The following is a 70,500-nucleotide window of genomic DNA, read 5'->3' as shown; positions in this document are numbered from 1 at the left end:
AACAAGCTAGCTAAATGTGGGCTGGATGGAAGAACTATCAGGTAGATCCACAGTTGGCTACAGAATCTTACTCAAAGAGTGCTTATCAGTGCTTTTTCTCAAAGTGGGGGGAGGTAATGAGTGGGTACTGCAGGGCTCAGTCTTGGGCCCAGTGCTCTTCAACATTTTTATTTATGACTTGGATAAGGAATGCAGGGAATGCTTCTCAGATTTGCAGATGATACATAATTGGGAGGGATAGCTAATACCCTGGAGGACAGAAACAAAATTCAGAGGGACCGTGATAGGCTGGAGCATTGGACTGGAAACAACAGAATTAAAATTAATAGGGATGAGTTTAAAGTTCTACACTTAGGAAAAAGAAATCAAATGCACAGTTATAAGATGGGGGATATTTGGCTCAGCAATACTACATGTGAGAAGGATCTTGGAATTGTTGTTGATCACAAGCTGAATATGAGCTAACCATGAGTTGTGGATGCAAAAAAGGCAAATGCTATTTTAGGCTGCATTAACAGAAGTATAGTTTCCAAACTGTGATGAATTGGTTCCCCTCTATTTGGCACTGGTTAGGCCTCATCTTGAGTACTGCATCCAGTTCTGGACACCTTAAGAAGGATGAAGACAATCTGGAACAGGTTCAAAGGAGGGCAACAAGGATGATCAGGGGACTGGAAACAAAGCCCTGTGAGGAGAGACTGAAAGAACTGGGCATGTTTAGCCATGAGAAGCGAAGACTAAAAGGAGATATGATAGCACTCTTCTTGAAAGGTTGTCACACAGAGGAGGGACAGGATCTCTTCTTGATCATCCCACAGTGGACGACATGGAATAATGGTCTCAAGTTACAGGAAGCCAGATTTTGACTGAACATCAGGAAAAACTTCCTAACTGTTAGAGCAGTACGACAATGGAAACAATGACCTGGGGAGGTGGTGGGCTCTCCAACTCTGGAGGCATTCAAAAGGCAGATGGATAGCCACCTGCCGGGTATGCTTTAATTTGGATTCCTGTACTGGGCAGGGGGTTGGACTTGATGGCCTTATAGGCCCCTTCCAACTCTACTATTCTATGATTCTATAAACCATTAAAACAGTTAAAAGAGTAATTAAAACAACGAGAGCAGGAAGTTCAAGTTCAGCAGAATGCTTGCCTAAACAGGTATGTTTTCATGAGCCAGTGGAATGCCAATTCTGATGGGGCTGCTTGTATTTGAGCAAGGAGGGCACTTTACAACCCTAGCACTACCAGTGGAAAAGCCCACCTCCATGTTACCACAAGGCAATCATCATCATCTGTATTTTGCACCTGCATTTTGACAATTATTTACCATTGTAAATTTATCCAAAGGTGGTCTGGGCAATGCTAGGGGATTGATGTAGGGTGTGGGCAGTGGAGCCTAGTGGCTCCAAAGTCAGTGCAGCATTGAATCTGTTCTGGGTTTGAGTCCAAACTTTTAAGGAGCTATCCAGTGTGCGGAATCTATTTTGGGATTGGGTTTCAGCACCTTGGACAGCTCCTTGAAATTTTCCACTACAAACCAGAGCGGATTCACTGCCACACTGACATTGGAATTATTATTTCTTTATTTATTAGATTTATATCCTGCCCTTTCTCCCAGTAAGAGCCCAGGGTGGCAAACAAAATCACTAAAAACACTTAAACACACCATATAAACAGAGCACATTACAGTAATGGAGCCTGGAGGTTACCAGTGCATGGACAACAGTGGTCATGCTATCCCGGTCCAGAAAAGGGCCACAGCTATCTTACCACCCAAAGCTGGTAAAATGCACTCCTAGCCATTGAGGTCACCTGGGCCTCTAATGACAAAGATGGATCCCGGAGCACTCCCAGACTACAGACCTCTTCTTTCAGAGGGAGTACGACCCCATCCAAAGCAGGCAACTGACCAATTATCCAAACTCAGGAACCACCAACCCACAGCGCCTCCGTCTTGCTAGGATTCAGACTCAGTTTATTGGCCTTCATCCAGCCCACCACCGAGTTCAGGCAGCTGTCCAGGGCTTGCATGGGTCTCCCGATTCAGATGTTACAGAGAAATAGAGCTGGGTATCGCCAGCGTATTGCTGACACCTTCCCCCAAATCTCCTGATGTCCACTCCCAAGGGCTTCATATAGATGTTAAACAGCATGAGGGAATTACTAAGTCTCCACTGGATATGGGGCTACCATTTCTGTCATCATGGGCAGAGATAGGTATGGCACTGGTGAGTAGTCAGGAAGATCTGTAAAAAGGGGCAGGAGTTGTGTCAAGACCATTGCTTTTTCTGGACCACCTTCCAGACTTCTGCGACCTATTAGAATTCTTTGAGAGTGTCAACAAGCATATAGATAGAGGTGATCCAGTGGACATAGTGTACTTAGACTTTCAAAAAGCATTTGACAAGGTACCTCACCAAAGACTTCTGAGGAAGCTTAGCAGTCATGGAATAAGAGGAGAGGTCCTCTTGTGGATAAGGAATTGGTTAAGAAGCAGAAAGCAGAGAGTAGGAATAAACGGACAGTTCTCCCAATGGAGGGCTGTAGAAAGTGGAGTCCCTCAAGGATCGGTATTGGGACCTGTATTTTTCAACTTGTTCATTAATGACCTAGAATGAGGAGTGAGCAGTGAAGTGGCCAAGTTTGCTGACAACACTAAATTGTTCAGGGTTGTTAAAACAAAGAAGGATTGCGAAGAGCTCCAAAAAGACCTCTCCAAACTGAGTGAATGGGCGGAAAAATGGCAAATGCAATTCAATATAAATAAGTGTAAAATTATGCATATTGGAGCAAAAAATCTTAATTTCACATATACGCTCATGAGACCTCGGGGTTGTAGTGGACAGCACGATGAAAATGTCGACCCAGTGTGCGGCAGCTGTGAAAAAGGCAAATTCCATGCTAGCGATAATTAGGAAAGGTATTGAAAATAAAACAGCCAATATCATAATGCCGTTGTATAAATCTATGGTGCGGCCACATTTGGAATACTGTGTACAGTTCTGGTCGCCTCATCTCAAAAAGGATATTCTAGAGTTGGAAAAGGTTCAGAAGAGGGCAACCAGAATGATCAAGGGGATGGAGCGACTCCCTTACAAGGAAAGGTTGCAGCATTTGGGGCTTTTTAGTTTAGAGAAAAGGCGGGTCAGAGGAGACATGATAGAAGTGTATAAAATTATGCATGGCATTGAGAAAGTGGATAGAAAAAAGTTCTTCTCCCTCTCTCATAATACTAGAACTCGTGGACATTCAAAGAAGCTGAATGTTGGAAGATTCAGGACAGACAAAAGGAAGTACTTCTTTACTCAGCGCATAGTTAAACTATGGAATTTGCTCCCACAAGATGCAGTAATGGCCACCAGCTTGGATGGCTTTAAAAGAAGATTAGACAAATTCATGGAGGACAGGGCTATCAATGGCTACTAGCCGTGATGGCTGTGCTCTGCCACCCTAGTCAGAGGCAGCATGCTTCTGAAAACCAGTTGCCGGAAGCCTCAGGAGGGGAGAGTGTTCTTGCACTCGGGTCCTGCTTGCGGGCTTCCCCCAGGCACCTGTGAGAACAGGATGCTGGACTAGATGGGCCACTGGCCTGATCCAGCAGGCTCTTCTTATGTTCTTATGTTCTTATATCAGCCAAGCTTCTGCTCTGGTGCTGCTCATCAATGGCAGGTGGTCCAAAATAAATAATCTATCCTTCATATTTTGGTCACAGGGGACAGAGACAACCTGGCATGTATTGCTAACACCTGAGTGGGTGAGCTAGGTGAATCATCTTTACTCCAGATTTGCCTCCCCAGGGAAGTCAGTACAACACCAGTTCAGATCGGTGCTGTCATCCACTAAAAAAATCCATCTTCCTCACCATGAAGCCAATCTGCTCTTTAACTGGACTTGAGAGTTTGTTCCTGGTGTTGGGCCATAGAGACAGAAGGGGGATGCCCACCTTTCTGTCCAACAGTTTCCATGGCTCAGATGGCAATGGAAAATATCTCCACAATTGTGTTGGAGGACTTCAATATCATTGCCGAGTCAGAAGTTCATGGCTTACATGACAGTCATGGGGCTGCCTCACTACATCAAGGGCCCAATTCAAGCGAGGGGACATGCCCTGGATCTGGTTACTGAGAAAGAACAGGAGGACAGTGATTCATTAGCAGGGGGGTAGTGCCCCCTCTCTCCCTCCCCGAAGGGTAACCAAAATCTAGCACCTCAGGTAGCTACCTCACCTTGCCTCAAAGAAATGTCCCCATAAGTCCATAAGGCAACAGTATCAGTTTCCTCTTTCTCCCCAGCTATATAAGTAAGACCAAGATTCCATTGCACGTAAAATCAGTTCACCTACAAAAAGGCACATTATGTACAAAGCAAGACTTACTGGAGTACGTGGTTGCGGCCACATCAAAGCAGTATGTCTCCAATCCAGTACAATTCATCATCTTTGCATTGCATGTGTCTGACCAAGCGTAACAGGTAGGGCACTGCTTTCCATTAGCTTTGGTCTCTATTGGTGGTACTGCAAGCAGAAGAAAAGGATCCACAGTCAGCTTAAGGAATGAAGTAGGCAGGATGTAAGACAGAGGCTAAAGTGCTTCTAAATACATTTATCTTATAGATGGCTTTAAAATTCCTAGAGCAGCCTCCCACAACCTGGTGCCCTCCAGATGTTGTCGGAGTTCTACTCCTGCCTATTCCACAGAGAATGGCCAATGTTCTGTAGTCCAAAAGGCTCAAAGAGCACCAGATTGAAGGCAGGCTGTCCTAGAGGATAGTGCAAACAAAAATCTGAGAGGATTCCAAATGGCATCTAATGGTATCCAAACAAAGACGAAAACCTGTTCCTCTACCTCAGAAATGACGGTGCCAAATTTGGTTATGATATCTTAAGAGGTGCTTGAATATATAGAGAACAGATGGACAAATAACTTTCCAAAACACAGATATAGTTGTTGATGATGGTGGTGAGGAGGAGGAGGAAGAGGAATTGAACTGAACTGATTACAGACTGGTTGCCCATTCTGGACTACAAGGGATGAACCAAAGGAAAGGAAGGACTGCAGCTCAGTGGTAGAACATCAGCTTTGCATGCAGAAGATCCTAGGTTCAATCCCCAGCATCTCCAGGTAGAATATCCACCATCTCAAACCCTGGAGACTCTTTGCCAGTTAATGTAGATAATACTGAGCTAGATGGACCAATGGTCTGACTCAATGTGAGGCAGCTTCCTATGTCTGTAAATGGTGGAGGACACAGCAAAGCAGGCATGCAGCAAGAAAATTATACATGGGATCTTAGAGCTGAGAAAACTACTCTTATGCAAGCTGCTGTGGGAGCCTTTTATGGACAAAGGGTGGGGTGAAAAATGCTTAAAATAATTAAAAGATATACCTACATTTAGGCTTGACTTTTCCGCAGGCGTCCCCCCGGCAGCAAGTCAAACTTGTCCTGAGGGTTTTTCCCAGCCCCAGATAAAAGTACATGGGGGGTGTAGAGCAGATCTTAGAGGAGTCACAGGATTTCTCTACAGTGAGAATGGTCTTTCCTTCTATGGTAGAAATAAAGAGGGGGGGGATTCAATTCAGTTTGCATTTAAAGCTGAACTTATCAGATTTGCAAGAAACAAGATGAGAACTGAAACACAGCCATCCTCTGAAAGTTGCATTTATCCAAATTTTGTGATGCAGTTCTCCAATTAAGCAGTGTTTGCAAAAAAGCATGTGTTAGGGGAAAGTGTGCATAAACATGAATATATGAAAGGAAATAACAAAAAATGCATTCCATTTGGAGAAATTGCTTGCAAAACTGTGTACATTCATTAAGACTGCCTACAAAAATGTGTTTGGTAGGAGAAATACTCACTGAAATGCTGGAGAATTTTCATGAGGATTTAAAAAAAAAAACAATTCACAGATTGATGCAGAAATGTGGAGAACCAAATTTAAGATTGGAAAAAAGAGGAACGATGAGAACTGAAATTGAGAGGTCCTTCCATCCCTAATGGAGACTAAGAATGCAACAAAGTGCACACAGTGGAATGTGTGCATTGTTTCATTTCGTTTTCCCAACAATGATGATATTTAAGCTTCAAGGCCCAAAGTAACTCAAGAGAATGTAAGAGAATGAGCTTGAAGATACAGGAGAAATCGTTCAAACCTCTAACCCCAAACAAACATAACTCACATTCATATGGCCCAGCAATGATGGGAATTACTTTCAGGTGTAGTTCAGGGATTTTTGAAATAATTCAGTGCACTTCATTGAGGCAAACAAGTTTGTTCCGCATGCAGGTCCCTCCCACCCACCTATAGTACTTTCAGCAAAAGCGACAACACAGGTATCTTTCTTAGGAGGACAGGTCTTCACAGGGCCATGACATGCGAGGCCAAGGTTGTAACAAACTTCACACTTCAGAGAAGTACCTGGAAGATGAAGGAAAGGGAAGAGGCGGGGGTACAAATATGATACAGTGCCAACTCTCTTTCCTGACTTCCTTGGCTATATACAATAGGGGTGAGTAACCTACAATACATGTGGCCCTCAGCTTCAGGGCAACCTAATCTGGCAAGCAGGTGGAATGGGGAAAGAGAAAGGAAGAGAGGGGGACAAGGGGTGGCACAGAGAGAGAGAGAAGGGGTGGGGGAGACAGAGGGAAAGAGAAGGCATTGGCAGATAAGAGGACAGAAAAAGGACTTCCCCTTCTACTTCGGCTCCATCTCCACCCACTGCTACCTCTGGCCCTCCCCATTGCCACCATGCAGCCCCCAATACGTTACCCCAATAAATGAGGGGACATGACCCTTGATAAAAATATATATATATGGTTCTCCACCTCTGAAATCCTACCATCATTGTGTAGTAATCAGAGTACTTGCCGAGGACCTGGGAGACCAGGGTTGAAATCTCCACCCAGCCATGAAGCTCACTGGGTGACTTTGGGCTACTCACTAACTGTCAGCCTAACCTACCTCACAGGGTTGTTGTCAGGATAATATAGAGAGGGAAAAGACCGTGTACACCAACTACTTCTCAGCACTACTCATTCACTTGCCCTCTCCCTTTGGCCCTAATGATGCCTGGAAGGAGCACAATGCATGTGGAGGATGCTGTTCCACCTCCTCCATCTGGTCACTGCCTGCATGTTGAGAGACAACAGGCAGGAACAGTAAAGAGGAGGAACTGGCATGAGCCTTGGCAGATGCCTGACAATGCTGACCCCTGCCCTAGGCCTGGGTGAATCCAGCTTAGACCTGAGCCCATTCATTCTACTGCAAGAAATCTCCAAGGGGCTACCAGCCCTTCCTTACCAATCGTTAGAATCACAAACAAGGGGAAGACCTTCAGGAGATCCTGCATGCTGGTGGCGATGGGAAATGCACAAAGCTCTCTCTGCATGATGAATCAAATTCTCTGGCTCAAAGAGTCTGTAATGACATCCAGAGGAAGGTTGTTTGCTAAGTGGTAGCTTCCCTCAGTGTGCATTTATACCAGGGATGGGGAACCTGTTGTTGAACAACAACTCCCATCATCCCTGACCATTGACCATGTTGGCTGGGTCTGATGGGAGTTGATGTCCAACAACATCCAGAGGGCCACAGGTTCCCCATCCCCAATTTCAACAATTAATAAGCCAAGTGATGCCACATTTTGTTCTGTTTGGTGACAGTCCAAGTGGACTGCAAAGAGCTGTGAAAAAGATGTCTCCAAACTGGGTGAATGGGCAACAAAATGGCAAATGCAGTTCAATGTAAGCAAGTACAAAATGATGCACTTTGGGGCAAAAACGTCCTAACTTTACATTGATGCAGCTGGAGTCAGAACATGTAGTAACGAACCATGAAACAGATCTTGAAGTCCTGGTACTGAGTTCAGTGAAGATATCAACCCAGTGTGTGGCAGCTGTTAGGGGGAGAAAGGTTATGTCCATTCTATAGGAACTTCCCTCCCTCTCGGCCAGCCTTTCCCAACTAGTGGGCCACCAGAAGTTGTTGGACCACAATTCCCATCTTTCCTGACCATTGGCAATGCTGGCTGAGGCTGATGGGAGTTGTGGTCCAACAACATCTGGCGGCCCACTAGTCGGGAAAGGCTGCTGTAGGCTAATGTCCCTTTGTGTTTGTCCTTAGATGAATTGGAACACTTGACAGCAACAACTGCTTTCTTGGTTCCCTGCAGGAGGTGGGGCGGAAGAATTGCGGGTGATAGATTGTATTCAGGGACATGTTAGGACACACCTGTTCTCCTGACAGAGCTCCAATAGCCATAGTGGTTAACAGTCAGCCCCTCTTCCCAAAGAATTCTGGGAACTGGAGCTCTGGAAAGAAATAGGGTGTCTCCTAACAACTCTCAGCACCCTGCACAAACTACACTTCCCAGCATTCTTTGGGGGGAAGCCATGGCCTGTTTAAAGTGGAATAAATGTTTGGTGTGGATGTGGCCTAATTGGTACAAAAAAATGCAAACTGAGAAATGCTTGCATCTGAATTTACATTTTTCTCCCTCCAGCATAACTCTGGCACCCAGAGTCATCCGGTGAAGCTGAATTGCAAAAGATTCAAAACAGGCAAGAGATTATCCTTCTTCATATAGTGCCTAGTTAAACTACAGAATTTGCTGCCCCAAGGTGTAGTGATATAACCACTATCTTAGATAGTTTTAAATGGGAATTTGACAAATTCTGGGAGGATAAGGCTATCAATGGCTACTAGTCATCATGGCTACGTATTGCCTCCATTATCAGAGCCAGCATATCTCTGAATACCAGTCGCAGAGGAACATGAATGGCAGAGCGATGTTGTCCTCATGTCCAGCTTGTGGGCTTCCAGAATCATCTGACTGGTTGCTGTAGAAAACAGGACACTGGACTAGATATGCTTTTGGTCTGATGCATCAGGGCTTATGGGAACCAAGGAACTGCCTTTAAACTCATGTTCAACCTACTTCCAGTAACTGACACATAGGCCTTTAAAATTCCAGGTCTTAAAGTGACAGAACCTTTATTATCTCAACAGATGGGTGTCTTGCTCATCGTAGAATCAAGGGTAAGGAAAGATTTTATGGCTCGTGGGCTGCACATGGCCTTATAGGTGATAAGTAGTGCAGGTCTCATCTACACAAATGAGAGAGAGCTGGTATTTGTTTGTTTGTTAAATTCCCTGAATTCCTTTGTACATTATGTGAACACCTATCCCAGGGGGTTGAAGCCAACATGATTGGAAACTGGGGAGACCAATGGGATAAAGGATTGAGTGTGCAGCTGAGGATAGGGGTGAATGAATCCATCAGTTTTGCTTTCTCTCAGTTTCTCATTTTTGCAGTCTTCAACTCACTCCATTTCCATGTCAGAAAATAAGCATTTTCGTACACATTTCTCCTAATACACACATTTTGTGTGCAATTTTGCCTAATATGCACATTTTGGCAAGCCATTGCCCCTAATATATGCATTCTTGAACATGTGTCTTGGATGGACACCTGCACTGCCAGATGGGATGAAGTGCAAATTTTGAAAGTGGTTTTGGTCTGTACATTGTTTCAAAAAGTGTGAATTAAATAGGGTCACCTAAATATGTGAACTGATCCAAATTTCTCTCCTATCCCTCGGGGAGGACAAGCCAAACATGCTCTGAAAGAAGGCAGTCTGGCTGCAAAATTCATAGGTTTTTTTTTTCTATTTTAAGGGGTAGGGGGCTGCCTGGCAAACCTTCTTTTACTGTATAAGGTGGCTGAGGAGTCTGTGTGTGTCTCTACATTTCTGCAAATAAAAGCTGTTCCATAAATAAAAGTGCCACACTTTCCCGCAGCACTGCAGAGGTCAAGCCAGCTGATAGCCTAGCACCATTTCCTAGGACTTCCACACCTGACTACATGGCACTGCTTGTTTCCCATTGGTGAAATACTCTCCCCAGTGAAGTATGCCTGGCACCTTCACTGACGTCTTTCTGGCACCAGGTAAAACCTTAACTTCCCCCCTTCCAGGCTGTTGTTGGACTACAATGGTGTTGTTTGCTGTTGAAGCTTTTTTGCTGCTGCTGTTGGGAGTTGCTTTGTGGGTTTTTTATGATTTTCATGTTTTCATGACGTAGGATTCATCAGAGCTGATCCATTAAAATTAATGAACCCAAGTTAGTCCTGGCCATTCATTTCAATGGGTCTGCTCTGAGGATGCCTAACACTGGACACAACCCATCATGTATTTTTACCTATACCTATGCTTAGGCTCTTAAAGGTTTTGTAAGTTGCCTGGAGACCATAACAAACAACTAAAATGTAATACTAACAAAGTGGACACACATAACGTCCCAGTTAGCAGTGGCTCTCAAGCCGTTCCTGGAGCATCAGGGATCCGCTTCAGTCTGAATACGCCTGCCTCACCTCACCTCGCCTTGCCTCACGTCAATATTCAGGATAGGGACAAAGTGGTTGCACAGTCCTATTGTATACCAGTTGCTGAGAATCATGAGTGGGGAGAGTTCTGTTGCAAATGGGTCCTGCTTGTGGCCTTTCCATAAGCACCTGATTGGCCACTGTGAGAACAGGATGCTGGACGGGATAAGCCTTTGACCCGGTCCAGCAGGGCTCGTCTTATGTTATTTTCCCCTTCTTTCTCTCCCTCCTCACTCCCTAGCAGATTTGACCTATGAAAAACTTGGGAGAGGTTAAAAATGTAACAAACTGAGCCAAATCAGCTTTCCCCCTCCAAAAAAACACCTTTCCCAAGGGTCCAAGATGGTTCTGAAGCATCAAGGCCTGCTTGTTTCACTTTGGACCACCTCTGAATCCAAGACGGTCAGGATCTCTCCAAACTGGGGATGTGTGCTCCTGCGCTCGGCCTTGTCCAAGGCAAGTAGTGTTAATGTTTGGCCGTTGGCACTATTACAACCAATAGGACAGATTGACTGCAAATAGTCACCTACGTTGGGGTCAGGATCTAGATTTAAGGAAAAATATCTTCCTTAACTTCCTAGCAGAAAAAGGGGACAAGAGAAAAATCCACTCATTTGAAATATGGTGTTGGAGGAGAGCTTTGCGGATACCATGGACTGCGAAAAAGACAAACAATTGGGTGTTAGAACAAATTAAACCAGAACTGTCACTAGAAGCTAAAATGATGAAACTGAGGTTATCATACTTTGGACACATCATGAGAAGACATGATTCACTAGAAAAGACAATAATGCTGGGAAGGGAGTAGAAAAAGAGGAAGGCCGAACAAGAGATGGATTGATTCCACAAAGGAAGTCACAGACCTGGACTTACAAGATCTGAACAGGTTGGTTCATGACAGATGCTCTTGGAGGTCGCTGATTCATAGGGTCGCCACAAGTCGTAGTCAACTTGAAGGCACATAACAACAACAATCTTCCTAACACAAGAGTATATTTAAAAAAAGAATTACCCAGCATTCAAATTGCATTTGATTTCAACCTGGTTTTTATTTTCACTAGTGCCCTGTCCTGAAGCAAGTTTGATAGATTCACCTTTAAATGTGAACTGAATTTATTTTCTTCCCCATCTTTAATGGTCAACCAGAATCTTAGGGTGGTTGCGTCACTTTTCATCAAGGAAGGCCCATGTGTGTTATGTTGTGTTGTGTTGTGTTGTGTTATGTAGGATTTCTTACCTGCCAGTCATCATCAAGACCCAGGATGGGTACTTACAGCCATAGAGCCATACAATGTAAAAGGCTATCAATGGCTACTAGACATCATGACTACAAATTGCCTCCATTATCAGAGGCAGCGCACTTCTGAATTCCATTCACAGGGGAACATGAGTGGGAGAGAGCGATTGTCCTCATGTCCTACTTGTGGGCTTCCAGAGGCATCTGATTGGTCGCTGTAGAGAACAGGACACTGGGTAGGTTTGCTTTTGGTCTGATACAGCAGGGCTCTTCTTATGTTCTTATGGAAACAAGTAAATGCATTTAAACTCATGATCAACCTACCTCCCATAACCAGTCCTGTAGCCAGGGTGGGGCAAATGAGTGCACCGCCCACCTAGAGCTGTGCTTCGGGGGGTCCTCCCAAGGATATTTTTTTAATTGTCTTTTTAATTTGTGACGTGACAGACAATGACAGCTAGGCTATGCACCGGATTTGGCAGAGGCCTGAGCCAAACCAGGCCTATTCAGACCTTTTGGGGCCTCGGCAGTCGGCTTGTGACAGCCATTGATTGTACGGGTCAAATTTGATAACAGGGACCGGGGGCTGTCAGGGGATGCAGCATCAGGCAGGGAGAAGAGGCAGCTATGGATCTCCTGTCTGCCCGAGCACTGCTGCCGTCCCACAGGATGACTCCAGGTGGTAGTTTGCAAGGTGCTTTCCTGCAGGCAAGCGCCTTGCAAACCTGCATTATGCTGGCTCACTCCCTTGGCTTGTTCACTGTTGAACCCAGGAAGTGATCCGGGATGCTGGTGGTTAGCAAGGTGGTTTCCAATGAGCCGAGGGAGCAAACCAATGTAGAATTGACCCCACTCTCAGTTGAGGGGGCACGGAGATGCAGTGTCGTTTTCCCTCTCCCCCTCTCTGCTGTATGTTTAATTGGTTTTTTTAATCCTGATTAAACATTTGCCACTCTTCCCAAACTTGTTTGGCCCTTGGGACTATTACAAGCAATAGGAATGATTCCCTGCAGTTAGTCACCAAGGTTGGGGCCAGGATCTACAGATCCTGAAAAATACCTTCCTGACACAAGAATCTATCTATCTATCTATCTATCTATCTATCTATCTATCTATCTATCTATCTATCTATCTATCTATCTATCTATCTATCTATCTATCTATCTATCTATCTATCTATCTATCTATCTATCTATCTATCTATCTATCTATCTATGTCTGTCTGTCTGTCTGTCTGTCTGTCTGTCTATGTATATAAACCATAATTACCAGACATTCAACTTGCATTTGATTTCAACCTGAGATTTATTTTTACTCAGTGAAACAGAGGAAAAACATTATCTAGATGACCAAACTGCAGTTTGAGAAAATGGCATATGGATAAAACAAAAACATAACTGAATACAGAGTTGATGCATATGCCACTATGCATATGCATAGGCACGCAGGTGCCTTTTATGAGAGGATCTTCAAGAACAGGAGCCCAGAGAAAGTTGGCAAGAGGAGCCCAGAGGACTGAGAACCCCTAGAATACTCTGGTGTACATGCTGCCTTTCTAATCTGATCAGAATTTCCAAAGATGGGGGTGTGCCCACTTCTTATTGAGGCACAGACGGACCTAGTAGTGCAGCCCTTCATGGTTCTGTCCACATTCGTTGAGTCTAGACATGGGAGACAAGAGAGAGCATTAGGGGACTCATTGTTGCTTGCAATTATTCAGTTCTTCTCATCTGGATGAAACATCTGGATGAAATGAGAAGTTCTGCCTATTAAGGAATGGAGTTCAGCAAAGGCCATCAATCCAGAATAGGGATAGGCAAAGGTATTAATTTCCCTTTATCTCAGTTTCTCAGTTTTTCCATTTAGAGGCAAACATGGGTGGAGTCAAGAATGTAAACTTTTACCTTTGTATCGTTAGTTTAGCTTTTACACACGCTCACACACCATGTCTCTATGCTCCAGCCAGACAAGAAAAAGGCCTTATCAGAGGCAAAAAAGCTCAAGGAAGCTGCAAAGCAGGGCCAGTGAGGAGTGCGGCTGGAGAGGGATTTTGGCCTGGGATGAGATCAGACGGCCAAATAGAGAGGCCTGGAGGGCCACATTTGGTTCCTAGGCCTGAGGTACCCCACTCCTGACATAAGAAGAAGATGCCGTTGTAATCAGAAGCCAATACAGTTTAAATCAGAAAACAGTAGTAGGTATAAAAACACATATCTTATGGAAGCTTGCCCAGTCCGCCCAGCTCAGTATGGCTCAGAAATTACTGCAGTTAAAATCAGATGTGACCTCAAAAGTGTGTGTGTGGGGGGGTGAGGTCAAATACAGGCTGAGTATGAAGTGGCACTTACCGGTAGACGTTCGTGTGGACACATCAAAGCAGTACATGTTGGTTCCTGTACAATTCACCATCTCTTCTTTGCATGTTTCTGACCAAACGTTGCAGGCAGGGCACTGCTTTTGGTTGAGTTTGACTTCTGTTGGCGGAACTGGAAGCAGGTGAAGAAATGCTTAAAGGTTGGTGGAGGAGGAGCAGGCAACACAAAGGCTGAAGGATTGCTAAATATATAAACTTTCTGTATTGTTTTGGAAATGGGAATAGTCATGTTCATGACTGAGTCAAACCCACTGGTCCACCTCGCTCAGTATTGTCTGCACTGATTGGCAGCTGCTCTCCAGGATGTCAGGTAGGGAGTCCTTCCCAGCCCACCCTGAAGATGCCGGGGATTGCACCTGGGATCTTCTGCATGCAGAGCAGATGCTCTACTACTGAGCTGCTGCCCTTTCCCATCAACAGCTATTAACCTTGCAGGTTAAGTGCCACCTCCACGTTTATGGCCAGAGTGGGGAACTGGACCTCCCCCACACCCTGTCGGCCAATTTTAACCCACTTGTCAATCACATGACATCATTATGACATTGGATGAGAACTTCAAAGGGGTTCATTGTAACTGCCAATCAGCTGATGGACGCTAACAGTGTGCCTTCAAAGGGGTTTGCTATTACCACTGATCAGCTGCTCAGTGGTTGCAGCCAGATCTTTTGAAGTCCATTTGCAGGCACTGTTTGGAGTCAAACTGAGCCTGCAAATGGACATTTTTCCTCTGCAGACTGGCAAGCTGTTTGGAGAGGAAAAATGTCTATTTGCAGGTGCAGTTCGAATCCAAACCGCTTCTGCAAATGATCTTCAGAGGGGCTGGCTGACAGTGCTAATCATCTGATTGGCGCTGACAGTGAACCCCCTGAGATGCACTATGGAGTTCCTGATGAGCAGCTTCCTCGTGCAGTTGATCCCAGTGGGGCACCAATCAGTAAGCCCCATTTGCAAAGGAACAATGGGGAGCTCACTTCAAGCTCCCAGTCATTTTCTTGTGGAGCTCTGTCCTTTTCTGGCATCTCCAGGAAAGGCTGGGAGAGTACCCTGCCTGAAACCATGGGGGACCCCTGCCAGTCAGTGTTGATAAAACTGAGCTATGTCAACCAATATTCTGGCTCAGTTCAAGGCAGCTTCCTATGCTCTGGGAGAGCACACACTTTGCATGCAGAAGGTCCCTCGGTCAATTTCTGGTGTTTCCAGACAGGGGTGGGGAAACCTGCCTGAAACTCTGGAGAGTTGCTTCCAGTCAGTGCAGGCAATTGTGTCACCTCTAAACATCAGCTTGTTTTGCCCTCCCTCAAGGTTCCAAGGAGCCGGGTTTTATAGTGAACAGGGAAGCCATTTTATCGCTTAAGCCGTGTGAAGATGATGTTTTATTATTTTAAGATGAACAGCAGTATTGACTTGATGACATCTTGTCATCTGCGGTGCAAGCTGTTGGATGCAATGTTGCAAAAAGGCCAGAGAAGAGGGAAGTTGGCTCCAGGGGGTGGATGAATGGAAGGAAATTATGATGGAAAAGCATGGGGAGAGGGGCACCCATCCCTCCCAAAAAAGAATGGATATACCTACATTTTGGAGCAACTTTTCCACAGGTCTTATCATTGCAACAGAACAAAGCACTTCTGTAGGCCTTTCCATTTCCAAAATACAATTCAGTTGCAGGAAACTCACAGTAATCTGAGGTTTCACAGCCTTTCTCTACAGAGCGCTCTAGTTTTCCATCTACAGTGAAAAAGGGAAGGGGAGAATTTGTTTATTGCATTTTACTACATTTGCGTCCCACCTTTCCTCCAAGGAGCTCAAGTCAGCATATGTGGCTTCCTCTGTGTAATCCACGCGGCATCCGTGTGAGGTGGGTTAGGTGGAGAGATAGTGGCTGCATACAAACTATACATTTAAGGCATATTTAAAGTACATTTTTGAAAGCACGTCTTTCCTGCAAAGAATCCTCTGAGCTGTCATATGTTAAGGGTGATGGGAATCGTAGCTATGTGCAGGGTAAACTATAGTTCCCACCATCCTTTGAGGGAAGCCACATCTTTTAGATGTACACAGCTAGAGACAGCTTGGGCCAAGGTCACCCAGTGAACTTCATGGCTGATTGGGGAATTTGAAACCTGCTCTCCCCAGCCTTAGTCCTGCACTTTAACCACTATGCCACTGGCTTTCATTTTCTTCAATCACTAGCAAACCAACTTACATTATGACAAATGGGATGTGTTGATGGATGATGTAAAAACCCAAGGGGTCTCCCTGTCCCAGGCATGGGAGTTTGGGTGGGTCACACAGCCTAAGCCTGTTTGCTAAGTTTTCACATTTGTCTTTTGGGGGGAGGGGAATTCTTTAAGGTTCCCCCACACTTATGCTGCAGTAGTATTTGCAGAAAATAGTTTCTTGGCACTGCCTGATTTCAGATTAACGCAGCACAGGAAAGATGTGTCTTGGTTGCTAGGGACAAAGGAAGGGCAAACTATGGAGATTCCAAGGAGTAGCAAAAAAGGGTAGAAGCAGGAAAAGTGCACTCAAAGGGAGGACAAAAGATCAGCTCTTTAGGACCCCAGGAATTCCTATTGCCTGGTGTCCAGACAACTCACTTACCAGTCATAGCTCTGACTTCACTCATTGCCTAATAAGAGTGACAGGCAAAAGCAGCAAGGCTGGCTCATTTTGCAGAAAACTCTATGGAGCAAAATCACACATTTTGCTTCGTAGCTTTCTTTCTAGAGGGGCTAGAGACATTTTAAAAATGAAAGCTCTAATTCTGAGCAACATGCTGGGTGTGTCACTGAAGGCCTTCGTGAGTATCAAGGTGCCTGGGGTGACAGGTTGGTGACCCCTGATTTAAAGCAAGGGCGGGCAACCTGGTGCCTTTCAGATATTGCGGATTACAATCCCCCATCATCACTGACAATGAGCTATTGTGGCTGGAGCTTATGAGAGTTGTAGTCTAAAACATCTGGAGGGCGCTATGTTGTCTACCCCTGCCTGAAAGGCCATATGCTAGGTTTGGAAAAGATATGAAAAGTCTGTGATTTTATTAATCCTTCTGAAAATTCTTTTCAAAGTCCTGTCTCTTTCTCTAATATGGCCCTATATTGAATTTTGTTTGTTGGTCACTCCAAACTGTGACTAGATATTGGGAACGGACTATTTATTATATACATCACCTTTCTTAAACTGGCAACCTATCCAAGCTGGCACTGCAAAGGCAGCTTCTGCCCTCATTTTCTAAGAGCTCATCTGCTCCCTTCATTGCCAAAAATTGTGTAGCAATGGGTTCTTGTGGCAAACTCTAGGGTAGCATCAAAGTCAATGAAAGCCACACTTTGAACCATGCAGTTAAACTTATCTGACATGAAATCATTTTAGCTCAAATCAGAATGAAGGCATGATTCAATTAGCTTGTTATTTGGGGTTATCGCTGAAGATAACATAAGCCGAGGCCCCATCCAATGCTCATTCCATGCACTGACTGTAGGTCACCTTGGCTGATCACATGCTATATCCACTGCCCAGAGGGGAAGGGCCATAGCTCAGTGGTAGAGCATCTGCTTTGCATGCAGAAGGTCCCATGTTCAATCCCTGGAATCTCCAGTGAGAGATTCCCTGCCTGAAATCCTAGACAAGTCAGTGTAGACACAACTGAGCTAGGTAGACCAATGATCTCAGTCTTCCTATGTTTCCATGATCTCTCTCCCACTCACCTGCAGTATCTTCAGTGTATGCAATGACACAGGTATCTTTGTGAGGAAGACAGGTTGTCACAGTGCCTTTACAATGAAAGCCACTGCCTGAACAAACTTCACACTTTAGAGAAGCACCTGGAAGAGGAAAAGAGAGGCAGAGGAGAAAAAGATTCATATTCTTTTGTATCTATTCTGTAGAAACCCTTCCCTATGCATTATACTGTTCTTGACACCTGCTAAAATGGTTTTAATTATTTAGGCAAGCCTAAGCAGACGTCAACATTTCATTACGTCTACTTTTTAATGTCTGTTGATTTTATCAGTATGTTCTTAAGAACGTTTTATTTAGATTTTGATTATTTATTACCAGCCCTTCACCTTTATTTATGAAATTTCTTACCCACCCTACATCATACAGGCTACAACAATATAGGCCTGCAGAAAAAGGTGAGTCTTCACCAAATGGCAAAAGATATACAGTGAAGGTGCCAGGCACACCTCGGTGGAGAGCAAATTCCACAGGTTAGGGGCTGCCTCAGAGAGTGTTCTCTCCTGGGCTCTGAACATACATGAAGTTATGTACGCCACTTATAGGAGTATTTTGTTTAATGTACAGTTTGGGCCAAAGCAGTATGAATAGGTAGATATTGGTATTAGATGTTTTGTTTTTAAGATTTTTCTAAGATATTTTGTTTTTTAAGATATTTTGAAAGATGTTTTTAGTGCTTTATCACTTGTTGTTTGTCGCCCTGGCTCCTTTTGGGAGGAAGGGCAGGATAGAAATTTGATAATAAATAAATAAATAAAAGATAGATATAGGTATGGAAGAGAGGTCCACAACTGCAGAGCCGCCCCCAAGAGGGCCCTGCCTCATGTGCTGACCAACCTAATCAATTTCACTAGCAGGCAAGCAAGCAGAAGCAATCCTCCTTCTTTTGCATTTGGGTTAGGGTTACCGTTAGGGTCCCCTCAGTCCATTGGTCTGGGTATTTTTCTCCCTTCTGAGAAATTTTCAGCATCTGAGCCGAGAGGGTTGGTGTTAAAGGTATGGTGACTCTGTGTGTAGATTATCTGCACATTTTCTGGGGATGTAGAAAGAGTCAGAGGGTTGTATCCAAAGTTAGTCCTACTCAAAGTAAACCCATTAAAATTAATGGTGATGACAAGAGGACCTTTTCTGTAGTGGCACCAAGTATATAAAACTCCCTCCCATAGAATCTTAGGTTATCTCCCTCTTTCCTGGTCTTTCATTGTTACTTGAAAACATTGGGTGGTCTCCAATGTTAGTCCTAATCAGAGTGGACCCATTAAAATTAATGGGTATGACTAACAGATCCATTAATTTCAGTAGGTCTCCTCTGAGTAGAACTTGGTTGGTGACAAGTCTTAGACTGTAACAAGCAAATTGTTGGATATGAGATTCCAAGGAACAAATAAAAACATACTTCTGAATTATTTGGAAGGATGTGTGGATAATGTGGAAGCGGAGATCTCCGGATAGCAGCTAAAATGTTTATCTCAATGAACTGAGGTGAAAGACAGTCACACCCATCTGTCAGTTTGGTTTTCAAGATATGGGACGTGGCAATAATGTATAAATTAACATGCTATGTTCAAGGAAGACAAAATGTCATGGAGGAGAACAAATTCATTGGAAAATGGGTAATTGTTATTTCTTAGAAAATAAAATAAAAAGCCCTCTCCAGTGAGTGAACCATCCTTTCTTACCTGTTCTTAGGAGCAGACAGAACAGCAAGAGTTTCAGGGGATCCTGCATGACGATAACGATGGGAAATCCAGAGAAACTCTCTTCGCAATTAATCAAATTCTCTAGCTGAAAGGCCCTATTATGACACTTAAGAAGGCAGATGACAACCAACAGTCCGAGTGGTGAAACGCTAAATGGACTGTGAAGAACTCCACAAGAATGTCTTCAGACTGGGTGAGTAGACAACAAAATGGCAAATGCAATTCAATGTCAGTACATTTAAAGTGATGCATGTTGGAACCAAAACTCTTAACTTTGCATACACACTGATGGAGACTTTGACAGGGGCCAAGAGGAACCTAGAAACCTAGGAAAGCTTTATCATCAGAAAACCTAAGAAAGCAGAAGCTTGATTACCTTAGAGGTGGATGAATCTGTCCATTTTTGTTTCTCTGTTTCTCATTTTTCCAGTCTTAAATTCAATTTGTCCTACTTCTGCATAAATTTGTATTTTTTTTAAAAAAAAAGTCTACTTGAACATCCATATGCATTTTGGGGTATAATTCTCCTAAGATATGCATGTTTGCACACAATTTCCCCATGTATATGTACGTTTGTGAGCATCCCCCCCAATATAATATGTTTTGTATGTTATTTTCACTCAAATGCACATTTTTGTGTGCACCTTTCACTAATACATACATTTTGGGGTATGATTTCTTTGGTTTGAAAACTGCATCAAAGAATGTGGAGAAGTGCAAATTTCAAACTAGAGCTCTCTTTCAGTTTTTGCATTGGATCAGTAAGTTGAAGTTTCATAGGTTTGTATGTGCATTAAATAGTGAACAAAACTAATATCTCCACCGTCCCTAGATGACATTCTCCTTTCCACTTGGCAGGACATTATACAGACCTGTTTCCCACATTTAGTAATATGTGAATGCAGTAGTGAACCGTCTTGCCCTGAGGGAGATGCCCCCCTCAGAAGAGAAGAAATAAGTGTGAGGAATTGACACCATCCATCTCCCAAAGCGGCCCCTCTCTCTTTTCCCCAATTGTCACCACTGGGGCATCTGCAAAACCATCTTGCCTTGAGGGAGTAAGAAGACCCAGCAACACCTTCTTTTTAAACAGTATTTTCCATTTTATTACAACTTTAAAAATCACTACTTAGTGTTGTAATAATCTTATGTAAACCGCTTTGTGAGATCCACCTTCAAAGTGTTCTATAAATGACTTCAATAAATAACAATAAGTAACTCCCATCCTCCACTCCCTAGCAGTCCATAGCCTTTTGCATTCCCTTTTAGATTAACAAGAGCATTTCACAGAGAATAGCTGCAGCCATAACACCTGATAAGGGGGTGCAATTTTAGCTCCCCAAGAGGATCACTCCAAAATGAGAGCAAAAGGAATGAGAATGGGTAAAGAGGATTGGGAGAACGGCTTCATGGCTCTCCACAGGAGAGAGGCAGAAGAATTTGGGAAATGGGTAGTGCTCAGACACTGTCCTTGAGAGATGAATTTAACTTGGTCGAATCTGACTGAATACGAAGTACCTGCTCATGTCCAACTTACCTCCAGTCCAGTAACTGTCATCTAAGCCTCTAAGATTCTTTTTCAGTTAAAGTAACAGTATCTGTATTATCACAACCAGGGGGGCTTGGTGTGGAATCAAGGGGAGGGCTGTGGGAGGGTGTGAACAAGGTTAATATTTCACTCTAGCATTGGTCAGCTTTAGGGACTGGGGAGAAATTTGATTGTTAGCGATTAAAGCCAAATCTATCAAATTCACACTTTCCAAAACAACATGAGACCCAAAACATAGTCATCCTTTGAAATCCAAACTTACCCAAATTTTACAATGCAGTTCTCCTACCAGACAATGTGTAAAAAAATGCATATATTAAGGTAAGTTGTGCATAAAACGCACATATTAGTGAAAATAACATGAAATACATTCGATTAGGGAGAATGTCTTGCAAAATGTGTACATTTGACAAAACAGCATGCTTATTAGGAGAAATTCACACTAAAACGATGACAAATTTTCATGAGGATTTTTTTGGGGGGGGAAATGCAAATTGCTGTGGAAATGCAGAGAACTGAATTTTACATTGGAAAAATGACAAACGGGGAGAAATGAAATGGGCAGATCCTTCTGTCCCTGCCATCAGTCATCCCCAGCTGCTTTTGTGGGTGTTTTGGACAGCATGTAGAATTGTCACCTGGCAGTAGCCATTACATCATGCTGTAACAGAGAAAGGGAGAGAAGAGGTGGAGGTGGCCACCACTAGCTGCAACTAGGCCTGAGGAGAGGAGGGCTGGGGGTCAAAATCTCTACGGCCCAGACCTCTGGGGGCCTGGACCATGAAAACAACAACATTACATTACAAAATAATTGTTCATATCTCAACAGACCAGAGAGTGGCTATAATGTCTGTTGCTAAATCTCACCATATCCAAGTCTCCTATAAGCACCAACACTTATTAATACGATTCAGACATGGCAGAGGCAACATACACCTTAGAGAGTCTCGAGACCAGAACTACTGGGTCAGGCCCAGTAGTAAGCCCCAGTTCATAGAACTGCTAGGCCCCAATAGTAGGCCCCAGTTCACAGAACTATTAGGCCAGGCCCAGTAGTAGGCCCCATTTCACAGTTTGCAAAACTACTAGGCCCAGCCCAGTAGTAGGCTCCAGTTTTCAGAACTACTAGGCCCAGTTCCCATTTGCTTAACAATCATTTCCTTCAATTCTCTTAAAAGAACAGTACACTACAGTGGCAGAGAAAGAGAAAGCTAATGCAGTAGGGCCCCGATTCCCGGCGCTTCGCTTCACAGCGTTCTGCTAATGCGGCGGCTTTGATTCCCCGTTTTTAAAGCCGATTTTGCCCTTTTGTGGTATTTTGCAGCATTTTCACGGCATTTTCGCGCAATGCACCCCATTATACTCAATGGGGTTCCACTTTACGACAGGGGTCCGGAAAGGAACCTGCTGTATAAGCGGGGCCCGCCTGTACATGGGAGCGCATGTCAACTCTTCTGATTACTTGGACTTGAACGAGAACACATTGGAACAAATCTACATGTGTTTTATGGTCAAATTTACATTGTAGAATAGAAACACAAGCCTGGAGCACAGAAGAGAAAAGAAAAGAGAGGAAAAAATGAATAATAATAATAATTTAAAAAGTCAGACCATTTTATTCAGCCTGGGCTTTGTTTCAAAGAGAACCAGTGTGGTGTAGTGGTTAAGGTGTTGGACTATGACATGGGAGACCAGGGTTCGAATCCCCACACAGCTATGAAGCTCACCAAGTGACCTTGGGCCAGTCACTGCCTCTCAGCCTCAGAGGACGGCTGTGGTAAACCCCCTCTGAATACCGCTTACCAGGAAAACCCTATTCTTAGGGTCTCCATAAGTTGGTATTAACTTGAAGGCAGTCCATTTCCATAGATGCTTTTATTGCTATCTCACCCGTTTGCCACCCTGGATTTCTTTTGGGATTTTATGTCTGAGGATAGTGGTGTAGTGGTTAAGGTGTTGGACTACGACCTGGGAGACCAGGGTTTAAATCCCCACCCAGCCATGAAGCTCACTGGGTGACCCTGAGCCAGTCACTGCCTCTCAGCCTCAGAGGAAGGCAATGGTAAACTCCCTCTCAATACTGCTTGCCATAAAAACCCTATTCATAGGGTCGCCATGAGTTGAAATCGACTTGAAGGCTGTCTGTTTCCACTTTTTGTTTCAAAATTACCAGGGGAGATAGTGAAAGCCTATCACCAGATGCTGAAGTATTATTATTAGAAGAAAAAGCTAATGAGAATTTTGCTGAATTAGAAGCACTACTGAGGGTAAGGACAGATTGGTCTTATATCTCTTTGTGAATTAATTTGCCTCTACACTTGGCATACCAGAAGAAATTTGCATGCTTTTACCTTTCATTTTTGTGAATAAAACCAAATAGGAAATACTTGTTCTTCAAACATCAAGTCAATATTAGTGTACAGTACTAAGAGAAAATGTAGGACCACCACCATGAATTTTCAGGTCCTACATTGAGTAAAACAATTGAAACTATCTCCCCCATTGGAAATAGCATAAAAAATAGCCTGAACTGATATACAGTGCATGTCTCCAATTAATGTTGAATATATTTTAAAAAACACAAATTTTTGCAATACAAAAAAAAAAAGCATTTATTTATTTATATACCTCCCCATAGCCGAAGCTCTCTGGGCATTTTACAACATTTGTCAAGAGTTTTTTTAAGGAATAGCAGCTTAATGGCTAAGAGCTTAAAGGCTTGCCCTAAGTTTAACCTAAGTCACTTTAAAACTTGTTTAATAAAGAAAGTAGTAACATTTTGTTTGTATGAGGATTTTGGGGAGGAGGGACGATCATGCATCTTGCCCCGGGCCCAGGACCAGCTACTCAGCCTAGGAAAACAGCAAGTTACAAGGCTCTTTCTTTACTGGGGACTGAGTCCCTACATGGCATGAGTTTCATTTTTATTTCTTTTTAATCAGTCCAGCCTTCATGGCACTATCGCCTCTTGCAGCTTGGAAGGGAGCTATTTCCTCATCCTCAAGGTTTCCTGTTGGTTAAGACTGGGGTGGGGATTCTCTGGCTCATGGGCCTAATTCAGCCTAGCGCAGGTCCTAGTTTGGCCTGTGAGGCCATTCCCCATGGACCAAACTAGCTTGACTCACATCTGGCCTCGTGACTGGATCTACTGGCCATTTTATTTTGACTTTAATGCAACCACCCAGGGGAGGAGGGAGGCCAAAATGTGTTCAAAGCAATAGTGCTACTGAGCCCTGTCTCCCACAGCATTTTCTTGATCTATGGAGAAGTTAGTGTTGTGCCCTCCAGATGTTGTTGGACTACAGCTCCCATCATCTCTGAGCATTGCCCATGGTGGCTGAGGCTGATGTGAGTTGGAGTCCAATAAGCAGGAGTGTAGTCGTCCAGAGTCATGGGGGGTCATACTCCTTACTTTTTTGAGAGCAGAGTCCCAGCCAAGTCCCTATGTATGAGCCAATCAGCATGAAAGGGAAGCATGTTAACCACTGAGAAGAGTCCTTGTCATTTTGTGCTGATTGGAGCCAATCAGAGTGAAAGGAGGTGACTTAGCCCCTGAGAAGACTCTTATCAGTAGCTCACATAAGTTCTGATTGACTCCTAGGGACATCTATTTTACTGGAGTGTGGATTCGATGACAATACAGAGAGAAAGTGGGAAATGGGCATTTTCTTTGAGGGGGCGTGGTGTGACTATCATGAAGGGACCCTGCACTTCTGAACACTAGTGCCAATAACACCTGGTAGCCATCACTTTGGCTACTCATGATCTAAACTTCCTCTGATAAAAGAAAGTTATTAAATACCTCCCTCCTATTAACTATAATTAAGGCTTTCTTTCTTTCTTTCTTTCTTTTTGGTTCTGTTCTTAATTACAGATATTTAATTTCAGAGTTTCTTCAAGTATATGATTGTATCAATGTTAATTGCTTCTTTTTTTGCTCTTGTAGATGTTAATAATATTCAGCTGCTATGATTACTGTTGCTATTCATTCTGAATACTATGTTGATATATTCATATACAGAAAGAAAATGTGATTTAGAAGTTAAATAAATATCTAAGATTATGTTTGCTCCTTAGTCAGAAAATGACAAGAAGTATTTCCCAGATGTGGGGCTAGTAGCAATTGTTGTGGTGATTTTGATTAGAAAGATGGAGGGCATTAAAATCCCTCACCCAGAGCTACTATTCTTGTTAAATGGCACTCCCCCAGCCCTGAAGAAAATAAAAATGTCAGAGGATCTCCCCTGTAATGTGTTGTTTTGTCCCATGAATACAAAAGGCCTGTAATCAGCAGGTGTAGGGAACCTTTGGCTCTCCAGATGTTGCCGAACTTTGACTCCCATCAGCCAATAGCCAGGATGATGGCAGCGGTCTCTCAGCAGCATCTGGAGGGCCAAAGGTTCCCCACATCTTGTCTATAGGCAAATTGTATCAAGGAAAAATGTCTTCCAGAACACAGAATTTATTTAAGAACAACAGACATTTCCATTTCATTTGTCTTAATCCTGGTGTTTATCCATCCAGAAAGCCAAACTGCAATCAAAGAGAGTAATGGATGGTTAAAAGAGAGACATAAATGAATGCAGAGATGGTAATTTAGAATCTTTAATACAACATGCATTTAGATTTTGTTTTATTCCTGGCTTTTATTTTCATTGAGGGAAATAAGGAAAATCTATCTGGAAGGCCAAACTTAACCAGAAGTGGCAAGTGGATAAAAAGGAGGCATAAATGAATGCAGAGATTATGCAGTCTTGCGCAGGTGCCCTTTACAAGAGGATCTTCAGGAGGAGGAGCCCAGAGAAGGTTGGCAGGAGGAGCCCAGAAGATCGAGTTCCCCTAGAAGGATCTGGTGTACATTTGGCCTTTATGATAACAGCATTGTTTTCTTCCCAAATCAGAGGTACACCTTTGTTGATTGACTCGCAGGCTGACTTGGTGGTGCAGCCTTTCATAATCATGTCTCTGGCTCTACTATCTAGAAATGGAAGACAAGAGGGGCTTGTTAGCTGGGAATCACAGTTGCTGTTAACAGCTCTCCAGACTAGTCTGTCTAGACTGCTTGAAATGAACCCAGTCCTTATCCCCAAATGAAGGTCTACTGCTGAGGAATGGAGCCCATAAAGGGCACCTCTCCAAACCGGGGCGGAGAACCTCTCTAGCCCCTGGGCCAGATGCAGCCTAAGGAGCCTTTTGGGCCCAACCCATGCAGACCTTTTTTCCTAAGACAAGTTGCAAGGGTAAATTTCTACTACGGGGGAAAAATTACACCCCCACATAGCAAGAAGGCACAGGAAAAAACCACCCCATTTGTACCAATTGATAAATGGGTGGATGTGAGTATACGACATTTTGAATGTGACTTAGCCCTGGCCACTTTGTACTTTGGCCCCACCGTTGACATGCAGACTCCCCAGCTTTCCTATGGGATAGTACAGCCCTCAGGCTCAAAATGGTTACCCATCCCTCATGCAGAGCAGTGTAGTTTTGCTGAAGTGAACTGTGCCCATTGTGCTTCTGCCGTTCATTAAACTAGGGTCGTGCAGTGTCTGAAGGGTGACACAAAACTATGGTGTAACATAGGGCACTGCCTTACACCGCGTCAGACCACTGATCCTCCTAACTCAGTATTGCGTGGCAGCAGCTCCAGGTTTTCAGGCAAGGGGGCATTCCTAGGCCTATTTGAGGTGCTGGGAATTGAACCCTGGGGTATTTGGCTTACAAAACAGATGCTCCCCCAGTGAGCTGTTGCCCTTCCCCAAATGAGCGATGGCTATCTCACATTGTCTCATGGAAGCACCCTCTCATGTTTTATGGGAGGCTTGCCCGTTTGTCCTATCCCCCTGGCTAGATATCCAAACTCAATCCATCATCAATATAGCTACAAAATGGGAAAGAAATCAACAGACAAATTACATCTGAAGTGAAACTTACCAGCATTCGAACGTGAGAACACATCAAAGCAATACCTCTCTGATCCAGTACAATTCACCATCTCTGTAATGCATGTGCCGGACGAAGAGTAGCAGGAAGGACACTGCTTTCCATTGGTTTTAGACTCTACTCGTGGTACTGAAAGGGGTGAGGGGGATGATCCTCAGTCAGCATAAAGATTGGAGAAGTTAACAGAGATGCTAGAGTAGGGGCAACCAATTTGGTGCCCATCCAGATGCTGTGGACTACAGCTGCCATCATCTGTGACCACTGGGCATGCTGGCTATGGATGATGAGCATTGTAGCCCTTGTCCTGTCGAGGGCATCACATTGGCTACCCCTGTGTTACAGAGTTGCTGCATATATTTAATTTATAGATGGCTTTAAAAGGGGATCAGACAGATGTGTAGAGCAGGACAAGGAACCTGTAACCCTCCAGATTTTGCGGGACCAGCTCCCATGAGGTGCACAGCCAGCATGACCAAAGGTCAGGAATGATGGGCGATGGAGTCTAGCACCATCTGGAGGGCCACAGCTTTCCCACCCCTGTTAGAGAGGATAGGTTTGCAAGTGCCTACAGTGGAACCTCCATGTAGTATGCCACTGAATACCACTATGGTGGGACCATAATGCAAGAGGCTTCATTCCATACTTGTGGGGTTTGTGGAGATTGTCCACTTGAGAAACAGAATTCTGGACTCGATGGACTCTTGCCTTGATTCAGGAAGGCTCTTCTAATGTTAACTTTTGACAGAAGTTATTCTTAATAGTTCCCCAATTTTCCATCATTTCTATTGGAGCTGCAGTCAACAGATCAGAAGCTCCGATGGTTCTGAGCCCAAAGCTGGACCTTGTGAATCAGCAGAGGAGCTGTCAAAGGTGGGAACAGCTAAGTGAGTACAAGAGACCAGAGGCCAAAGTCCACAATGCTGAATCAGCAGAGAGTTGTTCGTCAGCTGCTCTCTGCCAATCAGTATAGACAAAGGGTCTCTTCCAGCCCTACCTGGAGATGTTGGATGGGGACTGCACCTGGGACCTTTTGCAAGCAAAGCAGTTGCTTTATCCTGCCCAGAGTTTCACAGGAGCTAAGTCTAAAAGTGAAACATTCTGGTCACTTAGGGAAAGCAATGTGCAAAATACTATTTTTTAAAATTATTGTATCATTAATTATACCAATTGGCTGGATGCAGCTAAGCTAATCTGTCCCCAAGGAACCCAGCCATTGAGGAAGAGCCACACTTCCAATTATGTTGGTCACAAACTGATGGATCCAAGAACAAGGGGAATGAAATGTGATGCAACCTCCAAAATGCAACCAAAGGAAGGGTTGAGGGAAGCATTTTTCAAGAATATATTTGCATCTACCTGGAGGAGTGGAGTTTGCACAGGCTTCACCAATACAACAGGTCAAACTTGTCCTTATACTTTTCCCACGCCCCATATTAAGATGCTTTGGGGGGGAATTGCACGTGTCGGAGGATCCACAGCCTTTCATGACTGTCTGAAGCACCTTGCCATCTGCACAAGAAGGAAAGAGAAAGTGGTTTATTCAGTAATAACCGAAGCACTCATCAGGAGGGTGTGTGTGGCTACAGCATGCATATTTCCAGGACCAGAATTGAGGATCTCTTCACTGGTGGCTGGAAGCTTCTTCACACATTACACTGAACACAAGTACAAGCTGTTTCTACACAGGTACAAGCGTTTGTGTGAAAAAGTGCACCCTTGTTGATTTGTACACCTCAACTATGCTATACACAGGTAACACATGTTGAATGTTACCTGTGAATAGCAGTACAAGCTCAACTCTTTATGTACATGGGTACATCAGTTGTAAACTTGTTCAATGTAATGTGTGAACATCCCTTATGTCATACAATATCAGGGGTGAGGGATAACATTGCCTCCCGCTCCCACAAGTGCAGAATTTTGGGTCAGTGGTTTCCACACTTTTTTCCCTATGAACCACCTGAAAATTCCTAAGCATCTTGATGGACCACTTAACGATTTTTCTGCCTGTTGCAGCAATTGCGATGCGCTGTGCTAGATGCTGTATTTTTAAATTGCTTATTTTATTATTTATGTCGTATTTTACGTAGAATTCAAATGGCAATAAATACAATACAATGTAAGAAATAAAAAGCAATAAAATACAATTAAGAATCAATATTCATATTTAATGCAGACATGCCATAGACCACCTGAATGAAGCTCATGGACCACTGGTTGGAAACACTTGCTTTCGTTTTTTCCCATAGGAATGAATGGAAGCCATTCACTAAAGAGATTCCCACAAGGACAGCATTGAGGAGTGTCTAAATCCAGCCTCTGCTCCCCAAGGACATCAGCTGTTTGAGAATCTATCTATCTATCTATCTATCTATCTATCTATCTATCTATCTATCTATCTATCTATCTATCTATCTATCTATCTATCTATCTATCTATCTATCTATCTATCTATCTATCTATCTATCTATCTATCTATCTATCTATCTATCTATCTATCAGTCTGTCTGTCTGTCTGTCTGTCTGTCTGTCTCAGTTGATGTCCCCAATAAAAGATATTTTACCATCCCATCTTCCTGTGCACGTATATGTATTTCTTACCACCCCTGAAGGATTATTCTAAAAATCATTGTGCCTGAAATAAGTCTTTCTTCAAGCACCTTGAGTTCCAGTGGTACTTTCCTGCTTTTTGTGGCTTTTTTTTTTAATGATGGTGGTGAGGTGATCCCTCATACTTACTTAGAGTACTTTCAAGAAACACAATGACACAGGTGTCCTGGCCCTCACGACAAACCTTCTTATTCCCTGTGCAGCTGGTGCCAATGTCAGCACAAACATCACACTCCAAAGAAGTACCTCGAACAAGGAAGAAAGGAGAACCTTTTTCGTACAGGTATAATAGAGTGCCCAACCTCTCAGCTTCCTTAAGCACTATATAAATAAAGGGTAGGGAGCCTTCCAGATGTTTATCAACTGCAGCTCCCATTGTCACTGGCCATTGGCCATTCTTGGCATTGTAGTTCAGTAACATCTGGAGGGCCAAAGGTTCCCCACACCTCACATAAACGCTTAGAAGACTAGAGACAGTATATACATATGTGCATCGGGAAGGTGGAACCAGTGGTCCTTGTGCTGGACTCGAGCTTCCATTACCCCTGACCGTTGGCCATGCTGGATGGGACGTGCAGTCCAACAGCATCTGGAAGGCCACTAGGAATGGGGGAGAAATTCAGTTTTGTTTGCATGTTAATGAGAAAATTACCTGATATGCACTTGCTCCACTCCCACCTCCTCCCACCACTGCCACCACCACTCCTCTCCTCACCCCCTCGCTTACTTGAAAAAAATTTTGCTGCCACAAAAAGCAAGGCATTCTGAGTGAGGTGGCCCAGGAGAGGAGAGTACCTGTGCCACTGCCTTGGCATGACAGCTAGAAAATCTTTGTTAAAAACTCATTAAAAGTTAAACTACATCCAGGTAGTATTTTGCCCACACCCTCACTCACTCCAGCATGTACAAGGCATCCCATCTGGACACAGCTAGGAGGTCCCATCTAATTCCCTTGATTCACAGCAAGGACCGGGAGCTACTGCCCATTCTTGCCCATTTCTCTCCTCCTTTTGATCTCCAAGAAGCTGTCAAATTCTCACACAGTTGCAAGTTGCAAACATAAAATCCTTCTTCATTGGATGGAGGCTGGGATTCCTTTCCTGCCTCCCATCCAGACATTGTCCACCAGGCCCAGACTCATTTAGTTGCAGCAAAATTGTTGCATCTTGTGCCCCAGGCCACAGCTGCAATTTTACTGTTTCTGTAACTTGATTTTGCTTTCTCTCTCATGATTAGTATTATAGCACCATGCCCATACAGGGCACTCTGCAAGGTGATGTAACATAACAAAGCAAAACAGGCAGGTCCCTGTCCCCTGACGCTTGCAATCTGAATTCCAATAAAGGTGAGAGGAAAGTAAGAGACACATTAGTAACATTCCATCAGACTATGGAGTGGGAGAGAGATGGCACTTCGAGGCCTCTCCATTGGCTCTGCTAAAAGACCAGCTCCATCAGGCTCCTCCCTCAAATGTCATCTACAGCAGCCATTCCATCATGCTATAGGAGAGGGAGACAGAAGGGAATGCCTGGCCTCTCCACTGACTCTTCAGAAACACCAACAATGTTCTACTCCTCTCTAGTTTTTTTTCCAATTCTTGCTGCTTCAAAATCTCTGCACCTAAGAATTAGTGCCCGAGCTTGCTTTTTTCCTTCTCCCTCCCAGCCCCTTTTCCTTTTGTGTCATGTCTCTTAGATTATGAGCCTGAGGGCAAGTACTGTCTCCTCACTGATATTTTGTAATGTTCTCTGGGAGGGTTTGTTTGTCTGTTGGCTGAAGAGCAGGATGAAAATGCCAATAATAAATAACATGTCAAATAAATAATGCCCAGCTTACACAGGCAATCAAGAAAACATCTCTTTGTAATTGTTAGTTGATGATCTCTGGTTTTAAATGTGTATGTGGTTTTTATTGTGTACATGTACGGTTGTTGTAAACTGATTTTTTTATGATAAAGTGGGAGACAAATATTTTCATAAATAAATAAATAATTGTATTTATACATATGCAGGATTTGTTTCAGTTGAGGATAAACATGACAAGATGTTCCATCAGTTTAATAATAATAATAATAATAATAATAAAATTTTATTTGTTACTCGCCCATCTGTCTGACTTAACAGACACTCTGGGCGACTTACACAATATAAAATACAATTTAAAACATATTCATACAACAGTCACCATATTAAACAACAATACATCTAAACCACCCGTTAATAATACAACATAATAGCCTAACCCACCCCAGAAATCCCGTAGGCCTGCCTGAATAACAAGGTCATTAAGGCTCGACGAAAAGCCATCAGGGAGGAGGCATGTCGAAGGTCAAAAGGAAGCAAGTTCCAGAGGGTGGGGGCCACGACCGAGAAGGCCCTCTCTCTGGTCCGCACCAGCCTAGCTGTTTTCACCGGTGGGACCGAGAGAAGGTCTTGTGAGGCCGATCTTGTTTGGCGGCATATTTGGTGATACTGGAGGCGTTCCTTCAGATAAACTGGGCCAAAACCGTTTAGGGTTTTAAAGGTTAATACCAACACCTTGAATTGGGCCCGGTATACAACGGGCAACCAGTGTAGCTCCATCAACACTGGGGTGACATGATCCCGGCGACGGCTTTGCTTTATTAAGCGTGCCGCTGCATTCTGTACCAGCTGCAATTTCCGGACCGTCTTCAAGGGTAACCCCACGTAGAGCGCATTACAGTAGTCTAATCGAGAGGAGACCAGGGCATGTATCACTTGTGGAAGCAGATGTATAGGAAGGTAGGGTCGCAGCCTCTGTACCAGATGAAGTTGGTACCAGGCTGCCCGACTTACTTCAGATACCTGGGGCTCCATGGACAATTGAGACCAAAATGACCCCCAGGCTGCGGACCTGGTCCTTTAGGGGCAATCTCACCCCATTAAACACCAAGTCAAAGTTTCCCAACATTCCCTTATCCCCCACCAGTAACACCTCGGTCTTGTCGGGGTTCAGCTTCAGCCTGTTCTCTCCCATCCATCCACTTACGGACTCCAGGCAATTGGACAAGGTTTCCACAGCCAACTCTGGTGAGGATTTAAACGAGAGATAGAGCTGCGTGTCATCCGCATACTGGTGACACTGCAGCCCAAAACTCCTGATGATAGCTCCCAGCGGTTTCATATAAATGTTGAATAGCATGGGGGCGAGAATAGAGCCCTGTGGCACACCACAATTAAGGGGCCAAGGGTCTGAAACCTCATCCCCCAACGCTACTCGTTGATATCTGTTGGAGAGATAGGAACGGAACCACCGTAAAACAGTGCCTCCCATTCCCAATCCCTCCAAGCGATTTAACAGGATACCGTGGTCAACGGTATCGAAAGCCGCTGAGAGATCCAGGAGGACGAGGAAAGTATGTTCTCCCCTATCCAACGCCCTCCTCATATCATCCACCAGAGCGACCAAGGCTGTTTCAGTTCCGTGTCCAGTCCTGAAGCCTGATTGGAAAGGATCTAAATAATCTGCTTCCTCCAAGTGTGTCTGTAACTGTTTAGCCACCACACGCTCAATCACCTTGCCCAAGAATGGTAAATTGGAGACTGGGCGAAAGTTGTTTAAATCTTGGGGGTCCAAGGAGGGCTTTTTCAAAATAGGTCTTATCACTGCCTCCTTGAGGGCTAATGGCATTGCACCCTCCTCCAAGGATGCATTTACCATTGCCCTGATCCCTTTGCCCAGTCTCTCTTTACAGCTTACAATGAGCCATGAAGGGCAAGGATCAAGCAAGCAAGTGGTTGGTTTCACAGTAGAGAGCACCTTGTCCACGTCATCAGAGAGAAGAAGCTGAAACCGATCCCAGCAGACTGGATTGCAACTGGCCGCCTCTGGACCACTACTTGTAACCATGACGTACGGAATCTTGCCCTTTAGGCGCTCGACTTTATCGGCAAAGTGTTTTACAAATGTGTCACAGGAGGCTTTTGAATGTTCCATAGGTTCCTGCGCAACTGGACCGACCAGGCTTTGGACCACTTGGAACAACCTCCTGGGACAGCACTCTGCCGACGCAATAGAGGCAGCAAAAAAATGCCTCTTTGCTGCCTTTGTTGCCCGCTGGTAGGCCGCTATTGCCGCTCTAACCAGTGTTCGATCGCCTTCAGCGCGTGACTTCCGCCATCGGCATTCTAGTCGTCTCACCTCCTGTCTCAGACCGCGTAACCATGGTGTGTACCAGGGTGAAGTCTGAGTTCTGTTCAGGGGAAGAGGACGTTTCGGTGCTACCCGGTCTATTGCCCTAGTGATCTCCTCATTCCACTCCATCACCAGGGTTTCGACCGGGTGTCCTTCAGTAAGCTCCAAATCACCCAGTGCATTCAGGAATCCTTTGGGCTCCATCAGGCGTCTGGGGCGGACCATCCTAGTAGGTCCTTGTCCCCTGCGGAGGGTATGCGGCAGTGAGAGATCCATATTCACCAGGTAGTGATCTGACCATGACACAGGGCTAGAAAAAACATTCCCCATTTTCAGATCACTTCCCTTCTCTCCCGAGACAAACACAAGGTCAATAGTATGGCCGGCTACATGGGTGGGACCTATATTACTTAGGTGCAGTTCCCATGAAGTCATGGTCTCAATGAAATCCTGAGGGGCTCCAGTGAGAGCGGCCTCGGCATGCACGTTGAAATCGCCCAAAACCAATAGATTTGGGGTAAACAACCGCACAGCCGAGACCACCTCAAGCACCTCGGTCAGGGAGTCTGCTGTGCAGCGGAGTGGGCGGTACACACGCAGAATTCCTAAACTGCCCTTTGGTCCCAACCTCCAGTACATACAATCAACAAACTTGGTCTCGTGGAGAGGAGGTCTGGTGAGAACCAAGGACTCCCGATAAATAACTGCCACCACCCCCCTCCCCGCCTACCAATCCTCGGCTGCTGTGCATATTGGAAACCCGCTGGACACATTTAAGCGTTAATTAATTCAAGGCGTTAGTACTAACATATAAAGCCCTAAATGGCTTGGGACCCATGTATCTAAAAGACTGCCTTCCTCAGTATCAACCATCTTGGAGCCTACGATCAGCAGGCAAGGCCTTATGGTGGTGCTGTCACCAAACCCTCGCTGCTTGGTGATGACTCATGACAGGGTCTTTTCAGTAGTGGCTCCTGCTTTCTGGAATGCCCTTCCCATCGCTGTTTATTTATTTATTTATTTATTATACTTGTATACTGCCCCATAGCTGAAGCTCTCTGGGCGGTTTACAGTAACTAAAAACAAATACAATTTAAAATATATCTTTAAAAAAACAATTTAAAACACATGCTAAAATGCCTGGGAGAAGAGGAAAGTCTTGACCTGGTGCTGAAAAGATAACAGTGTTGACACCAGGCACACCTTGTCAATGACATCATTCCATAATTTGGGGGCCACCACTGAGAAGGCCCTCTCCCTTGTTGCCATCCTCCGAGCTTCCCTTGGAGTAGGCACCTGGAGGAAGGCCTTTGATCTTGAACATAGTGTACAGGTGGGTTCATAACGGGAGAGGCGTTCCATCAGGTATTGTGGTCCCAAGCCATGTAAGGCTTTATAGGTCAAAACCAGCACCTTGAATCAAGCTCGGAAACATACAGGCAGCCAGTGCAAGCCGGCCAGAATCGGTTTTATATGTTCAGACCGTCTGGTCCCTGTTACCAATCTGGCCGCTGCATTTTGCACAAGCTTCAGTTTCCGAGCCATCTTTAAAGGCAGCCCCACGTAGAGTGCATTGCAGTAATCTAATTTGGAGGTTACCAGAGCATGGACAACTGAAGCCAGGTTATCCCTGTCCAGATAGGGACGTAGTTGGGCCACCAACTGAAGTTGGTAGAAGGCACTTGTATCCACCTTGTATGCAAATCTCCAATGAGCTACCAGCTCTTCTTAACTTACCCTTTGTTAGAAGTAAAAAGAAGACAAAAGGTTTCAGGAGAGTCTGCATCCTGATGTGGAATTTACAGGGGGAGGGGAAGCTTGTGGAGAAGCTTGTGGATTTCTCCGTGACGAAGCAAGTTCTCTTGCACGAGGAACCTGTAAGAATATCCAGAGGAAGCTGTGTGTGCCAAGCAGTAACTTCCCACAGCATGCATATAAGCACTTTAAGTCAGTAATCTGGAATGTCTATGTGATGCCAGGGCCGGCACCAGACATGCCGAGGCCTTTGGGCACCAGCCTGCCCTGGGCCCCGGCACCCACCCGCATGCTCCACCTACCTTTCCTTTGTAGTAAATGTTGGCCGGTGCTGTGGACGCAGACCTGTCATTAACCAAGATGGTGGCAGGGCATCAGCCCCTTAGGGAAGCCTCAGCCACCATCTTAGTTGATGGCAGGCATGCGCCCACAGCGCAGCCAGCATTTATTTCAAAGGAAAGGTAGGTTGGGCATGCAGGCGGGCGTTGCGAGCCTGCACAGTAGTAGAGGGGATGCCTGGGAGCTCCCTCTCTGCAATCCATGGCAGGGTCAGGAGCTGACACTGCCGCAGACCGTGGAAGGGAGCGCTACTAACCCACCCTAAGGAGGGGCCCTTCATGCCACAGGGGACCTTGGCCAGGGCCTGATCTGGCCAACTTCTGGCGCCGGTCCTGAGTGGTGCAAAGAGTTTTACCAACAGAAAACTAGGGAAGCAGAGGAATGGTACAATTCTCCTTCCCACTTGTCAGTACCTTATACAAAGCAGTTTACCACTTTGTTGGGTGGCATGCAGTGGAAATTCCCCAGCTTCATCTCTGGTCAATGATTTGCCCCAAAATATCTAAAAAAGTACCTCCTTCTGTATAGACCAGCCTAGGGATTAAGATCAGGAGAAGAGGCCCTCCTGGTGGTTCTGCCACTCTAGAGGTTTGCGGGCAGTGGCTCATGAGAGAGACTTCTTTGTGATGGCCCGAAGCATGTGGAGCTCCCTCCCCATAGAGGCACGTCTGGGACCATCTCTTTATAGCTTCACTGGCTGCTGAATATGAGCCTCTTTACCCTGGCCTTTGTAAATGGAAGAACTGATTTTGGCACCCTCCCTGCAACATACTGAACAGATTATGATTTGGGGGTTGTGAGTTGGGGTTTTGTTGTTGTTTTAATTTCATTTTTATATGCTGTAATCCACCCTGGGACCTTTGGTAAAGGACGGGTAAGAAATCGTCACCTGTATTCACCCCTAGAGGAACTAGAACATCTGGGAACACAGGAAGCTGCCTTATACTAAGTGAGAGCATTGACTGGCAGCAGCTGTCTAGTGTTGCAGGCAGGAATCTCTCCCAGCCCTACCTGAAGAGTCCTGGGATTGCACCTGGGAATTTTTTCTGCATGCAAAGCAGATGCTCTCCCACAGAACTACAGCCCTATCCTTGACAGAAGATAACTGTACAGTAGGGGTGATGCACTTTTGGATCCCCAGGGGCGGCTTCCATGGGATTGGACATCTTTTTTTTTTCCCGTAGGAGGTTCTTGGGAGGGATGGTCCAAAATCACATCCTGCTGCTCCCAGTTTCTAGCTGCTTGGAGAAGCTGTTAGGGACAGATGGGTCGCTCTAGCTAAGGCTGCTCTCAATTTTGCATGTGTTCATTCAGAAGTCCATTTTCCACCCTGTTTCTGCATTAATCTGTGGGGTTTTTTAAAAGAAAATGTAAATGTTTTATTTAAATACTTTTGTGAAGCCTTCAAGCCCTTGTCCCAGGTTCCAAGGCTCCTCAGGAGACCAGAAGGTCTCTTATCTCCAGAGTCTCCTTTCCTCAAACCACATTTGAAGTTCTTGTCATCAGAGGACCCCCTTCTTAACTGAAATTCCTTCCCAGCAAGTTAGCATTACTTAAATACCCCTAGACGAGCTCCTGCTTGTTGTCTGTTCTGCTCTAAGTTGCCCCTCAGAATCCCCGTACATGTCCCTGTAAGCTAGGTGTGGGGAACCTTTGGCCTTCCAGATGATACTGAACTACAGCTCCATTGGACATCGTTGCTGGGGCTGAAGGGGGTGATAGTTCAGCAACATCTGGAGGTCTAAAGGTTCACCATACAGCTCCCACCCACCAGAAGTCCCTTTGGGGCAAGGATTGCCCAATTACTCAACTCCTTACATGCCAACCTTTCTTTCGTTCACTGTCTTGACTCGCTTCCCTCTGTTTCTCCATTCACGGCCTGTGTTGACATCTCCTCCTTTGCCTCCAGCACTCCCCTCTTTCCTGGCTCTCTGAGCTTCTCTCTGGAAAGGCTCAGCTTCACTTACGTTCCTTTCTGTGTCTCAAGTTCTCATGTTTCCTTTCGTCACTTAACCTCCCAAGGACCTTTTCTGCCTGCTGCTCTGCATGCTCTGCCTTTATCTAGCTGCCAGTTGCGCGTCTCTGCTTTTTTCCCCACAGCATGGCTCTGCCCCACCCTCTTCAAGTAGACAATGTATGTTATCTTATGTATGCATTTCCAAGTGTATTGTACCAGAAAACATGCAATTCTTAAAATGCACTTTTTCAGCTGAAAACTATTAGAAAATCCAAAAATGTGTGGAATGCAAAGGATATATTCTGGACTGTGCATTAGGGAGGTGTGAATTAGGTCACTTTGCTTAAAATGTGGTCTGAACACATTTCCCTCTGTTCCAGTACCTCATCCAATTTTGTGGGGCAAAAACCTACTCCCCGTGCAGTTTCCATTGTGCAATTCACACATAAGTAGACTGACAGGGTAGTCACAAATTGTCGCCTGTACAACACCCCCAAATTTCAGCCTGTTGCCACTTACCGTTTTCCTTCTGGAAGCAAGCAAACAAAAACACCTAGGCCATAAAATGTCCAAGAAATGCATTGGGGTGATTTATTACCCCAGCCAATGTTAGCAGATTGGAGTAGTATAAACACCCCATTGATTTTTCAATGGAAAAGTGGTCAGGGACAGGTCCACAAAGAGCACTGGGGTTTTTTCCTCAACATTAGATGGCTTACAGTAAAAAAAAAATAGTGGAAGTCCTTCTACCACCTCATAGCAAAGTACGTGATGAATTTTTAAACAAATCTAAGTTAAGTTTGTTTGTTTTAATTGCAAATAGAAATGCAAGCTTAAAGTGGGGGGAGGGCATGTGAAAGTGAAATGAACTGGAAATAGGCATCTGTCCATCTCTTCCTCAAGAATGGGAATGGCTTAAAGGAGTAGGATGCTTTGAGGGTCTCCCATGGCAAGGGTGGGGCACCTCCAGCCTGCAGGCCTAATTAAGCCCACCAGGCCTCCCCACTTGGTCCACGATACCATTTGGGCCAAGGTGATCAGCAGCCTTGCTCAAAGCCCAAGCACAGCACTTTTCACTCTCTGAAAATCAGGGCCTGTGGGAGAGGAGAAATGGGCTTGGGGCAATTCCACAAGATAAGACATGGAGGTACAAGAGTGAGGGGACAGGTGGAATTTAGTGAATGGGTTGTGTCCTCTTACATATTGCCATCTGTAACAACCTGTACTTATGAGCGACTCGGGAAAACAGAAAGTATTTAGACTCATATCCAGCCAACGTCCAGTAACTGTCATGTAGGCTTCTAAGATTCCTTTTACGTTAAAGTGACAGTACTTTTGTTGTCACGTGTGTGTGTGTGTGTGTAAGTGAGTGTGAGAGAGAAGACTATGAGCAGATGCATAAGAGGCTGTTTCACCTTGTCATTGATAAGCCCAAACTGAATGGGGCTCACCAGCCTTGGATGCTGGCCCAGCAGAGGCTCTATAGAAACTCTGCATTTTGCCCCCTGCCTGGAACTATAAGCACCTGGCAGGATACAGGACATGGCTGGTGGGCTGCATGTTGCATTGTGGGTCATACTCTGCAGCTCTCTCACACACAAAGGGTTTATTATCGATTGATTTATGACATTTCTATTCTACCCTTTAACCAAAAAAAGCTCTCAGGGAAGCTGACAAAAATCAGTGCTAAGACAGTCCCTGTTCTCGGGCTCACAAACTCAAAAATATGTGGCACACAAGGAAAAAGGCACAGGAGGGAGAAGGGAAAAGCAAACTCAAGCACAAATTCTCAAAGTTACTGCCAGTTCTGGCTGCCTTGCCCTGATAAAGAGTAGTCGTCTGTAGCACCCCCCCCATCAGATCTAGGTGCAGAGCAGGTGACAATTTCTAGGCTAAGAGGACAGGGCAGTTTCTGCCACATAGTTCTGATGTGCGTGTTTTTAAAATCCCTGAATCCATTGGGGAAATTGTATTAACATCTGGTCCAGGCCTTGAAAATCAATATAACTGAAAGTTCTGCTTCTCACTCTGCTGGCCTCAGCAATGAGGTAATGTGAGTCAGGAAATAATGTATGTGTGTTTTTAATTTGTAGTGTTGCACCTCCATCACCAATTCATACATGAACATTTATGAGCTCCTACTGGGAGAAAGGGCAAGATATAAATCTAACAAAAACATTTCATGTAAAAAATATGCAGGAAAGTCATTGTGATGTCCCTGGGGTCCTTTCAATAGTCATATCTTTCTCTTTACCCTGGCATCCCAGGGGTCACTTGGAAAACTGAATCTGAAGAGAGTCTGCTTAGTCCGACTTTACTGCTGGGACAAAATTCACCCTAAACAAACAAACAAAACAACCAGCAGTTGTCATCATCTGCATGGTTAAGTGTCATGCTCTTGTGTATTGAAGTGAAAAGATCTAACTGAGGTATCAAGCAGTGGAGACTGCTGGCTGCAATGTCAGTGGGGCAGTGAATCCGCTCTGGGTCTTAGTTCAAACTTTTAAGGAGCTGTTCAAGGTGCTGAACCTTATTGGGGCTTCACTGCCCCACTGACATTGCAACCACCAGTCTCCACTGGTATCAAGTAAAACTCTACCAGCTTCTTTAAACACCCATAATGGGAGCACACAATCTTGTAGAATACTCTATTGTAGAAACTTGCCCCAAAGGCCAGAAGTATTAAACAGAAGTAGGATGTGGTAAGATTAGTTAGAAATCTCCCAGATCAAAAGACAAGTTTGCTTAACCAAAACGTAAAATTTATTGCACAACAAACAAAAGCACAAAATCTACAGCCACTTAAAAGAACAAAATGGTATTATCTTCATACCAGCCCTAGGTGTTGCAACAAGAAGTTAGATGATATCTTATATGGTTGCAGAAGATTCACAGCGAAAGTCAGGAATCAAGGTCCTTTTCTGCCCTCCTTGTACAAGATGCATATGATATCAGGTGGATGTCTTTCAGAGGAAATGGCCTCACGGGCCAAATCAGGACCCCTGCCAGGCCTCATTAGGCCAGAAGTTCCCCACTGCTGCCGTAGGACCTGCGAAACACAAGACTTGCAAATCCTATTCATACATTTGCAAAAAGATTGCAGGTCAAACGGTGATAGCATTTAGCAACTCTCCCCATCCTTACGCTTTCCAAATTTTTTGGAGTAGAATTCAACCTCCCACTATCCCTGACCAATGGCCATGCTGGCTACAGTTGTTGGGGGCTGGAGTCCAGCAACTTCTGTAGGTTGGCAGCAGCAATGGTCCCACAGGTGCATGCTCAACCGCAGGGCCACCACCACCAATCCGGAACTTCCCCAACCTTGCTGCTGCCTTTTCCCACCCCATTCTGATAAACAGCATCTCTGCCACCAGGATGCTGCTTCTGCACTGTGCTCCATTCCCCAAGTGCCACTGCTGGTGCAGGGAGGGAGGTTCCCATCTTCCTTGACCATTGGCCAACCTGGCTGGAGTTGTCACAGTTGGAGTCCAACAACATCTGGAGGGCACCACATTGGCTAACCTTGCTCTATACATAGGGATGAGAAGCTCAATTCAGTTTGCATTTAAAGGGGAATCTACCAAATATGCACTTTCCAAAACAATACATGAAGTAAAACATAGCCATCTCTGAAATTTGCACTTTTCCAAATTTTGTAATGCAGTTCTCCAGCAAAGTAAGGTGTACAAAAATGCATATGCTATGGTAAAGCATGCATAAAATGCATATATTGGTGAAAATGACAAGATGCATTATATTAGGGGAAATTGCTTGCAAAAATGTGTATATTTGACAAAACTGTATAGAAAAATGTTTATTAGGAAAAATTTGCACTAAAATGCTGGTGAATTTTCATGTTTTTTTAAATCACCAACTGTTGCAGAAATGCAGAGAGCTGAACTTCAGAAAAATGAGAACCTTAGAGAACCAAAAATGTATACAGAATGGAGCCTCCATCCCACCACCTCTAATTCTCCTTCAAACAACCATGTTTTCGCAAACCTAATAGGAAGAACCATCCTTGCCTATGTGCTTTTCCTCCTGATAGCCCTGTTAAGAACCCTTTCAGCATCGTCCTCCAGATTGTCCACAAATCTTTCCAGCATTCGTAGTGTTGTCGTAAAAGCAAGTCTTCCTGCTGCCGGGGAACCAATGGGCAATAATAAATGTGAAACGATTCTACTGAAAAACCCACCCTGTGCCTCAGTCAGAAGCCTGCTTACATGATTAGGCAACATCGAAGCCAGGGGGGACTTCATCTCCGCTTTGAGCTGAGCCTCAGGTTGGTCCACCAGCCTAGCAAGTCTGGAGAGAGAATTGTCATCCAGGCCAAACTCTTGATAGTAGTTTAACATGGAGGGGAGGAGGATGGAGACGTCACAAGGAAAAGGGAGGCTTGCTGTGGGGGTTGCGGTTACACCACAGGATGCAGTGGCTACTTCCCACGCGTGTTTCTTCAGAATCATTTTTTTCTTCTGAAGGATTTGTGCGGAGATGGTTGGAAGGGCCAATACAAAAGCTCGTTGTTTGTGGGCAGGGAGGTCTTTTTCTAGTGTTTCCTCCAAAAGGTGAAAATCATACTTATTGAGATCATATCTGGAAAGGAGGAAAACCTCTTGAGAAGCAAACTTTTCTTCTTCGAGTTTCTGTATGCAGGCATCCCTGATTTCTTGCAGCACGCTCCCCTCATCAAAATAGTGACTCCGTCCTCTCTTCACACCTTCCAGTACCATGTCAATCTTAGTGTGCACAAAGTAAAACTTCTTTCCCAGCTGTTTAATTCCTTTTGCCAGGAGGATATCACTGCTGCATAAACGGCGCCAGCTGACTATAATAAAGAAGTCATAGCGCTCAAAGTTTACCTGCCAGAGGTACGTCGCAGCCTTGAATTCAGGAGTGCCAATTCCTGGGAGATCCCATATTGTGACACTGGGATGTTTAGGATGCTGATATGCTGCTACTTCCATAGTGGTCTGTTGTACTCCAGTTTTCGCAGCACCTTCCTCATCATCGCTAAGACCTCGAAGGGCATTCACCAGGGCAGATTTGCCAGCACCCGACTTTCCTGTGATGGCAATGTCAAGTTTGATCTTATCCGGTGCTTCTAGCAGAGTACTCAGGACATCTGCTATCTTGCTGTTCTCCATCATCTTAGCCATGGTCGTGGACTCTGACCTGAAAGAATACAATGAAGAGCATTTCACTTTACAAGGTTCTTTTTGCAATCTCATTAAGCCAACAAGGTGTCTAGATTTGTTGCTTCACCCACTTTTACCTTGACCCTACTCATCACTGGTATGTGGTCCTGGGAAGGTCTCAAAGACCAGATAATAGGGAAGAGGGATAAGTTCCATTCAGTTCGCGTTTAGAACCAAACTGATGAAATTCACACTTTCCAAAACAATCTGAGAACTGAAATGCAGCCATCCTTCACAATTTGCACTTACCTGAATTTTGCGATGTAGCTCTCCAACCGAACAATGTTTACAGAAAATGTACATAGTAGGGTTTTTTTCTTCATAAAACGAATACATTAGTGAAAATAACATACAAAATTGTGTTGTGCTAGGAGAAATTGCAGAAACATGGACATTGGTCAAAACTGCATAGAAAAATATTATTAGGAGAAATCTGCGCTAAATGCTGATGAATTTTCATGAGGATTTTTTTTTTTTTTTAGTATTAGCACATTGCTGCAGAAACATGGAGAAGTGAATTTTGATAGGAAAAAGATTGGGGTGGGTGGGAATGAGAAACAATGAAAACTGAACTTGACAGATCTTCCCATCCCTATTCACCCCTGAGCTAGTGCCCTTCCCCCCTGCAGAAGGTTGGAAGAATCAAAACTATGGGAGAGGATGGAGGAAGAGAGTAACATAAGCTAGAGCACTACTAATTTTAGCATGGAGAGAGGGAGGCAGGGAGGGCCAAGGCCAGCTCCATGGGTTTTTCCCCCCTGGCCTCTAGCAAGAGATATGCAGTGGAGGCCGCATAAATGTTTACATATGCCCTGTCCCAGAATACTCTGGTTTCATACACTGTCTCTTCCCCCCACCCACCCACCTGTAATTCCCCCTTTGCTCCTCTCGTACAATACAGTCAAAGAGGCTGGGAAGGGATGAGATGGCTGTTTCTGCAGCTTAAAATATTTGAAACTGGTTTGAGCTCACCTTTAATTCCCTGCAGGGCAGCTGGACCCTCTCTCTCTCTGGACAGGAGTAGGCCTCTCTTTTGTCTGGTGGCGTAGCAGGAATAGGCGACTCGGGCTGTCAAAGACTTCCCTCACAATAGCAGGCCCTGTCAGAATTTCCTGGATTCTGGCCTCTGACCTCACTTGGAAGTGAAAGTGAAAGAAACTTTTGTTCTCTCTCCACCTAAAGTCACGCCTGGATGCCTGGTGCCACCTCACAGCCGGCATGCTTCTGCAGTTAAAATACACACACACACACTTATTGGAAGCCTGAGCCTGAATGTTTTCCCTCCATTTTCTGACTGACTAATGAGTATTTGTGAAAACTGCTCAGGAGGGGACTCTTTGGATATCTCCGTGAAGATGGAAACTATGAAGGGATTTAGCAGTACCAAATCTGGTATATATCTTCTTGGCAAAATATTCTCACCCTAGAGCCCAATGTTTTTGATTCAGCATGCTTCCTCCTTTTTGACTTTCAGGGATCTTTTAAAGACTTTTTAAAAAAAATGCTGACAGGCCTATGGAAGTATTTTTGGGGGGAAATTCTTGAGTAGACAGTCATTTTAATGATTGTTCTGTATTGCTTTCAAAGTTTTTTTATGCTGCCGTACACTGCCCCAATGTTTTGCAAAAGGAGAATACATAAATACTTTTATAAATAAATTGGTTTTTCCGAGCACTGTTATTTGATACAGTTTTATTTTTTACTGTACGTGTTTATAAACAATAAAAACGTGTCGTTGTTTTAGAAAGGGAGGAGAACATCCAGGAGCTCAAAATAGCCTCTGTGAGCTTAGAGCAATCTTCATACCACAAAAGCATAGAGAAGAACTAGGTGAGTAAGGAAGGTGCACAACTTAGTCTTCCCCAACATCCACAGCAACACATGTAGACTGCCTTCCTCACAGAATTACACTTTTTGGCTGCTCCTCAGTGGCTGACTCTGATGGGCAGGCATTGCTGTACTGGCTTCTCCAACACAGGGTGGTCAGGTACAAACGACAGAGCTACTGCACCTTTAATTGTTGTGCAGGAGAGGGAAGGTCAGCAGACCAAAAGAGGACAGGGCTACTGCGCAACGTCATCAGTTGTGCAGAAGAGGGAACCTGCTGATATCCCTTCTCCTACACAGTTATTAGGAGTACGTTTTCCTCCCGGCATCTGGCCAGCCTACTCTGATGGCTGACTCCGGCAACAGGAGATTTTGTAAAATGGGTAGTCAGAAGACAGATTGGGATCTAATCATAGATCTCCAAATCATGTGAAGTAGACCACCAAGGATTTCCAGCTCCAGATTGTTTAACAATGACAACAGCAACACCACACACACACCCAGATTATACTGCTGAATAAAGAAAGTGACCCTTGCTTTACTTCTACTTGTGTTGTAGGTTCCTATGTGCTTTTTAAGTTCAATATGCTGTTAGTCTTCCATGTTCCCAGAAGCATGAGTCCCCTTGATTAATCAGGAAACGATATAGTATCTATAGAAATATCTGTATGTGAACATGCATGTATTATTCTAGTCTTACAATACACAAGAGAAACCTGACTCTCTTTCAAGGGTATGGAGCAGCTCCCCTATGAGGAAAAGGTACAACAACAGAGGGCTTTTTAGATTTGAGAAAAGGCAAGTAAGAGGAGTTATGATAGAGGGGTATAAAATTAAGCATAGCATGGATAAGCTGGATAGAGAAATGTTTTTCCCCTCTCTCATCACACTAGAATGTGGGGGCACCCAATGGAGCTGAATGTTGGAAGATTCGGGACAGACAAAATACAGACACACCTGGCATACTTAAACAACGGATTTGGCTCCCACAAGAGGCAGTGATGGCCGTCAGCTTGCATGGCTTTAAAAGAAGATTAGACACATTCATGGAGAACATGGCTACGAGTGGCTATTACCGTACTGGCTATGTTATACCTCCATTGTTGGAGGCAGGATGCCTCTGAATGCCAGTTGCTGGGCATCACAAGTGGGGAGAGCACTCTTGCACTCAGGTTTTTCCTTGTGGGCTTCCCATAGGGGCATATGGTTGGCAGAACTTGGAAAAGTTACTTTTTTGAACTACAACTCCCATTAGCCCCAGCCAGCATGGCCACTGGATTGAGCTGACAGGAGTTGTATTTCAAAAAAGTAACTTTTCCAAGCTCTACTGGTTGGCCACTGTGAGCAAAGGATGCTGGACTAAATGCACCATTGGCCTGATCCAGCAGGCTCTTCTTATGATCTTACATTTCTTGCCCAACGTTTGAGTCAGGTGGGCCCGTTTATTTGTGGAAATGGCCCAATAGATCAGAATAGCCTGTGTGAGCACAGAGCTTACTCTGCCTGTCACAGTCTTTAGACCTGGCGCAAGGGGAAGGTCTCAATGGGAAAGGAAGGAGTAGAACTCCAGAGCTGCACCTGTGCCTGGCTTCCTGACAGAAGTAACTGTTAGAACAGCCCTCATTGGCTGCTCCTCAGTGGCTGACTTTGGTGGGTGGGCATTGCTTCTCCTCCAATGTAGAGTATCCAGGGGCAGAACAGAACAGGGCTCCTGCAGCTTTTAATAGTTGTGCAGGAGAAGGAACCTTTTGAAATTCCCTTTCGGACACAACTATAAAAGATGTGGCAGTAGTCAAGGCAGCTAGGAATCTACTGGTAGATCTCTGGGTGATTTGAAATAGATCAGCAAGGATTTCTGGCTCCAAATTCTTTAACAATGGCAGCAACAAAAGAACATGTGCACATCCAAATTATACTGCTGAATAAACAAAGTGAGGGTGAACCAGAAGTGTGTATCTGTGTGTCTGTGTGTAGATGGTGAGCTCAGTTCAGTTCTAGTACTCAGAAAAAGTTTCTTGGCTGAGAATTAATTAATTTTAAGTACCTGTCTTTTGTACCAGGGTACAGTTGGTAGATCTCCGGGTACTTTGCAAAACCACAGCAACATCAAAAATAAAAACAATGCAAATGCTGCAAAAGCCTGAAGTCTGCCCACCTCCAATCTCTATAGGGACTGGGAAATAAACTGAAAATGAGAAAAACAGACACCAAGAAAAGTGTTGTTTGGTTGGTGAGTGTTTAAGCGATGTGAGCCTGAGCCTGTCTTTGCTGCACTGGGAACAGACTCCTCTTCCATCCCACATGTGCAACAGAGCACTCGTGTGCACATTCATTAAAACAAATTAGTGATATGATCGATATGGGGCCCTTTGCTTGAGCATGAGTCCTGGTAGATGACCGAACAGGGAAGGTTCATAATGAAAAATTGACCTAGGGCTGTATGTGACCATGCAGTTTGTTTTTACATTCTTGATGGAAGAAACCTTTGGAAGCAGAGCAATAAACAGAAAGAAACAAATAAAATGTCCATAAAATACTCTGACTAGAATTCTATGGTCCCTGAGAAGGAGCCCCAGGGGCCATAGGATCCATTGGATCTCCCCCTCTGAGAGCAGTGTGAGAGGTCCACCCTCAGACAGGGAGATCTGACAACAGACAGGGAGATCTCCAACAGGCTGTGGAAAGGTACACAGCCAGTTCCTCCCCAAGGACAAAGAGAAAGCATCCTGAGAGTGTGTCAAGGGCATGCTGACTGGCCTACTGAGTTAGAACTGTGACAGTTTCTAACCTCTAATCACTCCAACTACCGTAGAGGGTTAGAGACTCAATCCTGATAAGACTGAGATGCTGTTGGTGGATGGTTTCTCCAATCAGATGGTGGATACATATCCTGTCCTGGATGGGGTTACACTCCCCCTAAAGGAACAGGTTCGTAGTCTGGGAGTCGTTCTAGACTCTTCCCTGTCACTTGAGGCTCATGTAGCCTCGGTGGCACGGAATGCGTTCTACCAACTTCGGTTGGTAGCCAAGCTACGTCCCTACCTGACTAAGGAGGATCTTACATCAGTAGTACATGCTCTGGTAACCTCACGTTTGGATTACTGTAATGCGCTCTACGTAGGGCTACCTCTGAAGACGGTTCGGAAGCTACAGCTGGTGCAAAATGCGGCGGCCAGACTGCTAACAAGAACGAAGCGATCGGACCATATAACACCTGTTCTGGCCCGCTTGCACTGGCTTCCAATACGCTTCCGGGCCAGATTCAAAGTGTTGGTATTAACCTACAAAGCCTTATACGGTGCGGGACCACGATATCTGTCGGAACGCCTCTCCCATTATGAACCGGCTCGTACACTACGGTCTGCTACGAAGGCCCTCCTCCGGGTCCCAACCCATAGGGAGGCCCAGAGGGTGGTGACAAGATCAAGGGCCTTCTCAGTGGTGGCCCCTGAACTATGGAATAGTCTCCCCGAGGAGGTGCGCTTGGCGCCGACCCTATCATCCTTTCGGCGCCAAGTTAAAACCTTTCTCTTCTCCGAGGCATTTTAATTTTTTGTTAATGATGGTAATGTTTGTAATTTGATCTTAGTTATGCAGTTTTTAGATTGTGAAATTTGATTTTAGATTGTGATGCTTTTGTATTTTCCTGTATTTTATTGTATTTATGTTCACTGCCCAGAGAGCTATTGCTAGTCGGGCGGTATATAAGTTTTAAAAATAAATAAATAAATTAGCACCTTTTCAGTAATTTGACTTAGAGGACACCGTCATCAATGTGGGTTGAGATAAAATAGGTTAAAGTCCCCTACCCACCAAGATTAGATCACACCAGTTCAATTAACCAAAAAAGCAAATTTATTAACACACACAAAGAATTGCAGCCAAGGAAATAAACAGAGCAAAATGTCAATTCTAATACTGATATAAGAGGCAGGAAGGTTACATCTCACATTATTGCAGAGCATCCATAACAAAAGTCAATAGTTGAGGCAAAATCAAAGGGCTCTTTCTGCCCTCCTGGCAGAAGATACAGCATGGAATCCAAGGAATGTGACACTTCTGTTTATTCTAATCTGAAGACCCAAACAAAAGGCTCACTTGAATATAATAAAGAATGTGCTGTAAAACAGACACAGTGGCATAACGCGCTTTTGGTATAGCTCCAAAGTGGAATATATTGGACTGGGTAAGTCTTGGGAAGAAGCCAAGGTCAACCAACATGCATTTCATCCCTTTAGAAAATGGGAATTGGATCAAGCAAAGATCAACCAAATGAAGGCATGTTGGGACACTCAGAAAAAGACTTACATGTGACATCATTCTTTACAAGCTCCCCTTGAATTAATTCAGAAATTATCCATGATCTTTCACAGGCATAAATATGGAAACAAAGCTTTGATCATTTTTCTTAGCCAATTAGAAGGCTTGGGAAATGCCCCGGCCTACCTCTGCCAGGCCCACTATTCCAACCCCCCCTTCTCTTTATTTGCATGTCAAGCAGCAGAAGGAGCTATGAATGAGGAGTGGAGAAGAAAGATTTTCCTGCCTTCATTCCTCTTGCCCTGTCACATAGACTCCCCTGGGACACAGGGGACCAGGGCACAAAATCCAGAGGATGATGGGAGATATGGTACTTCTGGTGATTCCAGCAATCTTTTGGAGAACTACATTTCCCACAGTCCCCTAGGCTTTGTGCCACACTGCAATAGAGACATAAGGAAGGCCAGGGAAAAACATCTCTCCATGTATGCCTTCTCCTAGACAGACAGGGCAGCGGGAACCAGAAATCCTTCTCCAAATCAGATTTTCATCCAAGCCAGAGAGCAATTTGGGTTTTTTCAAGGTTGCCTCTCATTTCTATCTAAGGCTGGCTTTGGAGAATTTCTCCATTGTCTTGAACTCTCTCTGACAACGGGATTCTTACATTTCTTCTGAGGCCTCTTTGTGTGCAGTTCCCTAAATGTGCCAGGCTTGAAACCAAAAAGAGACTCCATGTAGAACATTTGTCCAGAAGAAGGAGAAAAGCTTCCAAACCAAAATTCAAATGTAATTTCCTTTCTTTGCCCATGCTTGAATTTTGGATCTGCTCATAAATCATTCACTTGGTATCTCACCCTCTCCTTGCTGGGTGCCTTGGGTCTTTCTTTGGGACTTTTCGCACTCAGCAGCTTTTGCCCAAACATTTGCAGCATCTTCCTCAACACTTGCTAAAACATTCTTCAGCAAGATTAATGTGGCTAAGAAAGAATATTCTTCAGTAGTTAGGGATCTTGACATTGGGTCAAAACCTAAAGCCTCTTCTATAACTGATGGTATTGTACACAAGATGTCAGGGAAGAGGCTGATTAACCATTCTGTAGTGGTCTCATTATCCGTTGGGGTGTTTTTGATAGTTGACCTCAACATATCAATAGGCTTGCCGACCCAGTTTGCAAGTCTACGGAGAGACACCTCATCCAAGCCAAAGACTTTCTGGAAAAGTTTAATTGCTTCCAACAAGGTGAAAACATTACAAATAATAGAAAGGAGTGGAAGACGCTGTGCTCCAAAATAACAAGGCACAATTGCTAGCTTCCATGCATAGACCTCCATCAGAGCCTTTTTCTTTTTCAGGATTTCAGATGAGTAAGATGGCAGGGCCAGAATTAATGCATACCTCTTGAGATCATTCAGTTCATTCTCCAAATTGTCCTGCAGGAGGGGGAAATCATATATGTTCAAATCCCACCTAGATATTAGAAAAACCCTTGGAGAAGACTCACCCAACTTTTTCAAATTAACAAAGCAGTAATCCCTTATCTCCTTGAGGGTTTTGGCCTCACTGAAGTTTGTTTTTCGTCTTTCAGCATCCATGCTGACATCCACTTTGGTGCGAACATAGAAAAAATTCTTGTTCATTTTTTGAATCTCACAGGCCAGGTCGGCATCATTCTCAGTGAAGCGTTCTGCAGCAACAATGATGAAGAAATCATACTTGTTAAAATTCATATCTTTTACATATTCTTTTGCTTTAAACTGAGGTGTCCCAATTCCTGGGAGATCCCACATTGTTACTTTTGGGAAGATGGGGTGTGGATATCCTATGGGCTTCATTGTACTCTGTGTCACCCCAGTCTGAGATGAACCCTCTTCTTCATCTTTCATGCCCCGAAGGGCATTGACTATGGATGATTTGCCAGCACCCGACCCCCCTGTGATGGCGATGTCAAGCGTGGTGTTTTCCAATAAATCCAACTCATGATGGATTTGATTTGCCAGATCTGAGAGATTCCCTTGCTCCATAGCAGCCTTTAGGCTTTCAAGGTTACTTCTTACAGTTGCTTTTGAGCTGGTACCACCCATGGCACTTCTTGCTGATCGCCTAGTTGATCTGAGAAAGACAAGGTATGTTATAAGGCTTTCCTATAACATTTAGAAACTTCAGTTAATCAGTAACTAAGCAATACTAAAATATCTTAGATATTATTTTCTTTAACAGTTGGAATCTACACAGTGGAAAAGTTGATTATCTCAAGGCATGTTTCCACCAGTGAGAAACTAGATTCATAACAGATATATTATGTGACACCTTGGAAACTGCAGCTGGTCAAAACAAGAAGGCCTGGGGGGAAAACCAGGAAAAAAATTAAACCTGTTTTTCCCCATCCCCCCCCCAATTGGAGGAAAAATGGGGGGAAATGTGTTTTCCCCAATTTTTCTGTTTTTTTTCCATGCGCCTTCACACCTCTAGTCCAAACTGAGGCTACCAGAATGCTGGTAGCAGGAGGATGGTTGAGAGATATTACATCAGCCCTTCCTCATTCTGGTGCCCTCCAGATGTTTGGGACTACATCTCCCATCAGCCTGCCCCAATGTGGCCAACAGTCAGGAGTGATGGGCACTGTAGTCCCAAACATCTGGAAGATCCCAAGTTGTGGAAATGAGTGTTATGCAAAATGACATCCATGACATTGGTTATTACCAGTTTAAACGTTATCTTGCTTTTCAAAAAGCGCATTAATTCTCTAAATTAGACAGAAGTCCCTTATCTGGGCAAAACAAAAAAGCATGAGCTAAAGTGGCACTACGATGCAGGCTTCACCCCAGCCTAACAGCATATATTATCACGTCTGCAGAGATCCAGCAGCAAATACAGCTGCCTGCATATCGTCTCTTTTCAAATATTATAATAAATGCATGCAGGTGGGGTGGGAGGACAGAACCTGCTACCATAATACCACTTCCCCCATGCGTGCATAACAGTGTTCATTATATCCAACTGAACATAGTATGAAGAACTTGTATCTATTCCGTTGGTGAAATATTACTTGTACACTCTCAGAGCCGGACCTGCCATTGGGCAGAGTAAGGCAGCCACTTCAGGCAACTGATTTCAGGTGTCATGAAAGGGCAGTACATACTGCTGTCCTGGGCTCCTGCTGGGAGGAAGGGTGGGATATACATTAAATAAATGAATAAATTGTTAGCTTTTTAATTTAGAAACATAGGAAGCTGTCTTGTACTGAGTCAGACCCATTGGCCCCTCTGGATCAGTACTGCCTTCACCGATCAATCAATCAATTTATTGTCAGACCATAGGTCATCACAACATCACAGTAACACAACATCACAACATGTAATAAAAAACAGTATAAAACAAGCTTATAACTAAAAGAATTACATCTATAAAACCATACAGAACATGTTTAATTTTCCTTAGCTTCCAGATCAACCAAATATTTTGCTCTCAACCTATGAGCTGCCACAGCAAAAAGGGCTACCCGATAGGAAACCCAGTAGTTAGTATCGGCTAAGAGCAAGTAAACAATCTGTTCGACGCTGAGGGATTCTCGTTGATTAATTAAAATGTTAAGGAACTTAGCTCTTGGATGGTCATAAAGAGGGCACTCAAAAAGATAGTGAGGAAGGTCTTCCAATTTTCCCGATTGGCATATGCATTTCCGCTGTTCCATAGGAATCTGAAGATAACGGCCAGCTAATAAAGCAGTTGGCTTTGTTTGAAATCTTAAGACTGTAAAGGCGAATCGTAGATGGGGTGGTAAAGGGATTGACAGGTAATTCGCTCTTATATGATCTACTTTATACAGCCTAAACCAAGTAGAAAACTTAGAATTAGTAATTGTCAATCTATCCATCCACTCACAGTAATCTTTTATCTGGGCTTGGGTTTTTACTTTGCTCAGTAGTAAGGGCGAATGTAAAGGTATGTGATAATGTAAGTGGATAGCCTGTAGTTTTGAATTCCATTTACAATCCATCCCGACCAGATTACAACAAGCCTTTGCTAAGACCTTTGAGAAGGAATTTATTGAAAGAAACCAAAATGTTAGCAATGATTGATGGATCCGGGCGCTGAGTGGGAGGAGCCCCGCTTCAGCTCTTAGAAAAGCAGCTGGAGTGGAAGGAGGGAGATTCAAAACCATTCTAATAAATTTATTTTGTATACATTCCAAGGAAGGAAAGGAAGGTATTGACCAACCCCATATAGCTGCTCCATAAGTAATCTGGGGAAGGACTTTATTCTGAAAAACTTTCAAAGCGGGGGCCACTAAGTGACCACCCACAGTCCTATAAAAACGGAGGATGTGACCAACTGATCTTGCTGCTTTGAGTTTTACAGCAGCAATGTGCTGATTCCATGACAAGGTATCTTGAAAAAGAATACCTAAATATTTAAAGACACGACATTGGTCTATGGGTTGATTCCCTAGATACCATTTATGTTTAGAGTATTTTTTTCCAAAGACCATAATTTTGGTTTTCTGGTGGTTTACCTGAAGGGATTCTTTTTTACAGTATTCGTCTAGACTTGCCAGTAACCTCCTTAAGCCAATTGGGGTCAAAGAAAGCAGAGTCATGTCATCTGCGTAGAGTAAGATGGATAGTTTCCTAGATCCTATTGATGGAGGGAAAAATTTCGGATCCACCAGTTCGGTAACTATATCATTTATGTAAAGATTGAACAAGGCGGGGGCTAAAAGACAGCCTTGCTTTACCCCTTTATTAGCCAATATAGACTCTGTTAGATTGTTACCCACCCTAATTCTCAAACTATTATTAGAATATAGCTCTCTAATCAGATATAGGAGACGTTTGTCAATATTTGTGCCAGCCAATTTGGCCCACAAACGATCTCTATCAATAGAATCGAAAGCAGCCGCCAAGTCAACAAAGGCGACATAGAGGTGTTTAGTGGGCCCCTTGATGGACTGTTGAGCCAGGAAGAAAAGGGTAGCACAGTGGTCAATGGTGGACTGGTCTTTTCGGAAGCCCGCCTGTTCAGGGTGGATAACCATATTGGCAGTTTCCCATTCTTCCAGCTTAAGTAAGAGAAATCTACTGTACAGTTTAGCTCCTATGTCTAGGAGACTAATAGGCCGATAGTTATTAGGATCTTGTTTCTCGCCTTTTTTATAGATAGGGATGACAATACTCCGTTTCCAACCCTCCGGCATGTTGCCCGTTGCATTGATATAAGTAAATAAATTTGCCAAAAGTGGAGCCCACCAGTCTGGGAAGTTAGAAAAAAGTTCCGGGGGAATCATGTCCTCCCCTGGTTCTTTACCACTTTTTAATAAAGAGATAAGGAACCTGATTTGGCATGGTGGAACTGGCGGCCAGTTAGGAAAATTATCCTGAATTGGCCATGGGCAGGAGGAACTAGAGACGGCTGTGGTAGTATAAAGTTTTGTAAAATGCTCAATCCACGTGAAGGGGGATATTTGACCGGAATCATAATATCTAGATGTACATGAACCATTAGTTACTAAATGCCAAAACTGTCGTTCATTACCCTCCAAGAGGGCTTGATTAAGTAACTGCCATTGAGCACATGCATATGAAAACTTTTTTTGCCTCAAAAGAAGCCTATATGTGGAACGAAGATAAACAAGATGGTCATAGTTAAATACAGAAGAATCACTTCTTCTTTTCCGAGGATAGTTGACTAATTGACGTTTAGCCACTTTGCATTCGGAATCAAACCACTTTCTAGTTTTCGAGGAAATAGATTTTTGGGGGCCTGTAAAACTCACCACTGGTTTAAGAAGAGAAATTATATTCTGGTAAGAATGAAGAGCATCCATCTCACTCACTTCCCCCTTCTTGAGGGGAGAAATAGGAATGCTCTCTAATAGATTTGCTATTGCAGTTTGTAGGGACAGGGACCATCGAAGTCTGTGGTCGGCTAGTTGGAAGCCCTCGATAGATGATAAAATTGGGGGAGACCATGGGCGACGCAGGCATAAGACTGTCACGGTGGGGAAATGGTCGCTATCAATTCTATGCAATACATTGAACTTATAAACCTCCTTAAACAGCATGCTAGAAACCAGCGTTAAGTCTATCACGCTGGCTCCTTGATGGGAGCAGTAAGTAAAGGTACCGTTTGAATGATCTAATCTTGAGCCATGGAGGCATTCTAAGCCATGCGTCTGGATTAGTTCAATGAGTCTCAAGCCTTGTTTGTTCGTTACCAGGTCTTGGGAGACTCTATCATTCAGAATAATACTAGGGGAGGGGTCATGATTAGATGCAGGCCAGCTGGGCCAACCAGACCCCATCCTGGCATTAAAATCTCCACATATAATTATCTTACAGGAAGGATATTGACATTCTAGGGAGGATAGGTATTCTGAAAGGTGATCCCAAATACTGCCTGGAGCCACATTTCTGGCCACAGTAGGGGGAAAATACACATTTATAATGATCAGGTCTCCCGTCATCAGTCCATAAAGCCGGACCCCCTGAACATAATGATCACAATTTGGGGTCAAAGCATATATATCAGCCATAAGATCCATAGAGATAAGTATACAAAGACCCCCACTCCCTCTACCCTTAGGTTTAGTTTTAGTCGCGGGGAGCGTAAAGGCTCGGAAACCATTTAGGGTAACAAAAGATTCTGGGTCAACCAAGTTTCTTGCAAGCAAACAATCTTAAATTGGTGGGAAAAGGGGGATAGGTCCTCTTCCCTGAATTTATTAGACCATCCCATTATATTCCATGAAAGTATTGGCAGCTGTCAATTTGTGGGAGGTAGTTTCACTAGGTTAGAAGAATGGTTAACACAGAGCGAAGAAGGTAGGGAGGACGTGATCCATGATGAAGAGTTCACAGTATTGGTCGTGATTTGGGGGACAGCCAGAAGATGGCTTTTACTACGAGAAAACTGGTCAGTAATGGAATGGAAACCCAATTCATCTTTTTCCTCAGCGTTCAAGTCCAAATCCTTACACGTATTTTTTGTAGGCTATTCATGAATGTGGGAGAGGCGCAAAATAAGTTGGACCAGTCTGTCGAGGATTTTGTCTCTATCAGGCATAGGCAGTAGACTGAAAGACTGGAACAAGGCCTGTTCCTCTTCCACCGGAGGGTTAACCATCCAGAACTCATCAGTACAATCCTTAGAAGTTGGAGTTTGTGGCTGGTTCTGTACATGGGGAGATAGGCTATCATGTTCCAAGGAAAGAGGCATCATGGGATTTAATGTGGAGATATTCAAATCGTTTGTATATGAACGAGTTGTCGGTCCGATATCTCTGGCTAAAACTATTGGATCAAGTGGTTTGGGTAGAATAGGTTCATTGGGCCGAAGTACAATTGAGTCTAGATCAATCAGCAAGTCACAATCTCCACAAGGGGGAAGCCTCATATCACTTTGGAGGGAAAAACATGGAAGAGTTATTCTCATTGGGGGCATCAGATTCTCGAAGAATCTTGAGGTAAATAAATCTAATTCAACCAATTTATCTTTAGAATTCCACACCTGGTTTGTTACCTGTGGTGAAGAGAGACCACCGCCCTAGCTCTAAAGTTGTTATAATAAAGATATTCCACCTGGATGATGTCTCTGATCTTTAAGGGAGTTGTCATGGCCTTGTTCATGATAGAAAGGAGATGAAGTTTCCTCTGAGAGGAATGAATATAGCCCCTTGGCTTAGGGTAATTTTCAAAGACCAGTTTTGATCTATTAAGGACAAGATTCCATCGTTGCAGTGGGACGGAAGATAAGGAGTTTTGAAGAGGATATGCACCCTCTAAGACATCCGTCCAAGGGTCCTGATGTAAAGGCCACTGTGTTGGACTTGGAGTGTCAAGACTATCCAGGTTCTCCTTCACCGAGGGAGAGGTAAAAGATTTTATTCCAGCGTCATCGGGTTTTGGTGAAAGCCCCTTATATAGGGGTGTCTTTAAGCCAAGCATGGGTTTCTTGCTGTCCTTCTTTGTCGGATTTTCCAGAAACTTAAATAGTCTCTTAAAATTCATCTTATTATTGTGAGAAATGTTTTGGGTTTTGATATTTTTGATGTTTTTTGTCTTTTTTTGGTGGAAAGCCAGGCCCCTTTTCTTTTTCCGATTAGGTTTTGAGGGGGCTGTCATTTTGGCCGAAGAATGTTTTGATGTATAGGTCTGTGTAGTAGTCTGACGCGGGGTCTGAGTGTCACGAGATAGAGCAACTAAAGTTGTTAGTAATGAGTTACATTCATTCAGAAATGTTTTAATATGCTCTAGATCCTCTGCCATCATGTAGATCGCACCTAATAAAATATCATCCCTGGGGGGGGCGACCTGAGGCGCTTGATTGGAGGCCTCTACCAAGGATCGATCAGGGTAGATAACAGAAGGGGGGACACCTCAGATGTTTTTCCTACTGAGATCTGTGATTCCAAGAGGGAGCCGAACAGCTGGGGAGTAGGATCTTGTGGAAAGTTACCAGACAGGGACTCAGTAAAAGTCAGTGCTGAGCCTTTGTTATTACAGTCTGTCGAAGACTTTAGTTGATTTAAATTTGACCTCTCTGCTATCTCAATTTCCGTGGCTAAGTCCGGGATATCTGATACACTCCTTACATTGTGTGAGTAAGCCTTGGTAGGGAGGGACCAGTCCAGGGAAGTAGTTGCAACTTTCCCTAATTCTCTGTCGGAGATTTGGAGAACTATGCTGTCATAAAAGTCCGTGATTTTTAGCTGCCCCTTTAATTCACTAGATGAATCTAGATCAGGCTGTATTGGAGCTTTTAACTGAGGCGTTCTCAGTTTTCTCTGTTTCTTTATTTTAAGTTTTTTTTCCGGTAGGCACTCAAGAGGAGGAGGAGAATCCAAAGCTTTCCTCACATTTCTTGTTAGAACCATGGTGTAGAGTAAATAAATGTTTTAATTACCAACCTTAGGGTTAATTTCTCAGCGTTTCTCGGTGTTTCAAGGGCAAAGAGTGATGTTGGCAGTTAGCCACCACTAAGTTTCTTCCATTCAGGCTAAAAGCATGCCCTAGTTCATTGCTGCATTTGGTTATATAAATATGCAGCTAAGAGCACTATTGAATGAATTAGTTGGGAGATAAGATAAAATTCCTTAAGCTTGTAACAAAAGCTCCCCCGGCGTCGACCGAACCGGAAGCAGAAGTCTACTGCCTTCACTGACCGACAGCAGCTCTCTAGAGGTTCAGCCAGAGGGGACATTCAAAGCCTGAAGCCTTTTACATGCTTTTATTATGATCATATTTGATTCCCAGGAAGCAACACTTGTGAAATGTTCTGCCTCATGTACCAAACTAACATGCCCAGGCTTTGGCACTGTGAGCCTTAAAGGGGGGCCTGGAGACCATTTTTTGATCTGCCTCAGGCAACAAAATGTGTTGGGCCAGCCCTGTGCATTAATATAGATTTAATAAGAACTCTTGTTGAGAAACCTTGCAGTGCGAAACGAATACGAGTAAGGATGGGTGAATCTGTCTGTTTCAGTTTCTCTCAGTTTTATATTTTAATAACATTAAGTTCAGTTCCCCTCATTTCCACATTAGTTTGCAAACTTTTAAAAAATGGTTTTCATGAAAATTCATCAGTCGTTCATCACCAGGAAATTCATGTTAATGCAAATGTCTCCTAATATACACATTTCTATATGCAACTTTGTTTAATACACACATTTTTGCAAAGCAATGTCCCCTAACAGAATGTATTTTTTGTATGTTGTTTGCACGAATATCTGCATTTTTATGCACACTTTACACTGGTATTTGCATTTTTGTGCATATCACTTGGATGGAGAACTGCACTGTAAAATTCAGAGAAGTTTGAATTTCAAAGGATGGCTTGGTTTCAGTTTGCATATTGCTTCAGAAAGTCCAAATTGTGTTGGAGATGAGTGAATTTTGAAGAATCATGTATACTTTTGGAAAGTGTGGATTAGGTAAGTGTGCCTTTAAATATGAAATTAATTAAATTTCTCCCCTCTCCCTAAGCAGGCACCATTAAAAAAAAGCCCCAAAAACAGATAAGCGAGTGAAGGAAGGTGAAGTATGGAGAGACTGGCTTACCGTTTACGGCCAAGGGTTCCTTTGAAGAGCAGAAGAAAGAGTGGAACGTTTCTCCCTTTCTTAGATGTTCTCTTCTCTTGTTTCACTCTTTACAGATATAGGAGAGAGCACAAAGTCTAATTGATAGTGAAACAGGAAGCACATTTATTTTTCTAGCCAACACCCAAGGAGGTGGGGTGAGGAGATCTTCAACGATGTTTTTGCAATGAACACAGCTCTGCTGAGCCATCATTGGAATACGCTAATGTGATCCATAGTGTCTGCTTCTCAGTGTCGTGAAGTTATATAAGACTGCATGGTTATTACTGGATATTCTATAAGCCGTAAGCCATAGGCTTATTCTTCAAAGGTTTTTAAACCTTTCCTATCTGCGTTATAAAAACACAGTATGTTCATTTAGTACCTTGACTTTATTTACTTGTTTTGTATCTATTGATTCGTCACGGAATATATTCACTAGGTTTGTTTTTTCTCTGCTGACAAACCATATCTCCCAATTTAGCTTAAAGGTATTTGAATAAAATGAAATGTTGTTGTTGTTTCCACCTTACTGCTATATAAATTCATTCTGGGGTGGGATATATTTCAAAAGACATTTGGAATAATCTGTTAACTTGTATTTGCTGGTGTCTTGTTTCATCTGCTGCATTTCTCCATGGTACTGCTAGGAATGGGGGAGAAATTAGATTCAGTTCACAGTTAAAGCCAAATTTATCAAACCCGCCCTTTCCGAAACAATATGAAAACTGAAACACAGCCATCCTTGAAAATTCACATTTATCTGAATTTTGCAATGCAGTTCTCCAACCAACCAATGTTTACAAAAATGCATGTAGCAGGGGACAGCATGCATAACAACGAACATGGTGAAAAATGAGACGCACAGATGGATCATAGGAGAAATTGCTTACAAAAATGTGTGCATGAGTCATAACTGCATACAAAAATGTGTTTATCAGGAGAAATGTGCACTGGAATGATGAGGACTTTTCAAGAGGATTTTTTAAAAAAAATAACCTCAAATCGCTGCAGAAATGTGGAGAACTAGATTTAAGACTGGAACAATGAGAACCATAATTGACAGATACTTCCATCCCTAGGTGCTGCCTTTATTTCTGTGTTTTTCAAGGCTGCTGCAGACAGACAGACAGACAGGCATGGTGCAAGGCCATCTGAAATGCTTTCACTGATTTGAATTGCTGGGAAAGTGACAGCTTTGTGTGCTGTTTCTGCCAAACTCAGCAAGGAGGAGAGAGAGAACTAGGGAGAAGGGGGATGCCCAAAGAGGAACTGCAATAGAAAAGAGGGAATGAAAAGGTGGGCGATCTAAAATTTGAAGTGCAGAGAAATCTACAGAGTGGGAAAAGAGAAAATTGCATGTGGGTTCCAAAAACTCTGTAGGAATGCCATGAAGAGTGCTAAGGAGTGCAGAGAGAAAAAGGGGCTAACGTGAGGTGCATGGAAAGAAGGGATAGCTGAAATGGCGGTTCAGAGTGTCTCCCAGGTATAGGGATGGGCAAATCTCTCCGCTTCAATTTCTCTCCGTTTCTCATTCTTCCAGTCTAAAGTTCAAGTTCCCCACATTTCCACATCAGTTTGTGATTACTTTTTTAAAATGCCTCATGAAAATTCATCCGCATTTGTGTGCAGCTTTCTCCCTTCGTATCTTTGTGTGCAATTTTGCTTTCTATACACGGTTTTTGAATGCAGTTTTTCTAATATAATCCATTTTGTATGCTGTCATTATGTTTATGGACACTTTACTCCATCATATGCATGTTTGTCAACACAATACTTGGCTAGAGAACTGCGTTGCAAAATTCGGAGAAGGGAGGATTTCAAAGGATGGCCGTGTTTTGGTTCACATATTGTTTCAGAAAGTGTAAAGTAGGTTAGTTTGCCTTTAAATACGATCGGAATTAGCATTCTTCCCCCATCCCCTACTATTAGGTAGAGTGAGGTGGCTGCCTCAGGAAACAGATTTTAGGTGTCATTAAAGGGCAGCAGGTTGTTAATTATGTATTTTTACTGACAGGGGGAGAGGTGTTTGTGGGGGGGTTGCCTCAGATATAAAAAAATTTGGCTGGCCTACGTGTCATGACTAGGGGGAGATGTGCCATTTGCTGTTTTAGGCTTGTGTTGAGTGGTAACCAACCCTGGAATATAGTGGTGGTTCCCCAGTCACAAGCTGTCCTTTGGCAGTGGTGGCCAGCTACACGCTATTTTATATTTCCCACAATGCCCCTGGTGTAGTCTTGCTGTGGAGCCTCATGAGAAATTTAAAGTGGCATTTCCAGGTCTATGGCAGCCATCAGTGCTGCTGGACCCTGCTGGAGTGTTAGGCCCCTGGCAGCTGCTTAAGGGTCCCTGGTGGTGGTTCTGGGTCTGCTCCGCATACAACTGCACTTAAGGTGGTTCCCTCCATATCACATAACAAATGCACAGAGGGAGGGAGAGGAGCCTGCCACTGTGACACCTCCTTCCTCTACATGTAATGTGAATCAAACTAAACATATATAAAAAGTCTTACTAGAACAAACCAAAGGCGTATCTAGTCCCATAACCAGTTTCTCATCATGGGCAAGCAGATGCCTCTGGGAAGTCTACAAGCAGGCAATAACACTTTGTGACTGTTCCCCAGCCACTGGTAGTCAGAGGCATACTGTCTTAGATACTGGAGGACCATGGGTCAGTGGTAGAGCACGTTTTGCAAGCAAAAGGCCCCAGAACACAAGAGCCTGCTAGATCACGCCCAACACACGTAGTCCAGCATTCTTTTCTCAGTGGCCAATCAGATGCTGATGGGAAGTCTGCAAGAAGGACGTGGACGCAGAGCACTCTCCCTTTGATGGGAGTGTTAGTCCTTTCTCAGATGAAAGTACTGAAAAACTATGTGCTGACCAAGGCCTTAAGAGCAGCACAGAAGAGATTATTTCAGTAGTTTTACAGAGGACCATGACAGCCCAGGTAATTGCCCTATGAACATCCTTGTTAAGAATCCTCATGACATAAAATATCAGGCAACAGGTATCTTGACCTTTTCAATGACACACTCAACGAAGACAGCATTTTTGCAGTGTTTTATCAAAATGAAAAGTTATACATGCCAATGATTATATGGTTCCCCAATATCAAAATGTGCAGGCCATTCAATCAGAGAGGGAGCCCTCGCTGGTGGCGCCATTGATCAGTAGGAACTCTCTCTCTCTCTCTGGTGAAGTGTGTTTGGCCTCTACATTACCATTGTTTAAATATAAATTGAAAATGTGTTCAGCCAGGCATGGGCTTGAAATTGTTCTATATATATACTGAAAATTGTTTTTAGGTGTTTTTTAAATGACATACTGAATTATGCTGTATTATTTATGATGTTGTAGGGCCACCTTGGGCTCTTTCAGGCAGAAAGGTGGGATAAAAATCAAATAAATAACAGCAGCAGCACTCTTGTTAAGCAAAGAGAATCTTGACCATCGAATCAACATCGCTTTGTGTTTGTCACAGTCATGTTTGGTTCCTCTGTCCATCATTTATCTAGGAAAGGAGGAAAGATATGGTGGTCCTGAAAGCTGTGGGAAACTGCGCATACCACCATGCTATGTACAAAATCTGGAAATCGAAACCAGTAGAACAACAGATAACTCCTAGTGCATCAGTTCCACTTTGGAAGCAAGACAGCAGCTTTTCTTATGCATTGCACAAATATGTGGGCAGGGATCAAGGCTGTATGGAGTAGCCATGGCCCCAAGATTGTGTGTGCTGAGTTGTCATTTCCCCTGCCATCAACACCTACAGAATGAGTGGGGAAGGGCCGTAGCTAAGTTGTAGAGCATCTGCCTTGCATACCGAAGGTCCCATTTCAATTTCCGGCATCTCCAGATAGGACTGGGAGAAATCTCTGCCTGAAATCCTGGACAGTTACTGCCAGACACTGTAGTGTAGACAATACTGAGCTAGATGAGCCGATGGTCTAATTCAGTATAAGGCAGCTTCCTGCAGGGAGCTTTTACACACACAGCTGTATACACAAAGGCTTCTACTCATATTATGCAACAATTCTGAAGCTGCTGAGCGTAACACCCCCTTAAAACACTAAACGCCCAGGGGAAGATAAACGTTTTCAGACTTTCATTCATTTTCATTCAGTAAAAGCACTGCATTTTATTGTTTTCTTATCTTAGCCCAATCCTCCTGCATGCCGTTCAAGATTCCTTAAAATATTGGCAAATGTTGAATTCAGCCAAATTTTATTTCAGTTCTGACCTCTAGGCACTTTGACTGGTGGATCGGTCGAACCAGACAAAGACTGAATCTCATTTCTTTTTCAACGTTTATTCCTTTTCATTCAGTAAAACAAAGAAGGCAAATCCTCTCTGAAAGGCCACAGCTCAAAACAACCAAAGGTGAAGAGTACATCATAAGAGGAGTTTCATCAGCTGGACAGTCAGGAGGAGGAATCCTGGTGAGGGAAAGGCCCTTGTAGCTTGAGCGACCTTGGCTTCAGTACAGCTCACATTTCTCATATTAGCAAAACCATGAATATGTCCTTTGATTGTTTTTAGTGAAAAACAGCTAGATTCAGAAATGCAGCCCTTCATGGTGCTATTTACAACATTTGTTTCTGCAAATGAAAAACAAAGATGGTCAGGGGAATCAGTAACTAGCAGACACATAAAAATCCATCCACTCAGTTTAAAATATGTGTTCAAAGTAATAGAAGATACAAATTTCTCCACTGCAGCTAACATTAAACTGATAAACTAGATTAAAGCAAGGGAAAGAAAGAAAGAGAAAGAAGGAAATCAGATTAAATCAGATTAAAAAGTCAAATCATCCTGGTCCATATTTGCAGAGTTTACTTTTGTATTCATCTTTCCTGCCCATTAACACGCTCACAATGGCTAACAGAATCAAAACTGCACATAGCATCAGAAACAAAACTAGTTATTCCATTTACACATCTGCAGGAATAAAAATTCAAACAAAATAAGAATCTAAAACATCCCAAATGTTTCAGCATTTTTTCTTTAAAAGTCTACAACGTTTATGTTTTAAAATATGCCAGTATGTAGGGTCTGTGTCTTCACTCCCTCTGAAGCTGCCTCCTGAAGGTGGTTTTTTTGTTTTTTTAAAAATGTTTTTAATGCTGTTTTGTTTTAATGTATTTTAAGTTCTGTTTTTATGATGTTTTAAAGTGTTTTAGTGCTTTGTTTGCTGCCCTGGGCTCCTGCTGGGAGGAAGGGCAGGATACAAATTAAATAAATAAAATAAATAAATAAATACTCATCCCAGGATGGGATCCCTCACTCCAAAGACAAAATCTTGAATACTACTGGCACCTGAGATCCTTACTTGGATATTCCAAAGATTGAATCTGGAAGCTTCCGCACGAAATCTATGTCTTTTATCCTTGGGCAATGCCCTGTCCACGTCTTTGTGTGGAGATGGAACTTGTTTATTCCCAAAGGAAGCCAGGCTGCTGCAAACCATAGGAAACTGTTTTTAACTGAATCAGACTATTGGTCCCCTCCAGAAAGGTGTTTTATTGTGGATCTATTCTGCAACATATTCTTGACCCAATAACAGTGCATTAGTGGTGGATTTATTCTGCTTTATTGGCTGTTCTGAGAGCCAGTGTCGTGTAGTGGTTAGAGTGTTGGACTATGACCTGGGAGACCAGGGTTCAAATCCCCACACAGCCATGAAGCTCACTGGATGACCTTGGGCCAGTCACTGCCTCTCAGCCTCAGAGGGAGGCAATGGTAAACCACCTCTGAATTCTGCTTACCATGAAAACCCGATTCATACAGTCGCCATAAGTCGGAATTGACTTGAAGGCACTACACAACAACAATTGGTTGTTCTGCGATGCTTCCTTAGTGCTGCCACATTATTGCTGTCCCGAAGTGCTATAGCACAACAAAAGCGGGACAAAAATAAACCTGAACATTTGTGTTGTAAAAAGTTATGGGATTTCAGCAAGAAATTACAAGATATGCACTGACTGGAAATGAAGCAGTGTGATTGTCCCAAACATTTGCAGGCACAAACAATGTTGAAAGCAGAGTTGTGTGTGACTGTCCCAATAGCATTGTGAGCACAAACCATCATGACACAATAAAAAGGACATCTGGAGGGGCCCCAAGTCATTCTAGCTCAGTACTGACTACTACTCTGACTGGCAGTGGCTTTCCAGGGTCTCTGACAGAGAGATCCTTTCCATCCACAGATTTTAACAGGAGATGCCAGCGATTCAGTTCTTGGGCTTGCTGCATGCAAAGCATGCCAGACATGATCTTAATTGCATCCATGCAATTAAAGTGCACATTTTTGTTATGTAACTAACAGCTGCAAGGAAGTCCAAGCAGCCTGAAAGACCATGAGGCGGTGCTTGGGAGAAACACAATTTTTTCTGTCCCTGTCACAGTCCCCACAAAAGTCACCACTCTGACGATGCTATTTGCATTTCAAGAAAAGCTTCCCTTAGTGCCATCACACTTAGTTTGGCCCCGAGCTACAATCCTTACCCCAAACATAGATGCTAAAAATCAACCCACATCCTACAGGAGGAGGAAAAACTCAACAGGACCACAACATCTGAAATCAGAATTACAAATACCTGTAACCGTGACAAAACCTAAGCAGTAAGCATGGTCTCCAGTACAATACACATACTCCTCGGGGCACACGTCTGTCGAAGAAGCGCAGGCTGGGCAAAACTTCCCATTGATTTTTTGGGATGTTCTTGGCACTGTAAAGTAAAAAGAATCACATGGCTTAAGGAGAGGTAGAGTAGCACAGAGCAACTTAGGCGAGGTACTCTTAGCCCTCAACCCCCACCTGATGCATCAGGATAATAACATACAGAAGGTCCCAGGTTTGATCCCTGGCATCTCCAGGAAGGGCTGGGAAAGACTCTTGTCTGAGACCCTGGAAAGCTGCCACTAGGCCCTTTGGACACTACTGAGCTAGATGGACCAATCGTCTAACTCAGTATCAGGCAGCTTCCTAAGTAGCATGGGGGCTGGATGAAGCCAGTCATTTCGCTTTCTCCCATTTTTCCAGGCTTCGGTTTGCCACGTTTTTTGCTTGGAGAACGGCACTGCAATACTCTGAGCAGTGTAAATTTCAAAGGATGGCCACGTTTCGTTTCAGGGTGTGTGAATCAGGTAGAGTTGTGTTAAAATGCCTGCGCTGCATGGCTGTGCACTGATCCGTATGATACGGTAACCGAGAGGGAGACGGGTGAGGTGGCGGGAGGTCAGTACAAGGTGGGCGCTGCATTGACCTTCCCGCTGCCTCCCCCGTCAGCTACTGACTATGATCTCCGCGTTGGGAAGCCAGTAAGCAACACTGCCCCACCTTGCTCTGCTGGCCACTACTGAGTAGAATAATACTTACAGTCAGGAGGTTCTGATGCACAGGCATCCCTCCAGCAGCAGATGGTAGTTTGCCTGAGGTATTTGTCTTCACCAAGACGTACCTCGACTGGGATTTTGCAGAGGTCAGAGGACAGACAGCCCTTCACTAAAGATGAAAAGGTGGTGTCCCCTGCAGAAAAGAAGAAAAGGATATAGTTTAGGGTTGCCAGGCTCAGGGCCTGAGAATGATTCTGTATCTTTAAGAGACGAGACAAACTTTTAAAGATACAGAAGACCTCTTGGTTGCCAGGCCCAGCCTCCAAGAGGTCTTCTGTATCTTTAAAAGTTGTGCAGGGGGGAGGGAGAATTCCACCTTGTGTTTTTTTCCCATTACGGTGTTGCAAGAAAACCTGCACTTGGCTGAATTGTCTCTTTTAGAGATACAGAATCATTCTCAGGCCCTGAGCCTGACAACCCTAATATAGTTAGAAGGTGAGGGGTGTTACCTGCCGCATCCTGGTGGGTTATGTGTAAACAGGTATGCATGAGGGGAAATGAAGATGTGCAAGGCACGGATAGCTAAGCTTTTTCAGTCAGAGGGCTGCATGCCAAAAGTGGGCAGGGACAAAGTGAAAAAGTGGCCAAGGTGAAAATCAAAGTGGGGTAAGCCCAAAGCCAGAAAGAGGGAGATTAAGGCTCAGAATCTTACCCTTACTTACTATGCATTTATACCGTAAGTTCCTCAATCAGGTAGGCATGTTTGAAATATTGCATTCTCCCCACATTTTTAGACAGGGAACCTGGGCACACCACTACATTAGTGAACCAGTTAAAGCATTCTGGAAGTAAAATCCACTCACTCTACATTTAAGGAAACCTCCCTTGCCCTTTGCACACTTAATTGCCCTTCCTTCGCCCCAAATGCTTTGCCCAATTCCTTGGGATTCTAATAGAAGCATGCCAACTTTTAAGAGTGCTCTGGAGTTCAGCAAGTCAAGGGTGATGATCTGCCCTTAGTGCTGTTGGAAACTGCCAAGCACTCCAGATGTGTCCACATGAAGAGTACCGAGTGCTGAGAAAAGTAAAAGTGGCAGCAGAAACAACATGCAGATTCTGCCATGGTCTCTTCCGGATCTTGCAAAGAGTCCTCCCAATACTGAAGCTCTGCTGCTGCTCTGGTTCATGGACCTCCATACAACTATGGAGAGTTTGAATGCAGTCTGCATCCTTTTAAAAAAAAACTGGGGCAGGGGCAGGATTAGGTCTGTGATTCGCCCTCTCTGATCTAAGGTATGCTGGCTACTTAATCCAGGTCTTGTAGAATGAAAACGATGGCTTTGAAGTCTCTTACACTACTAGGAATAGAGAGACACTTACTGTTCTGCCGGTTCCAGTGAGTCACCACCTCTCTTTTCTGAAGGGGACACATGACACTAGTCAAACCCTGCTCCTCTTTACTGCAAAACCTGGTCGGTTCAGCTCTAGTGCGATTTTTTAAAATTCAGTTTCAAACAGATTTCACAACTGATCCGCAGATCAACCCGTTACCTCTCTGTGGCCAATGGAAAAACTTTGCTGTAGGCGAGTTGTGTGCTCAAGGATGGGACAGATGCCCAAGGATGAGACCATTGCTCTTGCACATAGAAGACACCAGATTCTCTGTCTGGTTCAAAGATGTACAGACTCCCCCTCCACCCCCCTGTCTTGGATAATCACTGCCAGTCATAGGGAAGATTACTGGGCAAGATGGGCCCCTAGCTTGCCTCACTATCATAGATTCATAAGTCTTGCACAAAACTGCAGCCTATTCATTGCCATAGCCCACCTTTTGGGCCTTCTGTCAAAGTGCTCCCACAGGCATTTTGGCCTTCAGAACAATTTCTCTCCTCGCCTGTGCAGGCAGTTTCTCCAGTGCACGTTTCACACCTCAAAGTGCCACCTGGAAGAAGGAGGAGAAAAAAATTACATGAATTACATGCAGTTGTTAGAATCCCAAGTTATCAACCAGGGCAGATAAAGTGCACATGGGTGGCTAATGTGATGCCCCTGTAATTCATCTATTCGCAATTATTTTGAACCACTAGGGGCTCCTGCAAACAGCCTTTTTATTGTGCATGCATGATGACACACACATGATGATGTGCGCTCATGATGGATATTGAGGGAGTCACATGCAATCTTGCTTTCTTTTTTTTTTTTTTTCAATTAATTTTTATTCCAATTTTCAAAACCAAAACAATACAAAAGAAAACAACACAGATCAATAACTAGTACAATACAAAAAGAAAGAAAAATATATATATATATAAAAAAGAAAGAATATTGACTTCCGATTTGTCATAGTTCAGCTATAAATCTATAATATATAACAAACCTATCTCTTAATAGATTATAAAATCACCTTCCTCCAACGGTTATCTTAGTTGGTTTCAAATCTCATTAACATCATATCATTTTAATCTTCCACAAAAAGTCAAAGAGAAGTTTCCAATCCTTGAGATATATGTCAATCAATTTTTTTTCTAAATAAACATGCCAATTAATCCAACTCATCAAATCTACTAAGTCCAGTAATTTTAAATCGCTCTTCTGTCATTATCCATATTGGGTCCATCTTCCATCTTTACGCACCCAAAAATCTTGCTGTCATAGTCATATAATAAAAGTCTGATAGGAATTTCCTCCATCACAGATGTTTTCTTACCATCAAATCCAAACGTATCACTGAAGTGTTGTTGCAAAGCCGCATCTCTGTTCCTCTTTTCCACATGATACACTAGTACATCTCTTGAAGGTTTTTCCATTGACACAAAACAGGGATTAATTCTGTTAACTTTCTCCATTTCAAGTTCCATCAAATCCTTCCAGTCCAAGAATTTTCTTGAACTGATAATATCTTTATCTCCAATCTCTTCAATTCCTTCAAGGACAGCGCTGAATTCCAAACTATAATATTTGTCTCCAGGATCCATCACAGCCAGAAAATCCAAATCTTTTTTCATGTCCATAATTAAGCCAATCTCCATAGTTTGAACCTTGCCTTTAATTTCTCTTCCATCCTTTTTTTGTTTTCCAGATCTATCTTTATTCTCCTTTCTCATAGAATCCTGAGTTTCTTTCAGCTCCTGTCTCATTTCGTGAAATTCAATTCTCCACGCTTGTCTATTATTTCTCAGTTCTTGTTTTATTGAGTTAATCCCATTCATTATTTTCTGAAACATGTCTAGAGATAAAGTCCCTTCTTGTACATCCATGATCTTCTTAATTGTCATTCTTAAAACCAAAGGAACAAAACTCCTTCAATTTTCAATGTCCCAAACAGAGAGCAGCTTATTTCTTTAACCAGTTACAAAGGAGTTAATCTTTCCAGCAAACTAACGTCACACGCTAGACAGCCCTTATCTCTTATCTGCCCAGAAGTGTAAGAACGGCTTTAGTTCACAGCGTCGAAATAGCTAGTAGCAGAGAGAATGAGCAGATTCGTCAAAAAGAAAAAAAAAAGTAGATCAAGAAAAATAGTCCCAGTCTTATCTCTTTCAATCAGAAATCTCTCATCCGTTTAATCTTTAGAATGCTATTTTCCATGTCAGCTTTTTGCAATAAAAAAAAAGATACGCTATTTATATTTTCTTCCCCCTTAGTTCCGTGAATAAAAAAAGGAAAGTCTTACCTCACCTAGGTTATCTCAATTGCTGTTACTTTGACAAATCTCTTTAGCTGTATAGATAAGAAAATGATGAATGTAGACAGGAGGATGTTTGCCTGTTAATCCATATAAAAAAACGGGTCACTTATCCAGCTGAGCTAGCATAAAAATCCTCGCTCTGTCTGAGCTGCTGGAAGACAGACAATTCTGACGAATTCCAGACTCCAACAATCAAAACAAAGCTATGTAGGAAATCTCACGTTTCTTCTTTAACCGGAAGAAATTATTCCCAGTCAGAAAAGAGCCTTCTGACTGAATTTAAACTGGAAAAGTTTCATCCAAGACGAGAGCTCGTCTCAGAGGCTGCACAGGCGTAGGGATCCTCCTGGGAAGTCCACATGCAATCTTGCTTTCA

The 70,500-nt window shown here is 43.7% G+C and overlaps 4 protein-coding genes across 7 annotated transcripts in view; all 4 read right to left on the bottom strand.

Moving 5' to 3' along the window:
- Positions 1-7,353, bottom strand: part of LOC133370864 (phospholipase A2 inhibitor and Ly6/PLAUR domain-containing protein-like) — an 8,052-nt gene extending 699 nt beyond the window's left edge. The window contains exons 1-4 of the mRNA XM_061597742.1: positions 7,305-7,353; positions 6,303-6,419; positions 5,393-5,545; positions 4,379-4,516 (exon numbers count right to left, since the gene is read on the bottom strand). Of these exons, the coding sequence (XP_061453726.1) occupies positions 4,379-4,516; positions 5,393-5,545; positions 6,303-6,419; positions 7,305-7,353 (457 nt within the window). The remainder of the gene's footprint in view (positions 1-4,378; positions 4,517-5,392; positions 5,546-6,302; positions 6,420-7,304) is intronic.
- Positions 7,354-25,570: 18,217 nt separating this feature from the next.
- Positions 25,571-37,752, bottom strand: LOC133370418 (phospholipase A2 inhibitor NAI-like). 3 transcript variants are annotated; one of them, XM_061596715.1, is made up of 6 exons: positions 37,610-37,752; positions 35,427-35,564; positions 29,664-29,780; positions 28,281-28,433; positions 26,916-27,053; positions 25,571-25,959 (listed from the first exon to the last, which is right to left on the bottom strand). In XM_061596715.1, exons 1-6 carry the CDS (start codon positions 37,653-37,655, stop codon positions 25,751-25,753), a joined length of 801 nt encoding a protein of 266 aa, XP_061452699.1. In that variant the 5' UTR covers positions 37,656-37,752; the 3' UTR covers positions 25,571-25,750. The 3 variants fall into 3 exon arrangements, with proteins under 3 accessions (XP_061452699.1, XP_061452701.1, XP_061452700.1); XM_061596717.1 differs by having other exon boundaries at positions 37,602-37,700; XM_061596716.1 differs by lacking the exon at positions 29,664-29,780.
- A 2,790-nt stretch (positions 37,753-40,542) lies between these two features.
- On the bottom strand, positions 40,543-57,924 carry LOC133370863 (uncharacterized). Its single transcript, XM_061597741.1, has 4 exons — positions 56,545-57,924; positions 49,868-51,135; positions 45,487-45,514; positions 40,543-42,915 (listed from the first exon to the last, which is right to left on the bottom strand). Exons 1-4 carry the CDS (start codon positions 57,291-57,293, stop codon positions 41,766-41,768), a joined length of 3,195 nt encoding a protein of 1,064 aa, XP_061453725.1. The 5' UTR covers positions 57,294-57,924; the 3' UTR covers positions 40,543-41,765.
- A 5,470-nt stretch (positions 57,925-63,394) lies between these two features.
- On the bottom strand, positions 63,395-70,103 carry LOC133370417 (uncharacterized). 2 transcript variants are annotated; one of them, XM_061596713.1, is made up of 6 exons: positions 69,144-70,103; positions 68,265-68,378; positions 66,480-66,629; positions 65,698-65,829; positions 64,431-64,557; positions 63,578-63,699 (listed from the first exon to the last, which is right to left on the bottom strand). In XM_061596713.1, the coding sequence occupies exons 1-6, from the start codon at positions 69,709-69,711 to the stop codon at positions 63,681-63,683; spliced, it is 1,110 nt and encodes a 369-aa protein (XP_061452697.1). In that variant the 5' UTR covers positions 69,712-70,103; the 3' UTR covers positions 63,578-63,680. The 2 variants fall into 2 exon arrangements, with proteins under 2 accessions (XP_061452696.1, XP_061452697.1); XM_061596712.1 differs by lacking the exon at positions 64,431-64,557 and having other exon boundaries at positions 63,395-63,699.
- Between the last annotated feature and the right edge of the window lie 397 nt (positions 70,104-70,500).

Source organism: Rhineura floridana, chromosome 15, assembly GCF_030035675.1.
Source record: "Rhineura floridana isolate rRhiFlo1 chromosome 15, rRhiFlo1.hap2, whole genome shotgun sequence".
NCBI lineage: Eukaryota > Metazoa > Chordata > Lepidosauria > Squamata > Rhineuridae > Rhineura > Rhineura floridana.
Note: the sequence above shows the minus strand (reverse complement) of the source record. Positions and strands in the feature narration are given on the sequence as shown.

Excerpts from the sequence above, each read along its gene's own strand:
- LOC133370418 (XM_061596715.1), bottom strand. The coding sequence starts at position 37,655 with ATGGAGAAACAGAGGGAAGCGAGTCAAGACAGTGAACGAAAGAAAG. Across the intron at positions 28,434-29,663 it reads GTTTCTTGAAAGTACTCTAA|ATGGCAAGGTGCTTCAGACA; the intron begins GTAAGTATGAGG and ends CTTCTTGTGCAG. Across the intron at positions 27,054-28,280 it reads TGCAAACTCCACTCCTCCAG|TACCACGAGTAGAGTCTAAA; the intron begins GTAGATGCAAAT and ends CACCCCTTTCAG.
- LOC133370863 (XM_061597741.1), bottom strand. The coding sequence starts at position 57,293 with ATGATGGCAGAGGATCTAGAGCATATTAAAACATTTCTGAATGAATGT. Across the intron at positions 51,136-56,544 it reads GTGGTCTCTCTTCACCACAG|ATCAACTAGGCGATCAGCAA; the intron begins GTAACAAACCAG and ends TGTCTTTCTCAG. Across the intron at positions 45,515-49,867 it reads AGGAGAGGGTGAGATACCAA|GGGAGCTGCTCCATACCCTT; the intron begins GTGAATGATTTA and ends TTTTCCTCATAG.
- LOC133370417 (XM_061596712.1), bottom strand. The coding sequence starts at position 69,711 with ATGACAATTAAGAAGATCATGGATGTACAAGAAGGGACTTTATCTCTA. Across the intron at positions 66,630-68,264 it reads TTTGACAGAAGGCCCAAAAG|GGGACACCACCTTTTCATCT; the intron begins GTGGGCTATGGC and ends TCTTTTCTGCAG. Across the intron at positions 65,830-66,479 it reads TGCATCAGAACCTCCTGACT|TGCCAAGAACATCCCAAAAA; the intron begins GTAAGTATTATT and ends TTTACTTTACAG.